The sequence below is a fragment of the Cornus florida genome, unplaced genomic scaffold (assembly GCF_030987335.1).
Source record: "Cornus florida cultivar Cherokee Brave unplaced genomic scaffold, ASM3098733v1 CherokeeBrave_3.0.0_Hap2_Chr08, whole genome shotgun sequence".
NCBI lineage: Eukaryota > Viridiplantae > Streptophyta > Magnoliopsida > Cornales > Cornaceae > Cornus > Cornus florida.
The window spans coordinates 77,009,555-77,076,298 of NW_026775578.1; the positions used below are offsets into that span (position 1 = coordinate 77,009,555).

The following is a 66,744-nucleotide window of genomic DNA, read 5'->3' on the forward strand; positions in this document are numbered from 1 at the left end:
ACAGTCCCTAGGGGTATTCTGGACTTTTCCAGCAGCTGCAGAGGCCCTTTACGCGCCCCCACGCGCCTCCCAGAGCTCCCCACACGCGCCGCCAAGCTTTCCCATGCGCGCACGCGCTCACACGCGCCGCCACGCGCGTGTGGCATCCTCCACGCGCGCACTAAGCCCACCTGATGATGTGGCTCGTCCTGGTTCGTTGGCTGCATTATCCTGCTATGGGCGCGCTACACTGAATCATCTCACCCTATCTTCACTCAATCCAACGCTCACAGATCCGGGTGTACCGCGGTAACATGGACCGCGGTGCACCGGATCAATCACCCCTTTTAATGGCCCAGATGCGCGCGCATACCCTCCTATGGTGCCCCGCATCACACCGGATCACTCCGGTCATCTCCCCCATTGCCGGCGACCGGAAAACTCGCCGGAGGGTCGCCGGAAATTGCAGAAAATGCCCGGAAACTTCTAGAAAATTCTAAAAAAAACCCCAAATGCCATAATACTTATTTTTTTACTATATTTTAATTACATAGGCCATAAAATAATTATCTACCACCCTTAATAATTAAAATTTTCTTTTTTTAATAAACTAAAAATTAATTTAATAAATTTCCTAGCATGATCTCTATGCTCTATAATTATTTAAATAAGCTAAACAATTAATTTATGGATTCAAAGGGGAAAAGTAGATAATAACTTGCCTTTAGGATTTAAAATAAATCCGCCGGTTGCGCGTAATCGGGTAAAATCACCTACACCGGCACAGGCTCCTTTCTTTCTCTCTCTTCCTTTCCACACTTATACAATGGCTTACTGTTAATTTACTTTTCGTAGCATGCGTGAGCTCCCTCAGTGGTAAGATAACTAATATATATATACAAACTTATATTATATATATAATACAAATATCAAATTACATTTAACTCTCACCCATTCCTCACATTCCTACCTATAAGGCTTAATGGTCATGCCTCTTAAGTCCACCCAAATAACCCAAGTGTCTACTATAGGAATTAAATCCCAATCCAAATGTCAATGTTTTCATCATGACATTTAATTAATAATAATATAATTACATTATTATCTTATTATCATTATTATTATTTTATTAATCTTATTATTATTATTATTATATTATAATTTAATACAACATAATCCATACAATATAACTACTAACATTAGAATATGTAGAGCACATACTAAACATATTATATTAGGCACATTATAATATTATTTTATTATTTATTAATCTTACTTTATAACATTATAAAACACAATTAAGTAGAATATAAAAACTAACCTTATAATATATAGAGTACATAATAAATACAATTAATTTAATAATAGATGAATAAACCTACACATTTTTAATATAACATTAATTTAAATAACCATTTCACAAATACGGGGTATTACATTCTCCCCCCCTAATAAAGGAATTTCGTCCCCGAAATTCACTACATACCTGGAGTAAAGAGCTCTGGATACTTGGCACGGATAATATCTTCCCGTTCCCAAGTAAACTCTGTCTCACTATGATAACTCCACTGTACACGTACTAATGGAATAGTCTTCGTGCGCAGTATCTAATTCCTACGATCGAGAATACAGTAAGGTTGTTCCAAATAGGTTGCATCGGGTTGCAACTCAATCTCACCCACATCAATGTGTTGATATTGATCTTCTTCCCATAGAAATTTTCGCAGCATAGATACATGAAAAACATTATGTACCCTTTGAAGATTATCTGGTAGAGCCAGACGATAAGCTACTGCCCCAATCCAATCTGTAATCATAAAAGGACCCACAAAACGAGGCGATAACTTACCCTTGGACCCAAACCGCATTACTCCCTTCATGGGAGAAACCTTAAGCAAAACCTGATCACCAACCTTAAACTCCAAAACACGAGTTCGACGGTTAGCATAACTTTTCTGTCTGCTTTGAGCTGTACGCATCCGATCCCTAATGATAGCGATCTTTTCTGACGTGTCCTTAATAAATTCAGGACCCAAAAAGCTATTCTCACCAACTCCAAGCCAACAGACAGGAGACCTACACGGTCTACCGTACAAAGCCTCAAATAGTGCCATACCAATAGTTTTTTGATAACTATTGTTATAAGCAAACTCTGAAAGCGGCAAATATTCCTCCCAATTGCCTTTAAAATCAAGAACACATGCCCGTAACATGTCTTCTAAAATCTGATTAACTCGCTCAGTCTGTCCATCTGTCTGAGGATGATAGGCAGTGCTAAGATAAAGTTCTGTACCCAAAGCCTGCTGAAAGCTCCTCCAAAATCCTAATGCAAAATTCGGATCTCTATCTGATACGATGGACAATGGTACGCCATGAAGTTTCACCATTTCTGCAATATACAGCTTAGCATACTGTTCTGACGTAAAGTTTGAACAAACAGGCAGAAAATGAGCGGACTTGGTCAATCTATCAACAATGACCCAAATAGAGTTGCGATTATGATGTGAAGTAGGTAATCCCTCTATAAAGTCCATAGAAATACTCTCCCATTTCCACTTTGGTATAGGAAGTGGCTGTAACGATCCTGGCGGTCTCTGATGATCAATCTTAATCATCTGACAGGTGCTACATTTAGAGACAAAGATAGCTATATCTCTTTTCATGCTGGCCCACCAAAACTGACGTTTCATGTCCTGATACATCTTGTCTCCCCCTGGATGTACAGAGAACTGAGAAGTATGTGTCTCTCTCATCACAACATTTCTCAAATTATCAGCTGAAGGCACAATTAAACGTCCCTTGTACCTCAATCCTCCATCAGTCCCTATAGAATAAAAAGGAACATCTCCGGAGGCTAACTCCGAAACCCGTTCAATACACTGTTGATCTGAGAGTTGCGCTTGAATGACCTAATGAATGATAGAAGGAGTTACTACCACACATGCCATAAAAGCGTCTGCTAACTCATCAACAGTCTTTAATGCATCCCACTCTATTACAAACAAAGCTGAAAGGCTGACATAGGGTCGGCGGCTGAGTGCGTCTGCTACAACATTCGCTTTCCCTGGATGATACTGAATAGAGAAATGATAGTCTTTCACGAACTCCAACCATCTGCGCTGTCTCATATTCAGTTCCCTCTGTGTGAACAAATACTGTAGACTCTTATGATCGCTAAACAATCGAAAAGTCTCCCCCAAAAGATAATGCCTCCAAATATGCAAGGCAAAAACCACTGCTGCGAGCTCTAGATCGTGAGTCGGGTAATTAAGCTCATGAGGCTTAAGCTTCCTGGACCCATAAGAAACTGGTCGCTCTTCTTGCATCAACACACAACCCAAACCCTTCAGAGAAGCGTCAGTAAATACTAAATACTCGGTTCCACTCTGAGGTGTGGCTAAGACAGGTGCAGAAGTTAACTTACTCTTCAATTCAGCAAAAGCGGTCTGACAAGAATCGTCCCATATAAATGGTACATTCTTCTTGGTCAGATGAGTAAGTGGACCCGCAATTTTGGAAAACCCCTGAATGAACCTGCGGTAATACCCCGCTAATCCCAGAAAACTGCGAATCTCTGTCGGTGAGGTAGGCTGTCCCCACTCTATAACTGCCGCAACCTTGGCTGGATCTACTGCTAACCCTTCTTCTGACACTACATGACCCAGAAATTTGACCTCTTTCTGCCAAAATTCACACTTCTCAAACTTCGCAAAAAACTAATGTTCTCGAAGTGTCTGCATGACGGTGCGTAAATGTCTGGCATGGTCCCTCTCCGACTTAGAGTAAACCAGTATATCATCGATGAAAACAATGACAAACTGATCTAAGTATTCTCTGAATACTCTGTTCATCAAGTCCATAAAGACAGCTGGAGCGTTCGTTAAACCGAAAGGCATAACACGAAACTCATAAGATCCGTACCTTGTGAGAAATGCGGTCTTTGGAACATCTTATTCTCTGACTCGTAGCTGATGATAACCAGACCTCAAATCTATCTTTGAGAAGTAAGTAGCTCCCTTCAACTGATCGAACAGGTCATCAATTCTGGGCAACCGGTACTTGTTGCGAATAGTGACCTTGTTCAGTTCTCTGTAATCAATACAAAGACGAAGAAATCCATCCTTCTTCTTAACAAACAATACTGGTGCTCCCCATGGTGAAGTACTCCTGCGAATAAATCCCTGGCTGAGCAACTACTGAATTTGATCTTTCAACTCTCGCATCTCCACTGGTGCCATTCTGTACGGCGCCTTAGCAATAGGCGTAGTGCCTGAAGCTAAATCAATAACGAAATCTATCTCTCGACTCGGTGGCAAGCCTGGAATTTCCTAGAATACATCCTGGAATTCCTGTACTACCGGGATACTGTCAAGAGATACCGCAGTCGTTTCCTGTGGGTCCTCTTCAAGAGTGAATAAATAAGTGCTAGGCCCTCTATCAGGTTATGGTACAACAAGAAGATACATCTCCTGTCCTGGTATAGCAAATACAATAGACTTTTCGTAACAGTTAACCTAAGCATGGTACTGAGATAACCAGTCCATCCCAAGTATAACATCATACGAATGCATATCTAACACTAACAAATTTGCAAGAAATCGAAGCCGGCCCATATCTATAAGGATATTACCGCTACACTCTCGTAAAATTGCGCTAACTCCCAATGGTGTATAAATATTGAGAGGTTGGTCACAAAACTGAGTCGTCATACCAGATAAGATAACAAAAGATCTAGACACAAAAGAATGTGATGCACCAGTGTTAAACAGTATACGAGCAGTTCTACCATGTATAGAAAACATTCCTTCAATAGCCTGAGGAGCCTGCGCATTATGTGGCATGAAGTTATAAACTCTGCCATGATGCAACTGCTGTGGAGGTTGCCCCGGAGGAAATGGTGGTGCTGGAAGTGCCGGAAAGTTCTGAACTTGCCCACGTGGCATTGGTGGGGCCGGTAGAGTAATGGCTGATTAGGTCTCGGCTGCCCATACTATCGCTGCTTAGCTTTGGGACACATCTTGGCCGATGCCCAATCTCTTTACAGTGATAACAACGTCCTGTAAAAGGACCTGCCTGCCTTCTCTGTTGACTTCCCGAAAACTGTTCATGTCCGGTCTAAGGTACCCCACCTTGTCTACCCTGATTAGGGACTCCATCCCTCTGCACATTTGGGTTTCCTTTGTTTTTCTTCCAAGGTTGATGTCCTTGAAATCTGTCCCGATCATTAGACTTGGTACCACTGCTGCTTCCTTTCTCCACTGTTTGGTAGTCTCAGTTAGCCCGCTTATCTCCCTTGGATTTTCGGTAATCACTCCTCATCTGGCAGTGTTGTAAAGCGGCATTAACCACCTAGATATAAGTAGTATATGCAGGACTACCTATGATCACCACTTTAATCGGCCATATCAACCCCTTAACAAAGCGGTCTCTCTTCTTTTCTTCAGTATTGACCTCCTCTGGTGCGAATAACGACAAATCGATGAACTTCTGTTCATACTCAGCCACAGTCATATCATCCTGTTGTAGATCCAGAAATTCGGTCTTCATTGCTGATCTTACAGACATAGGAAAATACTTGTCATCAAAGTGAGTTTGAAATTCAGCATAAGTCAATCTGGTCCTCTCTTCAACAGTAGTAATAGACTCCCACCATTGCAATGCATTGCCTATCAACATAAACGTAGCTAGCATCTGTTTCTGCACTTCGGTACAGATTACCATCCGAAGATGACCCTCGCTCTCCTGTTTCCACTGATATACTAACAGGACATCTGTGGACCCCGCAAACGATGGTGGATTCCCTCTGATAAACGAGTGACGAGTTTTGTCCCATGACATTGGCTGTGCCACTGGTTCAGGAACAGGTACTATCGGAGGAGGTTGCTGGTTTCGTAGAGCAAATGCTACTTCTGCTGCTACAGCTCGTGCAATAATATCAGCAACTTGAGGGGAAAATTCCTGATTCTCATTTTGAGTTGGGGAAATACTGCGATGACGGTTCGCATTCCTTGTCCCACGCCGAGACATCCTTCTGTCAAACTCTGAAAAATCTAACGTCAGTACATTATAATGGACCGACTAAAAGAGTACAAAGAACCCTAATACTTAGGCTCTAATTATCATAATACACAACGCGGAAGTATAGTAATCACAGATCCCTAAGACACTCGAACCTGGAATGCTCTAATACCAACTGTGACACCCCCAACATTTTCCACGCATAAGTTGATCAGGCTTATACACGAAACACGAGGGATATCAAAAATAATTGGCAATATACAAGCATGGAATACAAAATGATAATAAGAAAAGAATTTAGACAGGAAAGGAACACTAAATAATAAAACATCCATCCATCCTTTATTTAATACAGTACTCCGTTACAACTTGGAAATCCTGTGTCAAGGATCCCTAAATATAAATCCTGAGAGTTCAACGTCAAAAGTAAATAAAAACTGAAACTGAAGTAATACATAAAACTTCTACCCTGAACTAGATCGTAAGAGTATATGAATTCGGACGGTGGTCCCACACTGCTAGCCTCAACCTTGGAACGGGTACTGACCGTCTCCTGAAATAACAACAATGGTGGGTCAACCCCACGAGCAAGTCCTCTCTACTATGACCCAAATCAGAGAATCAAATAAATTAATCATTTATATCCAGATGAGTACTATATCTGTATACATCCTAATGGAACTATCCAATGTATAACATGACCTCAACCAGAATAGACGGTGATCACTTAGACTCACACTAGGTGGTTAAGTGTCGCCTTTCCCTACCCGGGAAATCAGCTATTATACATGGTGCACGGTACTGACAACACAGACTGTAAAGACTACACAGTAGTAACACATCTCAATGTACTAATGAGTTACTGAGCATAACAATTAGGCAACACATGCCAATAATAATACTAAATATACTGAGTATGTCAATTAGGCAACACATGCCAATAATATGAATAAATATACTGAGTATATCAATTAGGCAACACATGCCAATAATATTAAACCACATACCCGACAGCCACACATCTGTTTATAGCAACGAATGCATAAGGTATAAATGAGTCTAAACTTATTAGCCAGCTCACATGGTTCTATATGGCAACACATCCATATAATATAATTGCGACATAATAAACAGTCCATTTATTCCCTGAAATGCACACAGCATAATAATCATGGTTTATATACGATTAACAGTATAAATATTCCATAATATATAATGGATCATTTATATGAATAAAACCAAGCACTAATTAATTTAACATTAATGGTTATTACAGTTTAATAAAATAATAATACTATTAATAGTCGTTAAATTAATTACATACATTTACTAGCGATTCGCACTTTAACTGATACAATTAATATTTAGAAATATTAATCGGACAATTATAATAGTTAACGAGAAATAAAATAATAATATAATGTCCCGTTAATTCCAAAAATGCCAACCCGAGGCCCCAAAATGTATAGTGAAGGTCCTGGAAATGACAAAACAGTCCCTAGGGGTATTCTAGACTTTTCCAGCAGCTGCAGAGGCCCTTCACACGCCCCCACGCGCCTCCCAGAGCTCCCCACACGCGCCGCCAAGCTTTCCCACGCGCGCACGCGCTCACACGCGCCGCCACGCGCGTGTGGCATCCTCCACGCGCGCACTAAGCCCACCTGATGATGTGGCTCGTCCTGGTTCGTTGGCTGCATCATCCTGCTATGGGCGCGCTACACTGAATCATCTCACCCTATCTTCACTCAATCCAACGCTCACAGATCCGGGTGTACCGCGGTAACATGGACCGCGGTGCACCGGATCAATCACCCCTTTTAATGGCCCAGATGCGCGCGCATACCCTCCTATGGTGCATCGCATCACACCGGATCACTCCGGTCATCTCCCCCATTGCCGGCGACCGGAAAACTCGCCGGAGGGTCGCCGGAAATTGCAGAAAATGCCCGGAAACTTCTAGAAAATTCTAAAAAAAACCCCAAATGCCATAATACTTATTTTTTTACTATATTTTAATTACATAGGCCATAAAATAATTATCTACCACCTTTAATAATTAAAATTTTCTTTCTTTAATAAACTAAAAATTAATTTAATAAATTTCCTAGCATGATCTCTATGCTCTATAATTATTTAAATAAGCTAAACAATTAATTTATGGATTCAAAGGGAAAAAGTAGATAATAACTTGCCTTTAGAATTTAAAATAAATCCGCCGGTTGCACGTAATCGGGTAAAATCGCTTACACCGGTACAGGTTCCTTTCTTTCTCTCTCTTCCTTTCCACACTTATACAATGGCTTACTGTTAATTTACTTTTCCTAGCATGCGTGAGCTCCCTCGGTGGTAAGATAACTAATATATATATACAAACTTATATTATATATATAATACAAATATCAAATTACATTTAACTCTCACCCATTCCTCACATTCCTACCTATAAGGCTTAATGGTCATGCCTCCTAAGTCCACCCAAATAACCCAATTGTCTACTATAGGAATTAAATCCCAATCCAAATGTCAATGTTTTCATCATGACATTTAATTAATAATAATATAATTACATTATTATCTTATTATCATTATTATTATTTTATTAATCTTATTATTATTATTATTATATTATAATTTAATACAACATAATCCATACAATATAACTACTAACATTAGAATATGTAGAGCACATACTAAACATATTATATTAGGCACATTATAATATTATTTTATTATTTATTAATCTTACTTTATAACATTATAAAACACAATTAAGTAGAATATAAAAACTAACCTTATAATATATAGAGCACATAATAAATACAATTAATTTAATAATAGATGAATAAACCTACACATTTTTAATATAACATTAATTTAAATAACCACTTCACAAATACGGGGTATTACATCTATGGTCACTAAACAACATCACACTAAGCTTCTACCTTTCTCACTGGAAATCAAAACAAAAAGTGCATCCTACCCATCTCGTTGCCAACTCAAGGTCAACCTTTACTCTTACTCCTAAAACGGCAATTTAAGAGACAAACTCGCGACCTTAAACATCAGCGAACTTCTAAATGAAAATCCAAATACTAATCTTGCTCAACCCGCACAACACCTGTACCTCACAAGTCATACACAATATACACCACCTCACGTCTCGTGACATCTAATCAACTCTGCTCACATGAAAGGAACCCATGACTCGTACACCATACCCTATTAGTCTATCATCCCATGAGTCCACTCACTATACCGAGGAAACACAACATAAACTCTCGCCCGTGCAAGAAAATAAGGACTTCCGTCATGGAAGACACCTAAGATCAAACCCTTTCACCGTCACTAGTCTTTAAGGGAAAAGACTCCTAATGAAACAACGTGTCCAAAACAAACCAAACTCAAAAGATAGTGATATTCACATCACCCCTGCTCACAACGCTGATACTTTTCCCAGTCATATGTGACAACTCACGGAACTAATACAATATAGAAACGCGCCTGCTATACAATTACATACTGAAAACATAACACCTACTCATGGATCATTTAAGTCAGTATGACACACATAGAACATATAAGCATGTGTGGTACCTAGCACATAGTCACACTCGTCATATAACATATTTCATAACTTTAACACATAGTGGATGATTCTCATACTCAATTAATTGTCATCTTAACACAAATAACATGCTTGTACAACAGTAAACAACTTAGCAAATAAGCACGTAATCTGTTAAGTATACCCATATATATGATAAACAACTCAATTAATAAACACCTTATCATTTCAGTATGCTTTAAAAATTTAACCATGGCATTAATCTCATAAATATCATCATTTATCATGAAATAATTAAGTATACTTTAACTCAACAAGTGACACATAAGTAGGTAAACAAGTAAGCAATTAGGCATGCTTCTAAAAAAAATTAAACACTTAGCACATAAGAATATAAACATACAATCCTAGGTAGGCTTTTACTCGTCGTCCAAATGGTATTCGAACCATTGTTCTGATACCAAATTTGTAACGACCTGAACCGGGGGTCCGAATCGTTAACGGGGTCCTTAACCAAACCCGAGGACACACTAGGAGTAAAATGGTTATTTTACAATATGAGAGGATAATATGCCCTTAAACTAGTCAAATAAAGTTTGGAACAATCATTCTAGTCATTTTATGATGTTCGAAGAAGTTCTACGGTCATTGGTTATGATTTCCCAAAAGTGCCCTTACTCGGTGCAAGAAATATTCTGACACTATTCCACTAAAACAACCATATCTCTCAATATGAATAGAATTTGAATCTAAGGTTAGTCTCATTGGAAAGCTAACTCAAAATACTTAAAAATGGAATCAAGAATGACCCTATTTGGATTCAGAATGAAGAAGTTATGACCGCCCGAGTTAACTAATCAAAACTGACAAGCTGCTAAGGCAAAAATAGACACTGGAGGTCTTGAACCGGTTCCCAATTCCATGTACCAATTTCACATGGGCAGAATGCCCAAACGTGAACCAACACCCCTTGAACCAGTTCCATGATAGCTAAACCGGTTCTAGATGGCCAGAACCCTAAAATTGCCCAGAAAAGACTAAAACTAAGTACTTGTACATATGGGCACCCCCTTGGTCCCTTGGTGACCCTATTCCAAGCCCAAACTTGTCCCAAATCATGTATCTAATAGTGCAAAACATGAATAGACATACATATATTGAATTAGACCACAAATGTGTTTGATACACCAATTTAAATCAAAATGAGTCCCATCACATTGAAATGCTTTTATAAGTCATTTTTCGTTTTAAGTTCTCAATATATAAACATAAGTTCGTTACATGCCTTAAGGATCCTTACAAAATAATTCAAGTTACTTCAAAATAACATAGTTTCAATTACAATAATAGAATATACAAAGCTATACAAAATGGGACTTGGTTACAAAAGGTGACAAAATAGATCTTCAAAATCCCGTTTAACCCTGTGGTGGAACATCATCTGCCATTTCCCTTCCAAGACCTGAAAAATGTAAATATAATAGGGGTGAGCCAGCCGCTCAGTAGGAGGTGTCTAAGACACACCTTTTAATGACCCCGTGAATCCACACAAAGCATAGGGTGAAAGAAGTACATGATCATGCCATAAGGGATATCACAACAACAATAACTACCATGAATATCTACATAGGTCATCCAACCACAAAATGCACCATGTATGCGAATGAAGTGCAATGTCATGCCAATGTCACTCCCTTTTTCCAAAACCTTTTTCCGTTTATCATTTCCAAACCGTTAATGTAACCCGTCCCATGGAAACTCCATGGCGGCATAAGAGAATGATTGACTAACTGTCCCTGACCCATGGCAACTCCATGGCGTCATTTGGGGGCCAGGTAACTTAACCACGCTAGGTTAGTCTCCCTAGTTCTCTTTAGGTTATATTAACGCCACGAACCCTAGGCAACTCCTAGGCGACCGGATTTTCGCAACAAATTTCCAAATCTTTTCCTTTCAAAGCCATTTCCCAAAAATCATTTCTTTTCCATTCTCAAAAATTCATTTTTTTCCTTTTTTTTACCCAATGCCATGCATGAATGTAGCATACACTTCAATACCATGACAATACATGATTTTTCCATGATTTTCATTCAACCACAACAATATCAATATAGCATGCTTTGGGAAATAAATTACACAATAATTTCACATACTTCATATCATGGTTATAGCATATAAACAACATAAGCATGCGGCACCTTGAATTTAACAAGCTCTTTCATACCACTCAATTAAGCATGTATATAAATTCATATTTTTAGATAATACACAACTATCACATCTAATACATAAAACCCTCATAACCATAAACAATTTTATGAAATTAAAGCATGTTAGGTCAAATTATAGAGAAATAACTCACTAAGTTCAAATAATATATGCATTAGAAACCCCTACCTCATTTAAGCTAGTCAAACAAGGCCTTAAGCCTAGCCTAAATCCGAAAATCTCCAAACCCTTGCACCATTAGTGTCAAATGAAAACCCTCTTCATGTTCTCCAACTTTCCTTTCTTGATCATTACCAAAATCATCGCTTAAACCTCCTAAAAATGGCTTGGAAGCATTATATAATATAAATACATATAGATATAGAGAGAGAAAATAAAAACTAGAAAGAGAGGGGGCATTCGGCCGAATGAAGAGGAAGAAGGGTTGGGTTGATTTTTTTGCAAATGATTCCATGGTCCTAAGAGTGCCACTTGTCACCATTCTATGTTTACCAATTTATGCTCAAGTTACCAATATGCCCATACACTTTTTACACAATACCATCAACATCCCACAAATATCTACCTTTAATATATAGATAGAGATGTATACATAAATACGAGAAAAGTTCATTATGCCCCTTACTTAAAATAGCAAAACCGGGAGAGATTCCCGAACCCGAAAATCGTCTCGATTTCCAAAAATTCTAAAATCCAACCCATCACTTATAAATGACTAAAAAAAATTAAAATTACATTTCTAAAATTCTCGACTCAAGAAAATGACTAAAACGGCCCTTGGGACCTGCATGGCATACAAAACGAGGTAGATGAGAATACCCTCGAAAATAAAAAATTTTTCCCAGAAAATGGAAAATGATAAAAATCAGGATCATTACATTTCACCTTTCATGCTGTACACACAAATTTTGTAGTTTGCAACAAAAACAAAATTGGGAGCAAATAGATTTTTATTAATTTATAAATATGGAGTACAATCCTACGTAATAATCTTTACAAAGAATAAGGTCCTTTGATTCGATCTCCTTTTTGGTTGGTTGGATCCAAGGGCTGCACGAGCTTGATCTTGAATTACCGTGGAATTTGGATGAAGAACGGTACGATTTGATGTGCTTTTTGTTGATTATTGTGAAATTTGGATGAAGAATGGCACGATTTGATGTGCTTGTTATTCTTCGTCTTCTGAGAGGATTTGTTGAATTTAGTGAAGAACGGCATGACTTTGGATGTGCTTAGTGTTTTTCGTCTTCAGGTTTGCCCTCTGGATTTCTAATTCTCTCAATTTCTGGACCTCCTGGATTTCTGAGTCTCCGGATTTTTGGACTCTGAATTTGTGTACCTTCTGGATTTCTAAGTTTCTGGATTTCTGGACTCTGAATTTGTGTACCTTCTCCTCTTTCCTCCAGGCCTCTATTTATAGGCTTTTTTGGTTAATAGGATGATGACACGTGTTATTTCCTGATAAGGATAAAATTATAACTGAGTCGAGCCGGTTATATTGATAATTATCCTTAAAAATAATTATTCCAAATATATTTTATTAGGAATAATTATCTATTTATTTAACCATCTGGGCTAGGCTAATTAAATAATTTAAGTGGATCAAGTTTGGGCCAATTAAATAACTTAATTAAACATTAGGCCCATATTTAATAGGTCCATTTGTCAAAATCAAAGCCCATTAAAATTTAAGTGTCTACAATTTGCCCCCACTTCGAGTCCCATGTTTGACAGGACTTGTCTCCTTTTTCAAGTGGGACTTAAAATATCCAACTTGGTCTTTGAACTGTAAAAGACTTTTCTTATCCAACTTTGGATGATAAGATTTCCTCTTTCCCTTTTCTATCCAACTTTAGATTAGAATTTTACTTTCCTATTTGAACTGAATTATACAAATTCAGGTACAAATAGGAGATATTTGGTTGCCTATATATACCACCAATATTATAGGGTTTGGCATCAATTTCAATAGTCTCTGAAGACTTGTTAGATTGCAACCTATAAAGACTGTGTTGGATTGCGGCATCTGCTCGAACAAATAATTGGTATGACTTTTTTTTTTTTTTTTTTTCTTTCTCTCTCCTTTTTTTTTCCACGCTTTTTTTTTTTCCTTATTTTTTTTCACTCTTTTTTTTTTTTTTTTCATCGCTTATTTTTTTCTTTCTTTTTTTTTCACTCTTTTTTTTTTTCTTTTTTTTTTCATTGCTTTTTTTTTTTTTTTTTTGAAGGGCTTGATTGGGTAGCAACTTGATTTTGCCAGCCGCAGTAGAAATTGAAATCCTCCTTCTAGACAACACCGATCGAGCTTTAAAATTTATTTTTTGTTCCATCATGGTAGTATTCAAGTATTTTATGAAGCAAAAGATGACTATCTTCGAGAGCGAAAATAGTCAAAGAAGCCGAGGAACCACATTAAGCATATCCGACTCACTTCTCGGTCGCAATGCCATTCATATGTCTGATCCCGACATATGAATTTAAATGCTTCAAATGCTTGATCCCAACAATGAACATTGTTCTTCTCATTAGACACGCATTCAAATGCTTGATCCCGACAATGAACATTGTTCTTCTCATTGGACACACAAGGCTACAGGCGACCTCACCAACTTTGGTCTTGATCAGATTAATGAAGAATCCATTGTCTCGGAAGCCTTGATATTAAATTCTCCACTTCATGAGAGAATAGTTGAGGAAAACCAGTTTTCACTCTTAGGTCTCAATGTTCAGGCGAAGGAAGTATCATGGAGTATTCCCTGTACACTTTCTGCTGCTTTGCCACACACAGAACTATATTGGGAGTGGTTAGAAGATGTCTTGGCGCGTTTCCACGACTTTCTATCAAAACAACAACTATATGGTGCTCTATTCGCCTCTCTATTTTCATATGATCGCTATGAAGATGTATTCAAAGCATTCCTTGAATGTTGGTGCCCAGCCACTAATATTCTTCATGGTTCTATCAGCGAGCTGTCTTCATATGATCACCATGGAGATATATTCAAAGCATTCCTTGAATGTTGGTGCCCAGCCACTAATATTCTTCAAGGTTCTTTCAGCGAGCGAAATTTTTTTCTTCGACACCTCAGTAGAAAGTCAAATTTCTCTTTCAGCAACACCTCAGCAGTGAGCAAATATTTTTTTAGCAATACCTCGACGGAAAGCTAAAATTTTCTTTCAGCAACACCTCGGCGGCGAGCAAATTTTTTTTCTTTCAACGACACTTCAGTGGTGAGTCAAAATTTTGTTGCAACAACACCTTGGTGATGAACCAGATTCTTCAGCAATGCCTTAGTGGCAAGCAAAATTTCTCTTTCAACAATACCTTGGCGGTGAGCAGAATTTTTCTATGCAGCTACAGTTTGGCGACGAACCAATTTATTTCTTCGCAGCTACACTTTATCGGATCAAAATTTCTTTTATAACTACAACTATGACGACAGACCAAAATTCTTTTTTGCAGCTACACTTTGGCGGCTGGCCAAATTTCTTCTTTACAGCTACAATTTGATGACAGACCAAAATTTTCTTTACAGCTATACTTTGGTGGCGTGCCAAGTTGATAGGGTACGATGAATCACTTTTGATATCATATGATGAACACACTTTGCCCCTTTTTTTTAAGTTGATTGAACTTGGAACAAACTTCCAAGATGCCTACATACTCTAAACAGGGATAAAGTCAACATGTAGTTCACAATTTTTTTTTTTTTTTTTTTTTTTTTTTTTTTTTTTTTTTTTTTTTTTTTTCAGGTAGATAATTTAAATTCGTGTCAAGGAGTATCATCGAAATTTTGTTTTTTGGGCAAACAGTTTATACTCATGTCAAGGAGTTCTTGATATTTTTTCCAGGTAGACAGTTTAAGCTCGTGTCAAGGAGTGCTTGATTTTTTTTTTTTTTTTTCTTCAGGTAGACAGTTTAAACTCATGTCAAGGAATGTTATTTTTTTTTTTGGAAGATAGTTTAAACTCGTATCAAGGAGTTCTTGATTTTTTTTTTTTTTCAGGTAGACAATTTAAACTCGTGTTAAGGAGTGTCATTTTTTTTTTTTGTTTGGGAGACAGTTTAAACTCGTATCAAGGAGTTCTTGATTTTTTTTCCAGGTAGACAATTTAAACTCGTGTCAAGGAGTGTCATCGACAGTTTAAGCTCGTATCTAGGAGCACTTTAACTTTAATAATTTTCTTCAACTTTGCAAGAATCAGACAACAATCCAAGCTTATACTGGAGGGCACGGACTATCTCGTCGTCACTTTGAGGATTTTCTTCTTGGTTTCCTTGACTTAATGCCCCCTGTGATTTTGCACTTTCGGTTGAAGTCATTGTTGTAGCATGGTGCGTTTCTTGATGCAAGTCTTTCGAGATGATGCTTATAATGAAAGATGAAGCTATTTCGTCATTCGAGTTAAGAAGTATATTGTCTTCTTCTTAAGATTCACTTCTCTTATCTTCTTGAAGGTTGTCGGATATATCAGGAACATCTTCCTAGCACCATGATTTTCCATGCTAAGCTTCATGTCGTGGGCTCGAGTAACAAACTCTTCAAATGTGCGAGGCTTAATCCCTTGTAGGATGTAAAGAAGCTCCAAGCGCATGCTTTGCATACATGCTTCAACTGCAGAAATTTCAGACAAACGATCCTTGTAGTCAAGACTTAGAGCTCGCCAACGGTTGATGTGGTTAACCACAGGTTCACCCTTCATCTGTTTTGTGTTTGTAAGCTCTAGTATACTTACAGTACGACAAGTGTTGTAGAAATAGTTGATAAATTCTCGTTCCATTTGCTCCCAACTGTCAATACCTCCGGCTTTGAGGTTTGTGTACCAATCAAATGCATTCCCTTTGAGGGAATGAATGAATTGCTTGACAAGGAGATCTCTATCTGTACCAGCATTGTTGCAAGTTTCTATAAAGTGTGCAATATGTTGCTTGGGATTGCCTTTTCCGTCAAACTGTTGAAGCTTTGAAGGTTGATATCCAATCGGCATTTTTAAGATGTCAATTATTTCTATGTAAGGCTTTGAGTACATGCAAGAACTTTGAGAAAAGCCATTGTATTGTTCTCTTATGCAATTCACTATCATGTCTTAAAGTTGTTGGACCGAAAGTGAGGTAACGGAGGTAGCATCAATTGTTGGATTGGTGAACACGTCATTTGATCATCAATTGGAGTGTTCTCTGGCATGGAATTAGAATGAGAAATTCAGCCTTTGCTTGACTCAGCATCGTCATCACGCAATTTAAACTTTTCTGTCAATAAGCCAATTTTCAAATCTTGCTCCTTGAAAGAGTGTTGTAATCTTTCAATTGTACGGGCCATAGTCGTCAATTGCTCTTCATACAAGTAGTACTCGTCATCATGACTGGCATAGTGATGGAGTCAGAAAAAATCTTTGGCCTTGGGTGGACCAGCCTTGAACTTGTGACTGGAGCAACCTTTGAGGTTGTAGGAACCTTCCTCCTTGCCCCCAGCGAGGTGGAACTTGAACTTGTGACTGGAGCAACCTTTGAGGTTGTAGAAACCTTCCGTTTTGCCCCCAGCGAGGTGAAGGCAGTATGAGTTTTAGTTGTTACTTTAACAGATTTGGCAGAATTGACTCTCATCGCATCGTGCTGTCTTTTGGTAGGAACGGATGATTTGACCATGCTCCACATCATCAAACTTGTAAAGGTGTTTGTACCATTTAACGAAGTTGCAACCTTCTTGCCACTTTTTGTGATGGTATTGATGTTGTCCGTCATGACCGCGATGTCTTTGGTGGTATTCTTGTTCTTCGTTTGAATCTTATTGGAAATTATAGAATCTGATGATGAATTTGTTGAGGATTTGATGTAGGAGAAAGAAATGAAAGGCAGAGGATGTCCCACCGGGCGTGCTAGAAATTTGTACACACAAATTTTGTAGTCTGCAATAAAAACAAAATTGGGAGCAAATAGATTTTTATTAATTTATAAAGATGGAGTACAATCCTCTGTAATAATCTTTATAAAGAATAAGGTCCTTTGATTCGATCTTCTTTTTGGTTGGTTGGATCCAAGGGCTGCACGAGCTTGATCTTGAATCACCGTAGAATTTGGATGAAGAACGGCACGATTTGATGTGCTTTTTGTTAATCATCGTGAAATTTGGATGAAGAATGGCACGAGTTGATGTGCTTGTTGTTCTTCATCTTCAGAGAGGATTTGTTGAATTTAGTGAAGAACAGCACGACTTTGGATGTGTTTGGTGTTCTTTGCCTTCAGGTTTGCCCTCTGAATTTCTGAATCTCTCAATTTCTGAGTCTCTGGATTTTTGGACTCTGAATTTGTGTACCTTATGGATTTTTGAGTCTCTGGATTTCTGGACTCTAAATTTGTGTAGCTACTCCTCCTTCTTCCAGGCTTCTATTTATAGGCTTCTTAGGTTGATAAGATGATGACACGTGTCATTTCCTGATAAGGATAAAATTATAACTAGGTCGGGCCGGTTATATTATGATAATTATCCTTAAAAATAATTATTCCAAATATATTTTATTAGGAATAATTATCTGTTTATTTAACCATCTGGGCTGGGCTAATTAAATAATTTAAGTGGACCAAGTTTGGGCCAATTAAATAACTTAATTAAACATTAGGCCCATATTTAATAGGTCCATTTGTTAAAACCAAAGCCCACTAAAATTTTAGTGTCTACACATGCGTACATAAGTAGTGGCAGTCAAGCATAACATGTCCTAAGGCCCTCAATGCTAAATCATGACATGAGTTTAGCAAAATGACAAGTAAGCTAACATTAAGATATCAGACACTAGACTATCATCATGCTAGCATTAAGAGTCTCTACTCATCTTAACAATTTAAGGAATATAAGTATCCATGTAAGATCATTAAACTAAGAAATGGTATTTACACAACTCAAGTAAGTCCTAAGCATGTGATATAGCAATTCACAAGCATGAAGGTTATATAAGAATAACAACTTGTAATATCTCAAGGAAGCAATAATGGAACATATCATTTTAGTACTTGAACAATAAACTTATAAGCTATATAATCATGTCTTTAAACATCATGTGAGCCTAGGTTAAGAAATAAAAATAAACAAATATCTCCATAACTCACACAACACATATACAACTCATGATACCTTTCAAAACACAATGAAATTTCTAAGTTACAATTATACTACACCCCCTACTTCACTAGAAAAAGCCTCTCTAGAATCCAAGAGCAAGATGGTGCAATGCAAAATCCAAGATAAGGGCTAGGTTGCAAATGGTGTCCCCAAGCTTTTCTCTCTTCTATGATATGGTAAAAAGATGAGAGGAAGGTGGAGGAAATGAATGTCCTAAATGAACTTCTAATGGAGGAAAAGAGAGATAGTGGCGAAAAAGAAGAAGAATAGAGGAAAAATGTGTAAACAATGATAAATAATATGTATAACACTTACCCTAGCACAACTTCTATCACACACACTTTAATCCTCACCCTCCACATGTCATAATCCTAGCCTTCTACTTGTCCCCAATTAACTCTCAACACATGGCCCAATCATAAAATGACACATATCCTAACTTTCCCTTAATTGCACAAAAGTCCCTCAAAGAAATACCTCTAAAAGATAATTGCACAAAGAACTCCCATAATAAAAATATCCCCAAAATAAAATAGCACAAACACCCCCATAAAAATACAATTTAAGAAGCATGCAATGCTATACAATTAAACTATGTCATGAGGATAAAATGTGCTAGAATGAATGCATGGAGTGTCGGGAGCCATTCCCAGACACCAAACCTTACCTAGGGTCCACAAAACCCTAAGGCAACAAAGAAAATAAATAAAATAAAATAAAATAAATGTCGAAAAAGAAAAAAAGAAAAAGATGACATGGTCATCACAACCGCCTTTCATCACTACCACCTTCGACCACCACCACTGCCATTGCCACCACCCTTGTCACCATTACCGCATCCATCGTTATAACCACCTCCACCTTCCACCACCACCACCTACACCACTGCTGCCTTCCACTCCTGCCACCATAGGGCTTGATTGAAGAAAAATAAGAATTTTTATTTTAAGGGGTAGAAGAAACTTGAAAAAGCCAAAAAAAAAAAAAAAAAAAAAAAAAAAAATGCTTTTCTATTTTAATTTCTCTATCAATCTATATCTTTCCATTTGACTCCTTAGATATTAATTACTAATTAATTATTTATATAAAAATTAAATATTAAGTGCACTTTTATCTAGATATTAAGGTAGATAAATTAATATGGCAATCAAATGGTCCCACTAGTATGTCCATTAAAACAACAGGAATTTTCAAGATAAAATTATCCTTTTATTGTCTTCTTGTATTCATCCTCCCTTTTTTAGGGTCACTTAATTGAAATCATTGTTTCAAAAACGACTATAATTAAAATTCCCTTAAAATTCCTTTTATAAATTTTATCGGAAGACTATCTATATATAATAATAATATATAAATTTCTAAAAAGAAATCATCAAAATATATATATATATATATAGATTTGTAAGCATACTGTAGTTCAATCCTCATAATTTTGTTTTAAATTTTTTATCAAAACACTCTCCCTCTCCTTTATATATATATATATATACACACACACACACACACACACACACACGCAAAACATAAAGTAAATAAATAAATAACAAGTTTATAAAATTTTCATCATAACTCCAAAAAAAAAAAAAAAAGAAAATTTTTTTTCATCATAACTCCAAAAGAAGGAAAAAAGAAAAAGAAAAAAAGAAAGAAAAGCGGTGTCTGTCTGTGTATACAGAGCTCTTGGGTATGATCAACACTCTTTTGTACAAAACCAACAACAAACTGAATGGGCTCATCGATTGAGTGATGGATTTAGAGAACCGAGTTCATCAATTTGAAGAGGAGAGAAAGAGAGAATGCCACCATGGAAAAGAAATGAGTGGTCTCTTAGGGCAACGTGATGGCGACGACAACGGTGATGATGGTAATGGTGATGGTAATGATATATTTGTGTATCCTGATTGGAAATCAATGATTGTAATGGAAAAAAGTGTGGGAGAAGAAAATAAAGAATGATTTGACAATGGGATAGATTGGATGATGTTGATGATGGTAATGGAGATGGTAACAAGTACTGTAAAGTGATATATTTGTGTATCCTAATCGGGAATCAATAATGGTAATGGAGAAAAGTGTGAGAATAATATAAACAATGGCTTGACTATGGATAAATATGGATGAAGAGAGATATTACTAGTAAGAGTAATGATATTCACACAGAACACTTGCTGAATAATTTTTAATTAATTATTTATACCAAATATAATTAAGTGGAGGGCTTCACTTCCTTATTTGTTACATTATTCACTTGGTAATTGAGATTCTTTGCTAATTGGAATTATGTAAGGATAGTTTTATCTTTAAATTATTGGGTGCAAAAATCATTTTGCTATTGGTAATTGAGATTCTTTGCTAATTGAAATTATGTAAGGATAGTTTTATCTTTAAATTTTTATCTTTTTAAATATGGTATAGCTATAGTGACATATCACCATCGGTTTAAGTTTTGGGTCTGAATATTCGGTGGAAGTATCATTTTTCATATTTTAATTTTAAGTCTAAAGTTATAGTGACTGAAAAATAAGTTTAAGAAGGTTATTTTATTGCATGCTTTTATTTGTAGAAAAAGGTTATTTTATTGCATGCTTTTATTTGTAGAAAAAGGTTATTTTATTGCATGCTTTTATTTGTCCGGGACAACTTTTGGGTCAATTTCAAAATGGCGTCAATACCTCCTAAATTTCCTCAATATCTTCTCCATCAAGTAAACATAGACGATCTATTTCTTTGATAAGTCAAAGATACGAGATTTTAAAGCAAAAAATATGCCAGTTTATATATATAATTATCCAAAAAATAATTTCAATATATAATTATCCAAAAAATAATTTCATCACTCTTTTAAATAATATATAAATACTACCCTTTTTTTCACAATCTTTTTATTAATATTTGTATTATACTTGTATATGTATAAACATATAAAACCCACACTAAATACAATCACTATTCGAGAACATTAACTTTTTTTATATCATATAGTTTGGATTTTTAATAAAAAATCTTAAATATTCATATCTATTATGACTATGATAAATAATTTTTTAATTATTATTATAATATTTTATTAATTTAATTTAATTTAATTTATATTTTTTTTTGTGACAAAAAGTTTTTAACGAGGGCAAGAACTCACAGAATTGACGCATCATTATCATTGTGACATTGCCCCCTAAACGTATGAGTCGGTAAAGCACACAAGATTCCAACTTTCATCCCATCCATTAATTCATCCTCGAAAGAATCAAACAAAATCTTTGCTAAATTTAGAGAGAGAAAAAAAGAAACAAGAGATAGGGATAAGAGATGATAAGGAAAACATTTGGGGGTAACAGAGGAATGGGAGGAGGAGCGGCAAGAGGAGCAGGAGGTGGAGGGATGTTGAACTTGAGGACAGTTCAAAGGGCAGTTAGGGCTGGTGTCGGTGGTGCAGCCCAAGAACCATTTCCAAAGTCCACCAGAACCACCACCACCACCACCACCACCACCACCACCACCAGTAACAGCTCTACTTCTACTGCTTCTAAATCATCCACTTTCAAACACAACTCCAACACACTTCATCTATCCTCTCCAACAACTAGATCCTCATCACCATTTTCTTCATCCACTCCTTATTCTTCTCCTGCTTTTGGTGATGAGTTTGATTGGGAATGTGTTTATGCAAGTGAAGATGAAAGGGCAAATGGGTTTTGTGATGATTTTGTTTTTGGGTCTGTTCCAACCAAAGATGAAGTGCAACATGCAGTCTCTAATCTTCAACAGTAAGTGCTTCAATTGATTTTGTTTGTGTATTCTGGTAAGTGATTGAAAAACTACACAATATTTTCTTCTGTTCATGTTATCCATTTTAATTGATTTTAATTTTGTTGTGGTTTAACAATTATTGATTCTTGATCCTTGTAATCATGTGTTAAGTTTATGTATATATATATATTTTTTTCTTTTTTATTATTTGAGTAAATTGTCCAAATTTCAAAGGGATGTAGGATAGAGCTACATCCTTATGTATTCTGTAAGTGTTTGAAAAACTACATAATATTTTCTTTAGTTCATGATATCCATTTTAATTGATGTTAATTTTGTTGGGGTTTGATAGGTGAGAACAATTATTGATTCTTGATCCTTGTAATCAAGTGTTAGTTATTTATTTATTTATTTATTATTATTTAAGTGAATTGTCCAAATTTCAAAGGGATGAAGGATAGGACATCCAAAATTAAGGATAAGCATATGAGTGGTTGCTGAGTTTGAGGTCAATTGGTACTTAATGTAATTATTATTTTAGCAACAATGGTTATAATGACAATGAGTGGTAAAGACAAAATTTTTATGGTAAATTAACTGTGAATTTTATTATTGTTATTGTTTTGATGGTGCAGAATATAATGCACACCTGAGCTTACCCTGACAACTAACAATCCTAAAATATTTTATATTTGTAACAATAACTTAATAAAGTTAATTTGTAATTCTCCTCATTGTTATTTTATTGATTGTGATGATAGTGACTGTGATGGAGATGTTGAAAATGAAATTGCTAGTTAAATATAATGATAATCATATTGGTAGTTAAATATTAACATTTATATTTCTATGGTCTAAGTACTCAATTTAAATTTGATGTCACTTTCTATAGTTCTTATAAATACTCAAATTAAATTTAATTCACGTGAATTACTACATTTCTTATTCATTGCTTAAAACAAAAGTAATATATATTTTACAGAATTGAGAATCGGGCTCAATAGCAATGTGGAAATAGAAAAAAGAAACCAAATTTTTTATTGCAAGAAAATTATATGTGTAACTGTTTATCTTAATGCACAATCAAAACTGTGTAGGCCACTTTTAGAAGCTGACACTGGATTTGGTTTTTTTTTTTTTTTCTCCTTCGTGTCATTTGTTACATTGCATACTATTTCTAACATTTAAATGAAAATTTGTGTGAGAAATGCGTAGGACTTCAAATGAATCATGCTAAGATGAGCCTCTTACACGTGCAAGCTTGGCTTGTCTTCAGGAGACCAAGTAAAAAATGTAAGAAAATAAAATCAAGGTGAAATCTGAAGCAAGGTCAATATAGATGGACTTACTGAGTTAAAGACTTGATTAAAAGAATACATCTCGTAAGGTACCTCTTACATAGTGGAAATTGAATTACTCCAATAACATGATATCAAATCAAACACTTCTATTTTAATAATACTAAATAAATGGATTACTACAACTTTGACGAAAATGTAAGATCCCTTTCTTTTTTCCTTCACATCAGATCTTTGAAAAACTTTTTGTCAACAACGAAAGTTCTCAAAATGTTATCGTGTCTCTGGTTCTGCTTTGTGACTACGTTTTTTTTCACACTTTAAACTCCTAATCTAAGGTGCCCGAACACTTCTATGAGGTGTCATGTCCGTATCAGACGCCGACACTTCATGGACACTCTCGACACATCTCCGACACTTCATGGTCATGCCCATAATTTGAAAATAATTTTATTATTTAGGATACTTAGACAACACATCTTGGACACCTGGCCGACACATTCCGGACACTCGACATCATATCCCCCACTCTTTGTCTTATATAAAACAAACATACGATTGTTCTAGAAATAATGTAGCATATATCATAGTATCCAACCTCTTTTTCTTTAAAAAATTGACATCAAACACACGCTACAGTATGAAATATGAACAAAAACATAACTACAATGACAAGATAGGATAGTAATATCACATGTAATATGATATTTGAATAGCTTCACCTTCAAACTTATGTAACTTTAGTATAGAAATTATAAATTAATTAAAGTTCTATAATTTCTTCAAATGAAAATTTATATCTATATTAGCCGTGTCCACGCCGAGTCCATAATTCTACTTTTTTTTATTTGACATGTCGGCATATGTGTGTCGTATCGTGCCCTTGTCCATGCTTCGTAGCTCCTAACAGAATGGGAAGCAGACATCTTGTGTTAATCTGGTTAAGGCAAAGGCTACTTGATCGAACAAAAGGAGAAGAATTCTGTGAAGTAGAAGTCTGACCAATTTTTAAAAGATTGATTTGGGTCCTAAGATTCTAGCTTATATGACGTTCTAGAAGATGTAGATGTGGAAAATTATGGCTTAACAAGGGGAAAATGTGAATAATTTTTATTTACATGAATAATTTTTGGCCTTATGTTAAAAGATAAATAAATAAATAAAAACCTTGATAGATGCGTAAGTACCATGCGCACCTTGTGTTAATCTACATGAGTATGCCTTGTCATGTTCACACTCAGCTTGTTGAGGAAATAGCACTCTTGATATCACTCAGTGTTAGCTCATTATTAAATGGTTGAGCCATGAACATTTTAATTATGGAGCGCACAAACAGTTCTGTTCATTTGCAGTTTTAGAAACGGATGTGGAATTTAAAGTCAAATATATATTTTTTGATAAGTAATATTATTTGACTATGATTTACTGGTTGCCTTTTTTTTTCCTTTTCCTTTACAAAAGATATAAATAATCCCCAATGTGAGTGGAAGAGATTTACTATTTGGTGCTTAAGAGCATTATTATGGTGAGTTTCAAATTTCTATATCTCCCCATCTGAACCCCACCCCCCTCCCCCCTCCCTCCCTCCCTCCCTCTCAACCTATCATAGATTCAGATCACCTAGTACGTGATTGGCCTCTGCAAGACATTCAGTCACTCCTCGTGACTGTGCGGCCGACCTTGAGTAGTAGTGATTCAAAGTTTTATCAAGCCGGAGCTTTTTTATTTTTATTTTTATTTATTATAAGTTAAACTTTCTTCGAGTAACATAAATACTAGTGTCTGAGCCCGGGTTCGAACTGTGGACCTCTATTGTGTGAGACTAGCTTGATAACCTTATCAAGCAGGAGCTGTTACCACAAGCTTTGTTGTAGATAGGAAAATGGAGTTCCCAAAAAAAATCAACCTTTCCTGAAACCAATTGGTTATTTTTATTAAAGTTGCAAGGTGTACTAATTTATATGTTAGATACAAGGTGCACGTTTAGAGCATTGGTTCTCACGCAGTAAAGGGCCATTGCAGCATCTAACTGCTGTTTTTCACGTCCTTTGTAGTTTATAAAGGTCCATAGTGTTACCCAATTATTGACTCCTATAAATTAATAGATTTAAGCAAGACTATGCAATGTCTATATAAATTGTGCAATAAACAATATGTGTGATAATCAAAGTAAGCACAATTTAAATGAGATAAGGGAAGAGAAATTCAAACACAATTGACACGCCGATTTAGCGAGGTTCGGAACTATCCTCAGCTCAAGATCTCTCTCGAGACTTTCCCAAATCCACTATGGCTTCTCCTTTCGGGGGGAGAGCAAACCTTTGTAAGATGCAAACTTGCTTCTCCTTCCTTCTTACTAAGAGAACCTCTTCCTCTTAGGCTTTCTTGGTCAAACCAACCCTTACAATAGATTTGTTGGAAGATTGAAGTACAATGATATCTCTCAAAGATAGATAGCTCAAATTTATGCTCACAAGACTAGAGTATTGATGATTCTTACGTTGAAGCTGAAGTCTATTGAATGAGATGAGTGAGAGAGTGAAGAGTGCATTGAATGCTCAAATGACAGCTCTTAAAGACTCATATATGTCTCTGACAAGTTTCATATCTCATACATAAATAATCAGTCATATATATAGAGTTTTAAGGCTGAAAAGTGCTGTTAGGAGTAGTTGAGAGAACATTAAATGCAATTATAGCTGTTTGAATTCAAATCTGGCATGAACCAGTTGGCTGGTTTAGAATGCCAGTTGGCTGAAACTCAAACTGAATAAGCTACACTCCTTAACTCCATTTAGTTCTGGACAAACCAGCAGCCTGGTAGAGTTCAACCAGTCGGCTGGTTGAACTTAGACATTTAAAAGTAAGCCTTTAAGGACTTAGTTTAGGTCTTTGTTTGTGTCACAGTGATGTTCAAGACCTTTTCCTAGGTTGTACAAGGATCAAAAATGAGATTTTGATTGCATATGCATGATCTTATAGAAGTGAGCTTCAAGAAGAGATTAAAAAATACTTTGACATTGAATCGTAAACATTCACCAACCTATCTACACCATTCTTCAAACTTTGGCATTTAATCTTTAAGCTTTGAGGCATCTTCTTGCTCTTTGAGTTGCATTCTTGACCTTTGAGTTGAATTCTTGATCATTGATGCTCAAGTCAACTTTGATTGCTCCTAGCATCGACCTTTTTCAACTTCAAGTCATTTCCATGTTATTGCTTGACCATTGATGTCTTCATGTGCATTGGAATGCTTGGAATGCGACTTTGTTCATCTTTGTTTCATTTAGAGCTAAGTTGAAAATGTGATCATATCTAGTACAACAGTCAATGTAGACATTGGTGCCTAAACACCATTAATGGTTTGTTATCATCAAAATTTACTAGATTGCCCTTAGGTCAAAACCTTTGGGTCAACACAGGTTAAGGGAGTTTTTGAAATCAAACTGAATGTGAAGTAAGCTATTTCTTATTTAAGTATTGACATGCCTGACACAATATGCTAATGACTTGGTAACCTTGGAGTTTTGTAATTGGTTGATGCCGCTGATGTGAAGTTTAACCCTTTTTATTTATATTTTTATTTTTTTTTCCAGCTGTGATATGAAACCAAACACTAATTTTTTTGGTGTCATAGTGATATACTATAACATTTTCATACGTAATTGATATCCGATCAATCTTCCTTTTCTTACCTGGAGAATCTTTTGCAATATATGATCTCTTTAGTTCTGTGGAGTGACAATGAATGTGCTTTGAGAATATGAATCTCTTCGTACGTTTCAGACTACCAAATTGTATGGCAGATTTTGTTTTCAAAATATTCATGATTTTGGTTTTTTATTTATTTTATTTATTTTAAAAAAACTATTATGCATTATCATCTTATGTTATTATATTTACAATTTTGGGTGTCTCTTAACCCCCACAGACCAAATTAATAAGGTGGTACAGTTTATGAATGGTTTGATACTTGTAGGGTTATCGACCCAGCCTCCTTTTCACAGTTCATCAAGGATAGATTCTCTTATAATTCGGACATGGACATAGCGGATCATGTTACAAGTCCTGGTGTAATGCACAGAGTTTCATCAGTTGGGTCGGAGTTAGATTGGATTGAGCCCTCAGTACAGCTATGTAATCCCAGAATGTTGCAACGTCATGGATCTGACAGAGTTTATGATGCTTTTCATTTGCTGCAGACTGAGCCTTCTGTTCAGGTGCCTCCAAGTATCAATTTTTGTATTTCTCACTAGGGGTTCAAGCTTTGACGTTAGCATAATAATTGAGCCTGGATGGAATTAAATTCAAATTACTAGAACTTCTAGTCTTCTTTTTAGAAATATTAATTTTGTTGGGAAAATAGTTGAAATTGGTTGGAATATCAAAATGTTGAGATCATAATGATCTACAGTCTCTTTTAAGATCTCCTTGATCTTTTAAATTTAAGCTTTCAAAATCTCTTTGATTTTTGAAGTGTAATGAATTTTATGTGGTTGGACAATTCTCACATAACTGTATGTAACTTATATCTTATATTGCTTTTAGCTAATCTTCTGAAAATCTTGATCCAAAAAGTTTAACCGTTGAGATCAATTGCTGTATTGATATAAGCAATTCTATACAATGGAATAACCTCTAATTACCAAGTAAGTTCCGTGTAAGTTTGCACTTATATCATTGGCCAGTAGTAAATAAGTTTCTTGCTACCGGGTGTCATTCTTTTGCTTATTTTTAGTGGGTGTTTGGATGTCCCATGAAGATGAAGCAGCAAAGTGTGTTTTGTTTTGCATTACATTTGTTGCTAGAGCACATGCAGACATTATCTTCTTCAGTACAAAATTAGAAGTGAAGTCATCCAATTTTTCAAGGAAAATATTTGATATTTAAAAATCAAGCAAAAAGTGGAATTAATTTTCCTTTTTGATGTGTAAGGTAGGATTTAGTATACCATGTTATGATTTTTTATTTTCTAACTTACCTAGGTTTTTTTTTGTTACATTCTTTATTTCTTTTCTAAGTTTCTTCTTCTTCTTCTTCTTCTTCTTCTTCTTCTTCTTCTTCTTCATCTTCTTCTTCTTCTTCTTTTCCCTTTTTCTTTTATTCTTTTCTTGGTGTAGAGAATGGTCATTTCATTGTCTTCTGACAAGGCTGTTTGGGATGCTGTTTTGAACAATGATGTGGTACGGGAGCTCAGAGAGTCATTCGATGCAGGTTCGTCTGAGGTCCTGTAAATACAATTAAGTAAACTTTTATAATCGACATACTGTTACTTATGAGAAAAATATCATATTTATTATGTTCGATATATAATATCCAGTAAATTGGTTATCTGAGTTTCATTGAATCAGTGCTATATCCGATGGGCAGGTAGGGGTACTGATTTTCTGGTTGAACTCATATTTCTAATGTATCTGCTGTTCTGCTTTAGTTTAGTACTTGCTTGGCAAAGCTCTTCTTTTAATCTAAGGCAATGCTTTTTTGGTTGAAAATTTCTAAGGCAATGTTGTTATTTGAGTAAATTTCGGTTTAGCTGACTGGATGGCTATCAACTCACCATGGCTATGAAGGCTGTGTCTCTGTCAATTTTTATATGATACATGCACAAAGTTGTAAGATGAGAAGCATAAAATCTGAGAGAAGAAATTCAGGATTTTGTGAAATAAACAACGTTAGGCAGGAGGAATAGGAGAAGTTCGAATAGAGAAAGGTCGTTATTGGTTTATTTGGTAGGAGGGAGGAGTGGAAGTGAAGGGTGAAAGGAAAAGAAAAGGGCAAGAATAAAAATTACATCCATTGTTTCTGTGAAGGTTTGTATGAAGTAGAGGACGAAAGAATGGAAGAGAGGAGGAAAGCTTTTTCCCCATGGCGCATACATTCTTTCTGACTAAAGAGGGCAGGATGGGGAGAGAAACCCTCCCCTCTCTCTCACTTATGTACATTTTCGCCTTCAAATAACACCTTCCTCGTCTAATAGCAAAAATAAGTAATACCACTTTCTTTATTCCCCATTGGCTTCTGGCTCGATGAAACTGGAAAAGGGAATGCCTTTTCCATCCCTGTTCCTTCTTCTTATTTACTTTTAACTTTTTTGCAAGTCCTTTTCCATACATGTGGCCTTTCCTTCCCCTCCAGTTTTCAAATTTCTTGTCCTGAATGAAGCATAATTCTCTAAGAAGTGGCCACGGGTCCATGGCAGCCCTTGGGGACTGGGTGAATCAGTCTGGTTTTCACGAGGTTGAATTTTTTTCTGTAATATTGGCAACTGGAATAGAATTGTTTTAACTCATTCTGATCCGTTGATTCTATATCATTAGATCAGCCACATATTATGATTGATTTAACTCGTTTGATCTGTGTATATTCTGTGGTGTTGCTGAGATTGTGACTTAAAGTAAACCTGTATAATGGACTGGAAATAAAAGTGATGCTAATTGCAGCCGAATTTTTGATTCATAACCAAATAAAGTACATTTGATTTTTAGTTATACTTAGTGGCATGAAATTTTCGCGATATGTGTATGAGTGGAATGGAATTAATGCTTTTCATTCCAGTTTATATTTCATGATCACATACATAAATGTGCACTTGTTGATCACATAAAAATTTCCATTTATTTTTGCAGCAGAAAACAGTGCTCCTGAAAGTTCGGATGAAAGTGCTGATGGCTCCAACCCGGCAAAAACACTACTGATGTTGATCTTTGGCAACACAAAGGCCAAAGTCATGGAACTAATGGATAAAATCTATAGGCTGGTGAATGATCTTCTCCAGTCCCCAGACAGTGAGAAAACAACTGAAGAAACCACAAATTCCTTCGAGCAAAAGCTGAGATCATCTTTCCTGATCTCCGTCATGGTGCTCTTAATTGTGGTTGTGACTCGAGCCCACAAGGCTTGATTATTATTCGACGAAATGACAGATGCAATCGCTTGTTGATATGAACAGGTGGTAGAAACTCTTGGATGCATTGAGTAAGATATTTTGGATTAAGTTATATTTGTCATAAACAAATCCAAGTGGGGACCTCAGAATTGGCTTTGTTTTTCTGTATATTATGTGGATATTTATGAATGCTCGGTTCTGGTAATACTTATGCACGATGTCTGGCTGAATGCAGCATCAAGCATGATGGATTATTGTTTATGTATCAGCAAGTCTTTACATGGGATATACTCATTTCATTTTCTCAAAGAGCAAGTATAGCTTGAGTACTCTCACTGTGAGCTTGTACCCTCACTCTCTTCGGGTTTGAGCTCACGTTGGAGAACCCTCGCGAGAGCTTTTTCCTTTCCCATGTTTAGGCTCATTGCATTATTATGAGTTTCAGTGTGTTCACCAGCATGTAGGGTTCTAACTGATGAATATAATTTGAGCCATGAAAAACGTATTGTATGATCTGAGCTAAACTTAACAAATCGCTCCTTGATTGGAGGAGCACCACACAAAAGCAATGTCAGCAGCACTTATAGAACATGGGCATTACCTAATAGCCTAGCTGGTAGAGCGCCCAGCTTCCCAGTGTGTTCATGTTCAAGATTTATTTGACACTGGCAGTATCACAAGAGGTTTATAGAACTATCATCTTCAATACTAGCAATGTTAACAGAATCGGTCTCTTCATCTTAAACTTTCAATTTGAAGATGTTATTGAGGTTCCAACCCATCTGTAAAAGAAGCTTCAGTGATTCCCTAACATTTTTGGTAATCTATTTCAACTTTCTGCAAATTTTCATTCATTTGTTAGTCAAAATATTCCTCAAAAAACACTGGAGCTCAATAATGCAGTATATGCACAGAGCAACTTTAGAAGCTACCGAATTTGCAGTCAGTAAATCTGGCTACGTATTTACACACACAATCTCTACTTCTTTACATTTTCCACTTGATTTACATGGACAAACTGCCTGCAACTAGTATTAATCTAGTAAAAGTTAATCACAGTTCAGGAGGGAATCGATATCAGGAGTTACAATAGCCCGCTTGTTGAGTTCCCCAAGCATACTACAGCTTTTGTCAATGGTGTTGATTGCTACAACGTCTTGACCAAAAACACAATCAGAACCTGGAGAAACCTGCAAATCATATGAATTAATTTTATAAGACATATAACACCAATTTTATTTATTTATTTACTTATTTTTTTTGTGTGATGCTCCATAAATTCTCACTAAAGTAACTAAAATTGTGCAATGTGAAATCAACAGAGGATTTGGATGGATTATGGTTACACAAGAGTTTGAAAGAGGTAAATTGTGAGATTTTTAAAAGATTCCGGATTCTTACCCCCACTGCCACCACCAAGAAAAGAAAATAAAAATAATAAGAAGAAGATTCAACACAGTAATCCATCAATTTTTACAAAAGAAATTTGATGGTTCCAATAGAAATCATGAGCATTTTAACATTTGCAACTAAGAAGCTAAACAATGACCCTTCTCAGAACACTTCATGAACAGTAGTTTAAACATGTTTTAGCAAGCACTTGAACTGAGCCCAAAATTGAAGCAGACCTTTGGCAGGTGGATAGATGGTGCCAAAAATGTGATATAAGTACCACAATCCATATGAGGATTGACCAGTTTCATGTAAATATCACATTATAAAACACCAAAAAAATCTATACATGATTTATAAACATTACAATAAACCATTTCCAGAACAAGCAATTAATAGAATTATGTTTATATAATTATGGTGTACTAACACACAAACTCCAAGTTTCTTACTAACAAAGAACTTTGTTCGTTTTTATTTCCCATTACAAAGGTGAGAAAAGTGCAAGAAAAGAACTCTTGATTGGACAAGAACATAAATTTAATTCCTTTAGAGATGTTAAGTATGATATTTGGCACAATAATTCCTCAATTTCCAGTCAAATATTGACGGTTTTCATCATTTTTAACTTCATGAATTATGCTAATTCTCAGTAAGCTTTTACGCACTGGAAAGCAAGAAATTACGAACAAAGAGGAAGGAAAAAATGAATATTGTTGATATGAAAATTTATAGCAAGATGCAGTATGACTCACATCATACAGGGTATTTCCTAGCTTCAACTTGACCGCTCCACTCTTGTAAACCAACATTTTGCCCAAGTATCCCCCTGGCAATTCTTCCAAACCGCAATGTTTGTTTGCTCTGGCTGAAGCACCTGAATCCCCTAATGACATTGAGCTGCTAGCTATTGCTTTCCCCTTTGCATTAGCTGAAGCAATTGTTATTTCAGATGACATTGAGATGCCACCTGCAGTAGCTGATCGCTTATCCAAGGGTAGATTACTAGGAAGTTGAAGAAACAACATCCTAGCTTCCTTATTTTCCTCCTGTCCATCAATACCAGTACATATTTAGTCAAGTTCTAATAAAAATATTACTCTGATAAGTAATTGATATTTTTTGAACTTTATTAATCAGATTTCCAACCAGAAAACCAAGTTCTGAAGCAGGATTCACAGTATTCTCATCATACTCCACGTTCATTGCATCCTTGCCAAATTCTGCTTCATCAAGAAGTTCTGAAGGAAAAGACAAGAAAACAACATTCAACATCACACAGCAACCAACAAAAAAGAAAAGAAAAAATGAAAAAAACAGAGGAAAAGAAGAAAAGGAGAAAGAAAGAGGGAAAAATATTAGCGTCACTGAATAAGCATAGTGCAACACCATTTATATGGAATATGAGTAGTGTATTGGCACTTTCTTACTCGACACGTGGTTTGTAATTTGTCAAAGTGTTATGATTGTTCACGACCACTGAAGAAACTAGTGACAAAATTCACGAAAAACACGGCGCAAAGTCCATATGCACAATCACATATCTAGGGGTTCTAGGTTGAGGGAACTGTTAACCTACTTGTAACCTTTTCTCATATAGTAGATTGTTCATGAAACAAGGTCCATGGATTTCCCTGTTTAGGAATTTTCACGTAAAAATCTGGTGTTTCTTCTCTATATTTGTTTTGTGCAGTTGTGTGAATGTGTGGTAGAAAATCATCTACAAGGTTGACAAGAATAACTATTGGTTGAATCACACAATAAACGAAAATCCAAAGGATAATACCAACTAGGGGGAAAAAATCCAAAAGATATCTAAAATTTAAATTTAATTTTCATAAAACCTATTCACCCCCCTCTAGGTCAAATACACCACTCGAACTCTGACCTAATCAGAGCTTTGGGCAACCTCGCAAGCACTATTTAAAATTTTAAAAACTGCATGTTTAGTTACATAATAAAATCATTTCAGATTTTTATGAATGTTGTTAGCCTTAGTATTATCGAGTTTTTATGGATGATCTCCTTCTATAATGGTGTTTCTCCTTTCATCACTGTACTTGTACTACATTATATTATTATTATTATTATTACTATTACTATTATTGTCATTGCTGTTTTCACTTTTTTATAAATCCCCACTCTAAAGGATGACTGGATGAGCTTGTGCATTCAATGCTATTGTGAGAACTGTAACAATTTCATTCCAACATGTGACCAAACACCCTAAAAAACCAGGAGATCGACATAATATCACTTCAACACAAAAATGTGGTGTGTAGTTAACCTTACAAGGCATGAAATGTGATTGCGTGCCACTGACAGCTATGAGGCTAAAACTATTTTGATAATTATCAGTTTTTAATGAGCCTGTTTCAATTTACAGGCAAGGGACATTGAAACAATGCAAGGAAATATTTTCATTTCTTCAGAGGGACAGATACTAGATGCTCCTGTGCTATTGGCTAGACTCCAAATAAGATGCATCTAGAAACATACTGTTGACTTTAAGAGATAATCATATTAAGAGTAAATTATAAGCAGAAGAAAAAGAGAGGAAAGAGGATGAGAGAAAAAGAGAGAGAGATGGGGAAAGAGAGAAAGAATGAAAGAATACTTTCATCCTTCCACCACATTCTATTTATACTAACAAGTTTTAGAAATTACACATAAGCTCCAACATTATATAAGTAATAACAAATAAGTCCCTGACAACACTCCCCCTCAAGCTGGTGCAAAGATATCTATCATGCCTAGCTTGACTAACATATTTTGCAAGCAAGTCTTGCTCATACCTTTAGTCAAAACATCAGCAACCTGATCATGTGTGTTGACATATGGAGTACAAATCAGCCCAAGACTAAGCTTTTCCTTGATGAAGTATTGATCGACTTCAATGTGCTTTGTTTTGTCATGTTGAACTGGATTGTGGGCAATGCTAATAGCAGCCTCCTTGTTACAATACAACTTCATTGACTCGCAAACATGATAACCAAACTCACCTAACATCGTTCGTAGCCATAATAACTGACAAACTTTATGTGCCATGGATTTGAACTCAGCCTCTGCACTAGATCTAGCTACTACAGATTGTTTCTTGCTTCACCATGAAATAGGATTACCTCCAACAAATGTGCAATATCCTGTGACAGATTGAAGTAGATCATCGATCTGTCATAAACCCTGCCAAATCAAGCATCAGTATAGGCTTCAACACGCAAGTGGCCATGACGGCCAAACAATATCCCCTTACCAGGTGAACCTTTGAGGTAGCGAAGAACATAATGAGCTGCCTCAAGGTGAGATATACGTGGAGTATGCATAAATTGACTAATCACACTAACAACGTAGGCAATATCTGGGAGAATGAAAGATAGGTAAATCAGTCTCCCAACCAATCGCTAAAATCTTCCCACATCGTCTAATGGGTCTCCATCTACATCATTAAGCCTATGGTTCTGCTTAATTGGAATATCAATAGGTTTAGCTCCAAGCCTGCCTATTTCAGCTAACAAATTTAACACATACTTTCGTTGAGAAATGAACACCCCTTTCTTTAATTTGCACACCTCGATGCCAAGAAAGTATCTCAATGATTCGAGGTTTTTAACCTCGAACTATGTCCCCAGGAATGAATTCGATGAATCTTTTCTGGATCATTTCTAGTGATAACAATATCATCAACATTTACACGCCCTGGTGCTTCTTGATGAAGAGAGTATGATCTTCCTGACTCTGTGTGTACCCTACTTTTTCACAGCAATGCTCAACCTCTCAAACCAAGCATGTGGCGACTGTTTTAACCTATACAAGGCTTTATTTAGCTTGCACACTAAATTCTAACAATTTGCAAGCTTAAACCCTGGTAGCATAGTCATATACACCTCTTCCTCCAAGTCACCATGAATGAAAGCATTCTTTACATCCAGCTGATGTAAAGGTCAATTCAAATTAGCTGTCAAAGAAAGGGGGACACGTATAGAGTTTATCTTGGACACTAGAGCAAATGTTACGAGATAATCAATCCCATAGGTCTGAGTGAAACCCTTTGCAACTAACCGGACTTTATATTTCTCAATTGTTCCGTCTATATGATACTTTATTGTGTAGACCCATTTGCAGCTTACTGGTTTCTTACCCTTAGGTAAAGGAACAATATCCCAAGTACCATTCTTCTCAAGAGCCGTCATCTCTTCAAGCATGGCTTCCTTTCACGATATGTTAGAGATAAGGCATCATAGGATACAAACTGAGATATGGGATGTTTTGTATAACTACGAACACCCTTACGATAGGCAATAGGGACATCAAGATCAACAGGAATACTATTAGGAAAAGAATCAGTAGTATCAATGTCAACTGAGGAATTACTTGGATCGAGGGAGACTTCTTGGTCCTAGGGTGAGTTAATGGCTTGTTTTGCCCACCTAGTGTAGACAATTGGTTGCTTTCCTGCTGCAAATCATTAGTGTTAGGGGACTAGACATAGGCACCTCAATAAGAAGCTCCCACTGAATGGAAACCTCCCCCTGAATGGGAACAGGCAAAGGAAGGTGGCATTCCCTCTGAATGGACGACAGACTCTCTACCTGTATAGTATTCTCCCCCTATATAGAATCCTGAACAGTGGAAAATAAAAAGGAACAAACTCAAAGAATGTAACATCCATGGAGACAAAGTAATGACATGTGGTAGGGTTATTGACAACATAATTGGCTATCAAATTGATAAACTTTCTGAATAAGGAGTAGGTGCAGAGTACTATCGCTGCTTAACACCGATACCTTTTCTGAGTGGCGGAGTATCCAAGAAAGACACATTGGATTGCCTTAGGGTCCATTTTGTCCTTGCGATGATGAATGTGAACATAACAAACACCACCAAACACTTTCGGAGGGGCAGTGAATAAGGCAGTGTGATGGTGTAAGACAGAGAAGGGGGACTGATAGCCAATAACCTTACAAGGCATGCGATTGATAAGGTATGTAGCTGCTAAGATTAAATCAGCCAAATAACTTTTAGGCACTCCCATCCCAATTAGAAGAGAACGGGTCACCTTTGTAATATGACGGTGTTTTCTTTCAGCTACACCGTTATGTTGTGGTGTATCGACACAAGAGGTTTGATGGACAATCCCGTTATCATCAAAAAAGGAGGCAAGACCACCATACATAAACTCTCCTCCATTATTAGATCGAAGGATTTTGAGGGGACAACCTAACTGAGTACATAACATCTTATGAAATGCGTTAAAAATGGAATGAACTTCATCTTTGATTTTCATAAGATATAACCAAGTATATCAACTAAAGTCATCAACAAACACAACAAAGTAACGAAGTAGTAGATTCATGACCCCACACATCAGAATGAACAAGCTGCAAAGGAGTTGTAATTTTATTAATACTAGTAGGATAAGAAACACGACATTGTTTGGCAAGAACGCATGTTTCACAATTTAACTTAAAAGATTCAATAGAAGCAAACTAGGGAAGCATATGCTTCAAAACAGGAAGAGGTAAATGACCTAGTCTATTATGTCATCACATTAACCGATCTTTATTGAAATTACTATTCTTAACACTAGATTGATTTGCAACATAATAAGAAGTTGGCCTCGTGTTCAGCAAATACAAGCCATTGTCCTCGCGTCCACTTCCAATCGTCTTCCCCGTATCCAAGTCCTGAAACACACAGTGAGATGGAAAAAAGGTTACACTACAATTCAAGCCTTTTGTAATGTGACTGACAGAAAGGAGGTTATTGGTAAACTTTGAGACACGAAGAATAGAGGATAAGGTAAGATTAGGAGAGGCAGAAATAATGCCCTTCCCCGCAATGGAAGTGAAGGTGCCATTAGCCACTCTAACCTTATCCTTACCAGAACATAAACTGTACGAAGAAAAATCAGATGCCATACTAGTCATGTGATCAGTGGCTCATGAATCAATGATCTAAAGTGGCCCACCAAATAATGTGAAAACTTGATGTGCCGAATGAGAGGAACCTGTCTGAGCAAAGTTAGAGGTTGAAATGGAGGTATTTCGAGCTAGTAGATGTTGAAGAGCATTAAGTTCAGCCTTGGACAAAGAACTCAGTGGCCCTTAGGAGTCATGACCAGTAAAAGCAGTCTCGCTCTGCAGTATGTGCTAAATGGACTAGGACTTGGCCTAGCATTCGCATGAGCAGGAGTTGGAGTAAGGTGATCGTGTAGATTCCAGCATGTTTCCCTAGTGTGGCGCGTACGCCCACAGTGATCACACCTCAATTTGCTCTTGTCATCCTGCTTCCCTCCTTTTGGAGGATTGGGCTTGTTCCATTGTTGTGTGGCAATAGCAAACCTCTCAGACAATGGTACTTTTAGCTCAGGCTTAGTGTATGTAGGTGCAGGCATAACCTTCATTCTACTCTCTTCAGCCTGGATATACAAAAACAAATCTCTAACAGAAGTAAGGGCTGGATACCTGCCTAACACTTGCACCTTAGCATGCTCGTATCTCGGATGTAGACCACCCAAGAACTCATATATTCAATTCCTTTCTACCATAGAACGAAATGCTTTGACATCAGCTGCACACACAGGTACGTAGTCTTGGTAGTGATCCAACTCTTCCCATTTACCACGTAGAGTGTGGTAATATGTAGCAAGAATTTTGGTTTTCCTGCTTAAATGTTGAAATCTGTTCTTGGAGTTCATACAGTTTTGCAAAATTACTAGTCAAGGAATATGTCTCTTCCACAGTCGTCCATAGTTCTTTAGCTGTTTTCACAAACATAAACCCTTTGCTGATTTGTGGCTGCATTGACTGCAACAACCACATCATAACTAGTGCATTATTTGAACTCTACTCTTTGAATTTAGGATCACTCTTGAACGGATACGTGACAGTCCCTTTGATATGGTCAATCATCCTACGACCAATGATATGCATGCGAGCAGATTGAGCCCACTCCATATAGTTCGTCTCATCTAGCCTAACAATTATAATACAAAGGCCTGGATGGTGATCATTACTACCTCCCAATACTGGAGTCAGACTAAGAGAATACCCGACTTCTTTTGGAGTCACCTCTGAGCCAAACATTTTATCAAACAACTTCTGGGTATACAATCCCCAGAAACAAAAGCAGCAACAAAATACGTGGAGAACCACCTTCTCTAACACACAAACTTCAACTAGAAAGATTACCGTCTTCTGAGATGCATAAAAAAGCAACCACACAGTCACCACACAAACCCTAGAAAGCAACAAAGTAGACCATACCAGAATTGCGAATGATGAAGAAAAAACCGCAGTTGCAGAACTACGCTAACATGAAAAAAACACCAAAAGAGACTGCAATAGATAAAAAATAGGTCTAAAAAAAATTTTCCGGGGCCTCACCCCGAACTCCTAGCAGGGGCACACTGCCCTACGACCCCCAACCAACTCACCACGGTACGTGTGGATGTGATTAACACTACTTCCTTGCAAATGGAATCTCTTCAAAACCCTTCACACCCACTAGGGTTTAAACAAACTTGCCCTAGGGTTTCAACTACTCACCTAGAGCTTTACAAACCACGCTCTAATACCATGTTGATTTTAAGAGATAATCAAATCAAGAGTAAAGTATAAGAAGAAGAAGAAGAAGAAGAAGAAAAAGAGAAGAAAGAGGATGAGAGAAAGAGAGAGAGAGAGAGAGACGGGGAAAGAGAGAGAGAATACTTTCATCCTTCCACCACATTCTATTTATACTAACAAGTTTAAGAAATTACACATAAGCCCCAACATTATATAAGTAATAACAAATAAGCCCCTGACAACACATACCTGGGTTTCCAGAGTAAGGTCTCCTTAGAGGAAGAGTAGTAGGATAGCAAGTGTGGTGGTAATCCTGAATTGGCATCAAGGGAACTAGTTGCTCAATAAATGATACATAAACACAAAAACTGAGAGAGAGAGAGAGAGAGAGAGAGAGAGAGAGAGAGAGAGAGAGAATGGCCAAGAGTTCTTACCCAAGGTTCTATATAATCTTTCTTTTTCTTTTGACATGACGCATCCTCAGCATTTAAATCCCTTCCAGAGGTTCCATCTGGTTCAGCAGTTGAATATGAAGAGAGAATTTGCCCATCATCAGTAGTAGAGTCTTTCAAGTCTGAGCCACTGCTTTTACCACTATCCCTTTCCCTAGGTATGCCATATGTTCTTATGGAAGTTGATGGAACACCTCCATCAAATGCAACTTGCACTGCAGCTGCAGATTTGAACTCCAAATGTGAGGCTGGTATAACAATAACAATAACTATAGAAATGTACTGATATTCAAATTTGAACTTCAATTTTTCCAGGATGTACTGATATTCCCCTTGTATTTAACATGCTGATAATTAGAACATTTTAACACAACGTATCTTGAACAATATCAAAATCCGAACTGTATCTGACATCTTACATGACAAGTGTAACCCAATTTAAACTTCTCTACATCAAATATCTTGCTATCATCAACATGGCTGCATCTAATTTATCTCAGGAATTTTTTAAGTTGCTTTCTTAGATGCCTAATATCAATGTCAAACACAAGCGCATGTGTGTTAGTAACTGACAGTTGGAACCAAATAAATCGAAAATCATAAACTCATCATTGTGAAATTTACAATTCACAGTAACATGCACCTAATCGTTTCTGTACTGCCGGTGTGTTATGGAAACTTAAGCATTTATATACCAACTCTTATTGCAATATTGACTTACATTAGAACTCGGAATATAAGAACATTGAGATGTAAAGTAATGGACCTGGTCGACACTATTGACCGGAAGGAGAATTGATATAGTATTGCATACAAGAAATTAAGTGGATAGTAAAGAAAGGATAACTGAAAATGCATAATATAAACTCTACTGAGCTGTAAAGGGTAGAAATAGAAATGGAGTACAAACATAATGGATTATAAACTTATAGTATACGAGCTTTGGTTTTGGCTAATCGGGATAGAGATAGGCAAAAGAGAAATTGTTGTTGTTGAGGATTACTCAGAAAAATTCAGGAATTCGTGAAAAGGGGGTGGTATCTTGTAGTTATAGTAGATTAATACACGATCTGTAGAAGAGACAGTTGCTCATCCTCTTGATTCTTTTCCGATTGAAATGTATGGATCCATGGATCTATGCATCTATATAGACCATGTTCATGGATTAACAACAATGTGCAAAAGATCTATTTGCTCTGCCATTGTATGAGTCTCTTCCTTTTTGCATATGGCATGAATACATTAAAGCATAATTTTAATACGATCAAGAATTCACGCCAAGTTTGTAGCAGAAAAATAGTTGAACATGATCAATGAATCAATTTAGCAAGTGCATTGCAACAGAAAATTACACTTCTTTTCGACTTTAGGTCCTCGTCTCCCCAGATGCTCCTGTACATGCAGAAACAAAAATTCAACAATTAATTCAAGAAAATGTATTGAATTATATAGGTTCTGTACAAATGGCACACTGATTGGCGTGACCAATGTTGAAAAATTGTTTTTAAAATGTAAATCAAGTCACCAAGGGCTTAGCCCAACTGGTATCTCCTCCTCCTTCCAAATGGAAGGTTGAGAGTGTCCCCTATTGGACAACAATGGGTGTGTGTGTTCTACTTATCTACCCCCCAAACAAAAAAAAAAATTGCAGATAAAGTCTACCCCTTCAATCACCCACATTGGTAGGAGTACCACTAGGTAACAAAGCTAGACCTATTTGTCCACTACAACTTCTAAAATATTATCTGAATCCCTCGTGTGACTGGTACATATGGGTTTAGTTGTAAAAGTTCTATCCACAGGAAAGTGACTGCAAACATATCGGGAAACAAATAAGAAAAATTATGTGGAGATATCATATGGGAGTCTGGGAGTTAGTAGACGAAACAACTAAGATATAAAGGAACATGATTTTGGACTACAAAATAGAGCTAGTCATTTCAAAATTCCCTGTAAGGAATTATCCAAATGCTTTTCAGGTACATTTTGATTATTTTTTAAACCCATTCATTGATCAAATCCAAAGTTTTGTTTTGGAACCATATATTCATTAACTGTTTCAATCACCTTCTCATGTTTTTTTTTCCTTTGTTTTCTTTTTCTTGTTTGTTTTAAAGTTTTCTGTATCATATGTACTAGTCATCTCACAAACATTATTATGTAGAATTGTATGTCTTTTTGAAATCGTGGCTACTAGTTATTGTTCCTACTGATGATGACATCTTTCTAAAATTTTTATTCTAATTCAAATGCATGGCTTGAGATGCAGAAAACAAGCAATACATAGCAATCAAAATTAGCATCTTATAGAAAAATGCAAAATGATATTTTTTGGATCTTTCTGTAACATGTCATTAAAAATTTTAATCTCTCTCTCTATACACACACACACGCATACACTATGAATAGTAGTATATATTTGAACAGAGGAAAGTATCAAATTTTTTGGAACATGGTTTAAAATTTGTTTTGTTTTTGCAACCTTTTTTTCTCTCTTATATTTTGTTTTGATAATTCAGGTTAGAATTATAGGAGTAACTCTTTGCAAATGGGGCCTCTCCCGCCTTCCAATGTAAATTCTACAACTATACAATACTGCATCATTCTGAAGCACCATTTCTTCCTAAAAACATAGTATTTCTTATGAAGGAACCCATCTTCACCATTCACAGACCAGACTCCCAGTCACAGCGAGCCACAGATCCGTCATTTCGATGCAAATCCGAAGAAATAAATTCCGAGAAAACACCTCCCTCTTTTTTCTTCCCCCCCTCCTCTTTTGGACAGCTTTTTAAAAATAAAACCTCAAGTCAAAGTAAAGTAAATGGGGGAGGGGTTGACTAATGACAACCATACGTCCCACACAAAAGCAACTGAAAAACTGTTATTTAACATTTTTTTAAAGAAAAAATCGAATAATACACAAGTATGTATCCATACTCGTATTTGTACCGTACGTATTCTACTACGTATAATGTAATGGCAAAGCTGGCCCCAACCACTAGTTACATAAGGCCCGCAAAGATATGATTCAATAGAAAAGCCCACCTAGAAAATATTCAATAGAAAAGCCACACACACACACACACACACACACATATATAATGTTTAATTAATATTAATGCCCCATATAGTTAAGGTTACATTGATTTCTCTTGCATTAATTTCATTTTAGTTTTAGTTTATACAACATACTCTCATTTTTTGATGTGAGCCCACAAAAATATATTGAATTTAGAGCATGCCTAATTTATCAATTCCTAGATTCAATTGCACATAACCAAGTAGACCTATTTCTCTTTGTCCATGCTATTACTTATCCATATAAAAAAAAAATAAAAAAAAAAAGAATAATTCAAGTCCAGATATGAGCAAAAAATAATATAGGTAATAATTTAAGTTTTTTTCTTGCCATTGAAAAAAATATATATTTCTCTTTCTTCACATTTTTTTTTCTTTTTCTGTTAATTTTTTTTTTTATTAAATTAAATAACAGCATAAAATACATTACACACTTTTAAATGAAGTTAAAATAATAAAAATTAAAATAATAAAAGCTCCAATTATTCTAAAGCAGCCTAAGCTCAATGGGTTCATCACTAAAGTCATATGGATATATATTATATATATACATATGCAAACACATACAAGCATGTAGACTACTATAATATACTCCAATATAGAGAGAGAGTTACATGGACTCGTTTAAGGAGAGCTTGTGTGGCTTCATCATCATCAGCTTCATCAGCTTCATTAACCGCTTCACTGCAAATATTAACAAAATTAATTTACAAGAAGAAAATGTTTTACTTAAAACACCACAAAAACAAAATATAAGACCAAATATTGAATAAACAACACGAAAACAAAAGAAAAGAAGAGAGAGAGAGAGTGTGTCTTTCAACAATTACGTTTTGCGTTCGATGGGTTTTGGCCTCCTGCGAGGAGGATTTTTTGGTGCAAATTTAACCTGAAAAATTCGGACAAATTTGCAGATGAGTTTAGATTCTCAGGTATCATTTCGAAATGATATGAAATTGAAGAGTAACAATTGAAAACAAATATAATAAAAAAACGAAACCGAGAAATTCAAGATGAACAACGTACCTTTCTCGGAGCAGAAGAGGGCTGATCTAGATCCATGGAGTTTCTGTGTAAATACGAAGAATTTGAAGTTCCCGAGGGATGAGAAAAGTCAACGATCTGTAAAATTTTCAGGAAAAATGAGGAAGAAGATGAAGATTGTGGATAAAAAGAAAAAAGAGAAATGAGTTTCGAACCCTAGACCTCACCAATGTTATGAAAAGATTTCACCCACCGTACCACTATAACACCCTCTGTCAACCATTCCAAAGATTATTTATTTATATGATTAAAAGGTTATTAAACCTAAGGTTTGCTCCCTGCTTGTGTTTGCTTACTACATCCAGGATTGAATATACCGGTTAGGGATATCTCTAAATAGTGTGTTGAAATAACTCGGTACCAAACAAATTAAATTATATTATTATTATTTTTTGGAAGGTAAATAAATCACTTGGCGCCCACACCAGATCTTTTTGTGGCATTTCGCCTTTTCATTTGACAAGGTGACGGATGACATGACTTGATGTTATATCACTCAGCCTTCACGTATGGATAATCGGCACCGAACATTGCTTTTCATATTTGATGGAAAAATAAATAAATAAATAAATAAATAAAGTACTGAATTAGTAGAAAAATTTACACAATGACGAATAAAAAATTAATAAAAAATTTGTTTGAATTCGAAACGGAGCAAGCAAAAATATTTTGGAAAGTAGTCTCACCCTCACGGAACTATGGAAGTATAAAATTGAAAATTTTGGTGATGATCCGATATCCAGAAAGCTGTCAAATAAATAAATTAAAAACATGATTTCAAAAAGTGAAAAATTACAAATAGCAGTTGTTGTTGAATTTTTTTTTTTTTTTTTTTTTAAATGACATGCAGAGGAAACATTGGTAAAAATTTCATAGCAATCGAAATATTACAATATCTTGATGAAGAAATTAATGAATTTCAGCACAATAAATTGACGCCATTTTGTAGCTCATATTAACTCAAGGGGAATTTCAAGATTTCAACATGTCTGATATTTTACAAAAAAAAATTGATTTTAATATTAAGGGGCACTTTTGTCTTTTCGAACCATTTAAGGCCCTATTTGGATGACAATTCTGCCAGGGATTGTCAATGTCCAAAAAAATAGCAAATTTGTATATTGATGTCCTCATGTCCAAATAGCAAACCTTAACGCTATGTTTAGAATCAAATCCTTTGGGATTTGGATTTAAAATTGGAAAAGGAATTGGATTGGAATTAAAATGGAATTTCATTTATGTGTTTGGAATAAACTAAAATTTTAACTTAATGAATTACCTTTTTATGTTTGGATGCAAAAAGCAATTGGAATGGAAATATTATGTTTTACCATTTTATCCTTATAGAGAGATGTGTGTACGTATATTTGCAGGACATATATTGGTACTTGAACCATAATTTTTATTTATAATAATTTTGGCAACTTAAGCCACATATTATGAAACAATATTTTAATATACTTCTTTTACTCTTAAATTTTTTTATTACTACTATAAATATACATAAACATATACATAAAAATATACAAACAATAATATGTATAATTACATGATGTTTTGTTACCATATATATAAATATTTAAAAAAAGTGAAATAAGTCAATTTGGTCAAATATTCTAAAACATCATGGTCAAACATTATTTGAATTATTAATCAATCCTAATAACAAATAAAATACCTAAATGAACTAAAGTACTTTATTTTTCTCTCTGAGATTGAACAAAAATAAATAAAATAAAACAAACTAAAAAAAAATCCATTCAAAACTCCATAGTCATTTTCCATGACAACCAATCTTTACGCATATGAACTGCGCATCCAAAAAATCCTTCAGCAGCTATCGGATCCAAAATAAGAAAAACATAACCAGCAAATAAAAAAGTTTTGTCAATTCCCTCCATCGCTTGTAACTCTAAAAACACTTATTCTCCCGAATAAAATTGTCGTCTGCCTTTCTCAGCCACCGCATTTGCTTTCTCAGCCACTACATTTGCTTTATCAAGAGCACTTGCAATTTTGTTCATCGTGCCTGTAATATTATTGATATTGTTATTAAGCTCTTGGTTGTCTTTTTCTTATTACCCTTTGATGAAGATGAATATGCAGATGCAGATGGAACGTAAGCAGTAGAGGATTGTTGAATTGTATATTCGTCTTCAAAATTTTCAAGATCAATCTCGTTTCTAGCCAATAAGTCATCAATGTCCTCGATTGTCTTTCCTTCATTTGCTAAACGACGTTCATTTTCTTCATTTGTCCAACGACGATTTTTTTCTTTCGCACTTTCAACTGCTCCCCCCGTAGCTCGATCTTTTTTTAAAATTTCACGAAGCAGATTAAGGCATGAAAGTGTCGCATTGCGCACTTTTTTTGCATCAGGATAAGACTGTTATTATACAAATACTTCACAAGTTAGAACTAAAATATAAGAAAATTGGGGAAAAAAATGTATAAGAAGTTTTTTTTACCTACTTGAATTAAAGCATCCCACACAGAATTTGTTGCATCAATTTTTTTGGTAATATCGTGCCAAGCAAATCCACTACCACGTTTAAAAACTTCTAGGGCAATATCCATTTTCCGTTTTAAAGTCTTTAGTCGATTCTGCACTTTATCTTTATTCACTTTCACAGGAAATCGTGCATTGATAGCATCAACAACTACATCATAAGCGGAAGGGTTGAAATTCCTATCAGGCTTTTGTCCTTGTAGTTTTTATTCATGCAACTGTTCAAGAAGATACAAATCCATTTGAAGTGTCCACACCATATATCCATTTGTATTTGTTCTTTCATCTCCTTCTTGTATATCTATTTTTTGGGCTGTTACAAACCATCATCAATAAGTGTAGGCTAACAATAATGAAAAGATAAAAAAACATTCAACGCATCACTATCTTAAAAGATTTAAACAATTATATGTTAATGCCAAACAATAACTAAGAATTATCATCCATTTATTGACTATAAATAAAGATAAATAAGAAATTACATTTAAACAGGTGGAGAAAATTTAAATTTGATACCAAACAAATCAGAAGATTATTTTAATATATGAAAATAATACTATAACTAACAACTATCTATTAGCTAAATAATTAACCCACATGTTTGCAGCTATATGATCTCTTTTCATTGATCCTTGTCTACCTTCTTCAGACGCATCTACATTTGGATGTACTTGTGCATGTTGTACTTCCTCATTCAAGAGATCTTCATCAACTTCTGCAATAAGTGTATCATTTGGTTTTACTCCAATAAGAAAATTGTGTAATATGCAACAAGCCAATACAATTTCTGTTTGTCTCAAAGCCATATTGTGGTTCAGTACCAGTAGCCAAAATTGAAAATCTCTTGTTAACTATGCCGAATACTCTTTCAATTGCATTATGTAAAGAAGCATGTCTATGATTAAATATTTCTCTGGGTGTCTGTGGTCCACGAGTTGAGTATTCCTTTAAGTGATAACGCGTTCCTCGATAAGGAGCAATAAATTTGGATTTCAATGCATATCCAGCATCAACTACATAATATTTGCCTAAAAAAAAAAAAAATTTAATTACATACTCATATTAGTTGTAAAATAAAAATAATAATTAATTTACCTTCTGGAACCTCTAATTTATCTTCTCTCCTTAACGCATCATCCAAAATTTTAGAATCAGATGCAGACCCTTCCCATCCAGGCAATACATAAGTAAATTTTAGATCAAAGCTGCATGCTGCCAAGACATTCTGCGTTGGAAAATCTTTTCTTCCTCCAAATCTAGCCACATCATGTTTTGAAACTTTCACACGTATGTGTGTTCCATCAATAGCTCCAACACAGTCCTATCATATTGGATATATTAAAAATTTTCAACCTGTAATGACCCGGATTTTCACGGATATTTTTTTTCCGTTGTCTTTCCTTTCTGAATTCAGTTCCTCTTCGCTTAGTGTCGTCTCGAGTGCTCTGGAGTGATTTCCAAGACTCTTTTCGGTGGATTGACAACTTCCTTTGAGGACCGAGTCGTTTCCGCATTTTTCATTTTTCGACACTATTTACTTTTCGTCATTTTCCCTATTTCGTCCTTTTCCCTATTTTGTCTTTTCCCCGTTTGACACTTTGTTGGCGTAACCACACTTCTTGTGTTCGGAGTTGGTTTTTGACTTCATGTATCTCCATCTTAAGTGGTTTCCACGAAATACGTATCTTTACTTTTGTAAGAAAGTACTCTGGTTACTCCCGGTGTCCATAGGGGCATGGATGTAAAGTTCTTTGAAATTATTTTCTTTTCTTGGGGTATTTTTTGTAAATATCTTTTGAAGATATTTTATTTCAGGGGTTTTTAAGAAAATATTTTTGGAAGATATTTTCATTCTGGGCCATTAGTGCAGTTTTCACTTTTTGGAGGGGCCATTGTGTAATTAATGAAAGTTATTGCTAAATGCCTTGTTTTGAGTCTGGATCCTCGTACGAGATTCATTTTCACTTTTCGTCGAGTCATGTACTCTTAGAAATTCCTTCTGGTCATTGTTTTCCAGTTTCAGGGTTTTTGGCCCTTGTTTGCGCCAAACTTGTTTTGGGCATAACTTTCTACTCGGGACTTAGTTTTTGATGTCGTTTCTTCCGTTGTTCATATTTTATCATTTTGAATCTCTTTCATTCACAAAGTTTTGCCATTTGAGCGCGTCTGCTCAAATTTTACTTTTTTGGACCCGGCGGGGCTCGTTTGGGGCACTTTTTGAGATTTCTATAAAAGGGGGGTGAGATATTTCATTTTTCATCTTCTCCCCTCTTCATGCATGACCGGAGCTCCCATGGCAGCCCAAGGGGTGCTGCCACCTTCTCTCTCCTCTTTTGAGCTTCATTCCTTCGTCAGAATATAGAAGGGCCTTTGCGTTTTATGTTCGTGTTGACTACGCGCTTCTTTCACCCTTATTAGAACCCATTTCTGACCATTCTTTGAGTTTGGGTTTGAAGTCAAGTTGTAATTTTGATGGGGCTTCCTTGGGGGTTATGTGCACGATATAGTCTCCGACAAAACCTAGAAGTTTCGTCGGATTCGGAGCGGTTTCCATTTGGTGGCTTTTGAGATTTTCATCTCAAATTGAGGTAGGAAATGTTTTAGGATTTTATATGTGTTGTATTGAGTGTTTCTCATGATTATACAACTTATATGTATGCCTTGTATCAAATTTAAAAAGTTAGTAATTTTTATTTCTTTGTATAAGATTTAAAATTCATGATGATATATAACTTTGATTTGAATTGTGACATGCTAGAAAATCATGTTTTAATATGTTTGTTAACATATATTAAATTGGTATGGATTGAATAAAAATTGCGTATTTTATTTAATATTTATCTTTTGTGAAAGATTAAATCCCATGGCCGTACCTTGCATGAAATTGACTTGTGATATGCTTTTAAATTATGTCTTGGCATGTTGTTTAACATACTTTAATTTGAGAGCATTTGGACAAGTATGAAAATCTAGAGATTTTAATTAAAATGATTAATTAAAATCTAATTAAGGGTTCCATTGGCCTAATTAAGTGTTTAACTTGATATTGTGATAACTATGACTTATGTTCTAGCATATGTTAATTTGGAACCATTTGAAGTTGTTTTAGAAGTTAGGGATTTGATTATCATGATTTAATTAAATTCTACTTTATTGTTCTTATGGCCTAATCGAGTTTTGATGTGGTGTATGTAATGACCATGCTATATTGTTTATCATGTATTAATTGGAGGTCATTTGATTGAGATTTGAAACCTAGGGAATTTAATTAGTTTATTGATTAAATTCCATTTCTATTGTATTATTGATTAACTTATATATTTGACATTGATAGTATGTTTAAAGCATGACTTTTGACTTATAATAGATTTATGAGTTATGTTTCAATATTGGATTATATTGTTATAGCGCGTAACGAATCGCGCTCTGAAGATTCGACATGTGATGTTATTATAGCGCGTAACGAATCGCGCTTTGAAGATTCGACATTGTTATCCTATAGTTGTTGTGGATTTAGAACATGTGTTGTGTGGTTATAACCTACTTGTACATGAAGGTAGTTTCGTGTACTGTTTAATACGTATATAAGTTGTTAACTTATTTATTTTGGAGTTTTGGGACATTGTTACTGTGATATGGCTAAAGTTCGGCTTTAGTGCGGGAGGTATGAGTTCTCCCTAATTGAGATAGTGCGCACTAGGGTGGTCTTCCCAGCGGGTTAATGCTCGGAATAACTAATTTGTTCTTGGTTTAGTCCGAGACGTGATGTCCAAGTCTTTCACTATTTGTTTTCACATTCAATTCCAAGTTTGCAATCATGTTTATATTGTGACTTGTGGTTTTAGCTATTGGCGATTTGATGTTGTTAAACACATCTATACTAAATTGTTATATTTAGTTGATTTCACACTTTTAGATTTCTAGTTGATAATTAGAGAATCTATGTATTGATGTGTGGTATTAGATATTCTAATTATGCTAAATTGTTATATTTAGTTGATGTTGCATTTTAGATTTCAAGTTGATAACCTTGAGAACCACTATGTTGTTGCTTTGTGTAAGCATGCTCCAATGTTATTGCTTTGTGTAAGCATGACCCTATATTGTTAAAATTGCATAAATGAGGTGATTGATGCTAGAAATGATCTTAGGTAGCTAAAATGCTCCCTGAGTCTCACCTTGACATAGACGTTAGGTGGAATGAACCACAATAATTAAATCACGCAACTTGTAAAACTTTAGGTCGATGCATGCTCATTTCCTACGAGTAGCTTTATGTTACTCACCCCTACGATACTGGGGCATATTTCAGGTACAGGATACAAGATTGGAGATTGCAATTGCTTGGGTGATTTGCTGAGTTGAGCTTCTTTAGAAACATTCTTGTTTACATGCAAGTGTTAGCATGTTCATGATTTGTCTATGAAATGTAATTTTTCTAACTTGGAGGTTTGTTATGTCAAATGTTGTAAATGTATTGTAATGAGGCCATAGGCCATTGTAGAACATCTATTTTATCATATTACATACACTTGCATGTTCACTTTGGCAAACAATACCTTCCTTGATGAAACAAAAACATAAAGTTGCATATTTTTTTTTTGTTTGACCCTATTCTGTTACAGGGGCATTTCGGGTATTTCAAAATAATTTTTTTTCATTTTTCCTCATGAGTCACGTAGAAAACTTGATTTTGAGGGGAGTTTCTTTTTTGTGTTTTTTCAGAAAACATCATCTTGGCCCTCAAAAATCCATTTATATCCAGAAAATCTGTGCTGCCAGGTTTTGCAAATTTTTAGTACAAATGTAGTTGGTACTATTCATCGACTTTTTTTTGAAAATCGTCATGACCGATCCGAAACTTCCGAAGGTCTTGTGGGTGTATTTTAAGATTGCATTTTCAATTTAGGCAATTTAAAAACTTCCCGAAGCCCTATTTCCAAAATTTGGGCAGTAGCTCGGATTGGTTTTTTTTCTCTTGACCTGATTTTCTTGGGGGCATTCCTGGCATTTTACAATACAATTTTTTTGTTTCCGTCCGCAATCGGGGTAGAAAACTTGATTTTTAGCGGGGGTTTCTTCTTTGAGTTTTTCCAAAAAAGTCTGTTTAGATGCCCGTTTTTACTCTTAGTTGCAGCAGTGGTGGGTTGTCCTCGTCGGGCCGCCACGACATCATTTTTGTTTTTGATCTTTCTCCTTCGTTCGGACTCTGAATGATGAAATTCTTGAGTCCATTATGATTAATTTTTTATTGTCCTTCCAGCAGTGTGCTCGATAGCACTTGAATCCACTTTTTGTAAAATGACCATTTTGCCCCTAGGTTCTTTTTGTTCGTTTTTGAAACGACACTTCTGCATTTGTTTCCTTTGGGTTCTGTGACCTCATTGAGGGTCACATTGGTGTCTTAGAGACGCATTGTATCTCTCGAGACCGTTGTTTCACCTTTCGCTTCCGCATTTCGGATCCATTATCGGGTCATCTTTTGGTCATCACTGACGCACCGGGTTTACAAAACTTGGGCCGTCACACAACCAATATAATGTAAAATTATATTTAATTTAATTAAATTTTAAATTACCTGAAAGTACGGATAGAATCTAGTGCTATTCTTTATTTCTGGAGAAATTCTTGTTCCATCCAGTTGGATAAAAAATTTATCTTCCAATGATAGTATAGCCCTCAAAACCTTGTGAAAATGACGACTAATAGTCTCAGTAGATTGATGAAAGAAGAATCTAATTATGCGGTTCCTAACATTATGAGCTAGAATATGAAGAAACTTTGCCACCTGTTCCTCAACGCAACTATATGCGTTGTCTATACGATGTCTAGTTCCTCGAAGAATCTAAACTAAGTTAGCAAATGTATTTGGCCCCATACGTAAAATGTCACGACTTCTTTCATTATTAATTATCTTTTCCATTAATTTTTTCCTGACTTCTTCTCTCTCTCCAGCATTTTTTGAAATTGATCTATTTAAATAGTTTGCATATTGGTAGTATGTCAATAATGTCACTAGATGGGCCACACAAGCAACCATCACCCCAACTGCCATTTGCTTCATTCGTTTTGGTTCTTCCATATTATCCATCTACAAATTTTAATCAAAGTAAGTAACATAGTAACAAAATAAAATTACAACAAACATCACTTACTCTTTATAATTTATTTAAAGACATTTATTCATTAAATAAGCTAAATGGTTCAATGATGTGTCACTCAATGTCATACTTTCCCTAATAAAAATCTTACAAACCCTAGTTTAAGAAATTTTCCTTTTGCATTTATCGGACCTGACTTTTAAGTTTTAACCCATTGGTCTCATAGTTTGGCGGGCTGCACAAGAGATGATATTCCAGGAGGCCTAGGATCTACTTGAAACATGGTAGCAAATAATGTAGCAAATAATGTAGCAATTTGGTCAAATATTCTAAAACATCATTAATCAGTGGCATATGTATATAAAATTTTGAATACATGATTATCCAATAGGCAATTGAAAAGGTCACATCTATATGGATATTAAAATCATGAATCTACATATTTGTTTTTATGAAAGAGAGAAAAATTAAAATGTAGAGAGAAAACTTACCGATTTGGCTACGTAGGTCTGTAGGAGTGGTACAGAAGAAAATACTATAAAATAGAGAAAAAAAGACATATTTAAATATATGTTTCTTATTAAAGAGAACAAAATTGATCTATAGAATAGAAAAAAGCTTACATTTGGCCTGGTCTTGCGTATTGGAAGAGAATGATTGATGACAGAGAAGGAAAGACAATGGAATGACTGAGAAGTCACGTGAATATTCACTTTATAGAAAAGTGATACGTCAAAAAAGGAGGATATTTTGGTAAAATTAAGATACTTTGAAAAAGTTGTTACTCACCTCGTCACAAATCCCATGAAATTCTGCCAATTTTCCCAGGATTTGTTACAACTACGATATTTCCTATCAAATCCCATGAAATCCAATTCCTATTAGAATTCCTTCCTTTCCAAACAACATAAATTCCATTCTAAAATCAAATTCCGTGGAATCCTATCGTTCCAAACAAAGCATAAGGGATGTCATTATACTTTACCCTAACTAATATTACTTATATGTAAAATATATATTACTATAAATTCATTATTACGTATAATACTATATTAATATAGATATTAATAATTTAAAAATATTATATAAAATTAATAAATAATAAAACACACGAATATAATAGATAATAAATTTTTTGTCTAAAAAATTGTTTACATCACTAGATAATATATTATGTATTAAATTAAATTTATTGTTAGTTAATATGTATAATAAAATGTTATATATAATATGTAACATTAGTATTTTGATATATTATATAAAAAGTAAATAACGATATATGATAATATAAATATTAGAAACTTCAATAGGTATTGAAAGTTTTGGAAGAAAATGAATATTGTGGAAGCACACTTTTTCATTGAGCGTTTATATAATTATATATACGTATAAAAATCAATCACAATTGTAATTACATGGTTGTAGGAATTATTTAAGGAATAAGGAAATATGCAACAACTATAGTTAACTAAGAATTGATTTGTTTCTTTGAATAGTTCCACGATGATAGCCTTCATGAAATTCTCCATGATCTTCAGTGATTGTTGATTTATTTGATTTGTTTCCTTAAATAGTTCGAGGATAGCCTTCATAAGATTCTCCATGATCTTCAATGATTGTTGATTTTTTCATTAGATTCTCCATGATCTTCAGTGATTGTTGATTTTGTGATGACCGTGTCATCTTTTATTTTTCCGGCATTTTTCTTTTTCTTTTTATTTTATTATATTTTATTTATTTATTTCTTTTCGTGTTACCTTAGGGTTTTGTAGGACCCGAGGTAGAGTTTAGTGTCCGGAATTGATTTCCGATATTTCATGCATTCACTTTAATTTATTTTATTGTTAGTGCATAATTTAATTGTGTAGCAAAGCATGCTAGTTTATTTCTATTTCTTGGGGGTATAATTGCATTGTTTCTTTGGGAGACATTTTCATTTTTGGGGTTCTTTGTGCGATTATCTTTTTGAGATATTTTTGGTTTAGGGACCTTTTTGCAATTATTTTTAGAAGATATTTTGTCTAAGGACTTTTTTTGTAATTTTTGAAAAGTGTGACAAGTGTCACTCTTTCATGGGACCATGTGTTCACCTTTGGTTGATGACATGTGGAGGGTTTGGATGATGCCAAGTGTAGGGTAGATTTTAAGTTTTGTGAGGATGCCTTTGGTTATGACAAGTGGAAGATTATGATGGGAGTGTGTGTGTGTAAGAGGTAATGCTAGCTTAGTAAAGTGATATGTATATCACATATGTGAGTGGAAAATCTTGAGATTGTTCTTCTTCTTCTTCTTCCTCACATAAAGCCACCATTGACACACTTTAAACCTTGATTTTACCCACTTTGCACACATTTTTTTGGCTTAACCCTTGTGAGATAAAAGCTTCCTTTCACCATATACTACAATACCTTTCTCTGGGATTTCATTTTTGCTCACTTTCCTTTTGGATTCTAGAGAGTCTTTCTCTAGTGAGGTAAGAGGTGTAGTATGTTTATAGTCTTTGTGTTTCCTTTGTGTTTTGAAGCTTAATATATATTGTATGTATGTTATGTGAGTTGTAGGATTGCATATAGGTGAGGGTTATATATATACTTGACTTAGACTTGTATACTACACAAAACATGTATATAATTAATATCTTGTTAAGCTTATTATTTAAATTGGTAAATGATTAGACTACTATTAAATTCATTGAATTATAGTTATTGTATACTTGTTTCCTTATTGCCATTTAAATCACCATGAGTTTGTATGATATTATGTGGTTGTGTATTTAATTGTTTAAAGTTTGTAATACTAGCATGACTTAGTCCTTTATGCGATATCATAATGCTAGTGTAATCTTACATGTATTGTAGACTTGTTGATAATATGCTATGTGATACCTCTTGATTCTAGAGCCACGGGTGATCAAGTTCGAGCACAGAATCGAGGATATCAAACAATTAAAGTATATAATCAAACACAGAATACAAAATGAATTAAGAATAAATAAATAAATAAATGGAAAGAAACTAAATAATAAATCATTGAATTAATAAATACATAATCCTCCAAATGAAATATCCAAAATCTCTGATATTGTTACAACTCGGGAATCCATCTAGTAGACCCCTAATAATATCCCAACGGAAATGAAATATAATCCGAAACTAAAACATAAAGAGAATCCTACGTAGAATCGGAAGAATGATGTAGTCTGTTTCTACTCAGTACGAACAAGCTTTATGTCTGAAACTGACGAACGCTTGAAAAATAATAGTGGGTCAGGTCCACGAACAAGTTCTTTCTACGATAACCCAAACAGAGATCGGAGAAACTACACATCTATAGCTAACCCATGCAATAAACTACATAGTTCATAAATACATATATACACTAAAAGAACCTTACTAGACTATAGGGTTACCTCAACCTGAATAGTAGGCAACATGCAAAACGCACATATAGTGGACATGAGTATATAGACCTATTAGGCACACAACTACACTATATCTAGCTACACATTCCTGACAATATACGTACCCTAACCACTGATCCTGAGACTCAAGCTCATATCATGGCGCGCGCGCGCGTGCACACACACACACACACACACATATATAACATCCATCCTATCCAGTATAAAGTAAACCACGGTGAGTTATCTAACTTGTTCAGTTGACCTGACACGAATATAAGTAGGACTTAACATTTTAGTTAATCCATTCCCTTATACCAAAAATAGGTAGGACTTAACTGATAAGTTAATCCGTCCCTAGAATGTCACCATCTAATACTGGTGCAGTACATCCATACAATCCAATAATTGATGTAACAAATAAAGTAGTACATCAAATAATCCAGAAATTAACATAATAACATAATATCATGCTATCACAAAATAGGAACGACTTATAATTTCTTTAAGCTTCCTATATCATATATCCCACACAAACTAAATCTTAAACATGTTGATATTTTATTTCACAGTCAAGTAAGCATTCTCCAAATACAATTCATGCTGAACATTTAATCACAATTTCTAGAACAAATTAAAAAGATTAAATTCATTCATTCTTTAAAACATTCAAATAGTATGCATCGTTATGATTAAGTCTATTTAAAATATATTTAAACTCATACCTAGTCCCTATTTAATGTTCAGGACCCCTCAAAATCAATTAAGGACAATTTACACGTTTACGAAAACTCCTAGGTAAGGCTCGAGCTTTTATCCTAATGGCTCGATCTTTCTATCCATGGCTAGAGCTTTACATCAATAGCTCGAGCTTTGCATCCAAGGCTCGAGCTTTTCACCTATGACTTGAGCTTTACTTCTAAGGCTCGAGCACTGTAACAACGAATTGAGCACTGTTTCAATGAATTAGCCCATAAATTCTACTGTGAATCTATTCTTCATTGTTAAGGGTTCTAAAGTATGTTACTAAGTCCCATCAACACAACAAGTATGAAATTACATAATTATAACAGGTAAAAATCCATAAAGAAATCAATTATAAGTCATGAATTTATCAATTCACACAACAAGAACAACCATGAACATAATTTACAAAACCTATGTTCTAAATCAATTAAATTATAAATTCCAATTTTAATTGTTCTTTAAATAACCCTAAAATTATACTGGAGATATATAGTTCACAGATTAAAGGGAGAAGTGTAGAACAAGAACTTACCTTTAGGGATTTGATAAAAACCCTACCCTCCTTCTTCCTTTTTCTCTTCTGTTTTTTTTTTTTTTTTCTAAACTCTCTGCCTTTTTCCTCCAAAATAGATTACGTGATATATTTCTAACCCCCTTTTACAACCTTATAGTTATATATTTATAGTCTAAATAATAACCCTACTCCTTTTCCCAATCCAAGTCAACTTAATAAAGAAAAATAATAAAATTAAAATATTAAAAATGTAACTAAAAATAAGTTACGTATATAATCTATGTATATCCTTACTATTTAAATATATAAATATATATCAGATTATTACTAAATGACTTTCCTTATATATATATATATATATATATATATATATATATCATACAACTATCCATGGGTAATTATCCATGCCCATTAAACTTCCTATCTAAGTAGTCCATGAAACCTAATTGGTTGGCCCATTGTTACTAATCACATCCATAAAATAAAATAAAATAAAATCAAACAAAATAAACATTTAATTATTTAATCTATAATTAATTACAAATAAACAACACTGACCGGGTCCTCTTTTACAAGGGTCGCAATACCAAGTCAAGCTTGAAGAGTTGTGTGTGTTTAGGAGGTGGCCAAGTTTTACATTTATAAAAAGCCACTACTACCTTTCTCTATATAAAATATAGATAGGGCGAGTAGGGATCGTCCCAAGGGATTTGATGGTGTATCGAATTGTGAATTATGGTAATTAGGGTCAGTAGGTCGAGTGATCACACAATTGGTTGGTTGGTTGGTTGATTATACTAAATGAGCTAAACTATAATAAAGCAATGCAATAAGATAAAAAGTAAGTAAGAAGGAAAGGTCTTGGGGTGTAGAGATCACCACCAAACAATACTATTCCAAACCATAATCAAGTGACTAATGAGGGAAATGAATGTGTTGCAACAATGTTGTGTGTGTAAAAGACATTCAATTGGTAAGGGTGACTCACAAGTGCAAATTGTCTCAATCAACATGTGTGAGGCCACAATACATCTATTGGTAGAGGAATATATTGTCTAAATATCATGTGAAGATAACAAAATAACAATTCAAGTCATTGAACCTTTCATTAAGCTTATAGTCCAAGCAATCCATAAGGATGACTTAGTTAAACATGCATTATCTAATCATCATGTGAGAGGTACAAAATATCTATTGGGAGAGGAATAAATTGTCTAAACACATATGAAAGATACAACATATCATAACTAATCATTAACCCTTCATTAAGCTCAAAATTCCTTTACATCACAAAATTAGAGTATATGCTTCTTGCATTCAAAAGCATGGAACATCAAAGAACAAGCATGAATTGTTTCCCTAACTAACACTACACTACTTAAAAGAGAAACACAATCCATCAAGGAATAAGTATGAACCATCTAGAGACATAACAAGAGCATTACATTAAGAACTTCATATTTTGGCAATCTCAAGATTAAAGGCATTAATACACATAGACATGCATCAATAACATTAAATCTAGAGGTGAGCATCTACTCTAGCATACATAGACATATAGATAGAGAAAATGATCAATTAGAAGCATCAATCCATAGAACTCAATGAATAATCAAGATCTTCATAAGTTCAAGAATCAAAATATGCATTACAACACACATCCCTCAAAATTACACAAGATGGGGTAAAGAAAGCATGCTTGGGGCTAACTCTAGCCCCAAGAAGATGTCTAGCCACTCATGGTAGTGATGATCCAACCCTCAAGGGCTAACTCCATGGCTGCTCCTTGTAGATGAAGATCTCCTCCAATGGTAGCTCTAGCTTCCTCCCTTCTTCCTCTCCAAGAATAGCCTCCAAGATGATTTTCAATGTGTGATAAGAGACTCTAGGCTCCTCCCCAAAAAGTGTATCATATTCCTTATATAGGTAGGTCAAATACACCCTATGATGAGCTGTGGTCGTGCAAGGCATATTCTCCAATGATTGGGTGAAGGACGGAATAAATGAGCTGGACTTTAACTTTTTCTCGCTGGAGGAAGTTCAATCGATCGAACCTTAACTTGGATCGATCAAAGATGGGTTCGATCGATCGAACTACATCTTGGATCGATCGAAGTGGTCTGACTCCTCCGGATAAGAACAAAGCTGAGATATTTCGAAGATATTTATGGGGAAAAGGACAAAAGTGGTTGGTAGGCGTACAGCTGTGGATAAGATCAATCATTTGAATAGGAGAAAATAGGGTTCGATCGATCGAAGGTGATGTTGGATCGATCGAACTTGGAATTTCAGCAAAGGCCAAGGTTGGATCTATCGAGAAGTACTGTGATCGATCATAGATGTTCGATCGATCGAACTCTAAGTTGGATCGATCGAACTTTTCAGCTGCACAACTTTGATTCCTTTTTGCTCCTTGCTTTCTCCACTTTGCTCCCTCCTTTGGTTTATCTCAGGATTGCTTCAATTAAGCTCTTATTTGGCTGAGTTAGCTCAATTTTGGGATTAGTGCCTGAAAATATAAATAACACGTAATAAGTCTAAAACGGCAAAGTAAGATAGATAAAGGTACTAGAATGCTTAAGCTTAACGGGTTTAAATGCGCATTTTTTAGTGCTCATCACACCCCTAAACTTAAATATTGCTAGTCCCTAGCAACGAACTAAGAAGTAAAGGAATGAAATGAACAACTAAACAAGTATAAACTGGAAAGCAAGTAAAACGATAGCGCCACTTTCGTAGGGAACACGATTGCATTTAGCATATGCAACAAGCCTTTTAAACCCCTAGGTTACCCCCAGTGGACGAGTAAAGTCTCGTGAGGGTTTCCAGAAATGGTACCCACAAACATTAAGCTCATTCTTTCAAAAGAGGCACCAATATTGCAAACAAGCATTGGGAGAAAACTACCTCAAGTATGCAATTTTTCAACCGTTTCTAAGCAATCTCCCAAAATTTCAATATCAAGCAAGCAAGTATGGTCCTCCACACATCAAGAAAATGATCATGAAAATCAAAACAAGTCTAAATCCATGTGAGAGGTCCGGCATCAAGTGTGTTGCTATCTTAGCTAACTAGAGAAGTAATCACATCCTTACCCTCAAACTAGCACACAAATCTAGTACCGATCATCAAGATAAGAGAGTGGACTTTTTATTAAAGCTTTATTGTTCTAGGTGCGCTTATTCTTTTCACTCTATTTCTCTTTTTATTTTTTATTTTTTATTTTTTATTGAGGATCAAAGATGGAAGTATTGTGCAATGTGTTGATCTCTTAAGCTTTCTAGAAGATTCATGTAGCGAGCTTTAGGTCAATGACTCCCAAACCGGATGGCTTTAGGGCATTAGTTGTTAAGACACCCTTACGGGCTTACAAACTTAAATCAACTAGGCTACAAATCAAGACGACAACCATCTAATCATTTACCACTTCTCACCTTTTGGGAGAAGTCCTTACTTTTATTGCTTTTTGCAACTTCTTCTTCTTTTTTTTTTTTTTTCTTTTCTTTTCTTTTTTCTTTTTTCTTTTTTTTTTTTTTTTTTTTTTTCAATTCAATTATTAACCTAGAGTTTGGGCCCTCCACCTTTCGGCGCGAGAAGTTCACTGCTTAATGAGGCAAGAATCTCGGCTACTCGATGAAAAGGGGTTGTTATCCACCTTTATCAAGAATGAAAGCTTTCAATGCACTACTAGCACAATTGGGATATAACCAATTCAATAATCAACAAAGCATGTACCCCACAATTGAATGCTAGTGTGCGCCGGTGCTAGTGTAGAATCCTAGAATGAATCTCAAAACAATCACAAAATCAGGATGATGTGGACCACAAATGCAAGCAAGATATCAATCTTTTGAAAAATTTACTCCTAAATGGCATCCTCAAGGCATACAAGGAGTATTGGACTCTCAAGTCAAGCAATTTTTAAATTTTAAGCAATATAGTCCTTAAAAGATCAAAATCATAGCTAGAAATGGACCAAGTATAGAAATATCCCTCAAATACACAAGACATGCTCAAAATTTGAATTTTAAAGTAACACTGAAATATACACCAATACCCCCAAACTTAAACTACACATTGTCCTCAATGTGTGAAGAGAACAAAGGAAAGAGTATACCAGTGCTTTAGACATGAATGATCGGGATAGAAGTATCCAAAGTGGGTGGCATGGCCCCCCCAAACTTGGGATAAACTGTGGTCCTGAAAAGTTTGCACTCGGATAAACTCATTAGAAAACAAGATAGGATAATCAGTGCACAGTGGACATGCAAGTGTAAGATGGGATAAATAGAGAATAGAGAGAGAGGTGTAAGAGTGGTCCTGAAAAATTAGGCAGCACTCTCTCACTGAAGTCACTGTGGTGTACCTGATGGAGTCAAATATACAAATATAAGATACTAAGAGACATCCATAATCAAGAAGCAATATATAGAGAATATAAAGTGCAGGTACATTAATAAAATAATAAAGCCGACAGACCGGCCGCAAAATATAATACAGTAACAGTGACAGTATAATACAGATCCAGAATAAAAGAAATGAAAGCATAGAACAACTGGAAGTGGAGTCTCAGGAGGCCCAATCGTGAAGATCTGCAGTGGCTGGAGGTGCCGGCTGTGAGTTCGATCGATCGAAGATGGAGTTCGATCGATCGAACTTAGGTCTCCACTCTTAATGAATTTTTTTTTTTTTTGATCAATTAGAGAAAATGCAAATTTCGATCGATCGAAGAAAGATTTCGATCGATCGAAGAGGATAAAGAATGTACAAGTTCAAGGGTTCAAGAGTTGATATGTGCTGGAACCTTGAATCGATCGAACTTGGAATTCGATCGATCGAACATGAAAAATTTTGAAAAGTCCCGAGAGCATGCATTTTGGAGTGTGGATGCAGGTCCAAAATTTTTCTAAGTGTTGGGACTCATGATCGATTGAACCACATGTTGGATCAATCGAAAGGTAGTTTGATCGATCAAAATGGTTTACGATCGATCGAACTTTTGAGAATTTGGAGATCCCGAGAGCATGCATTTTGGAATTTGGATGCAGGTCCAAAATTTTTCTAAGTGTTGGGACTCATGATCGATCGAACCACATGTTGGATCGATCGAAAGGTAGTTCGATCGATCGAAATGGTTTACGATCGATCGAACTTTTGAGAATTTGGAGATCCCGAGAGCATGCATTTTGGAATTTGGATGCAGGTCCAAAATTTTTCTAAGTGTTAGGTGCAAAATGAGAGCTGGATCTGATCGAGTCCATAGTTGGATCGATCGAACCAAGACTTGGATCGATCGAAATTATGCCTAAATGCTCAAAATGACTTGAATGCTCATGCAATCAATTACTCAGTTCCTTCCAATTTATATGAACCACAAAAACAGTATCTAGACTTCGCAAGAATCAAAATGCAAGATAGAAATGAGGGAGGAATAGGGTTTTGACATCCTACGAATTTTGGTGCTAGTCTTTAACGTCTCTAGCAAGACCTAGGGTTCTTTTAACCCGGATCAAAGATCTTGCAATGCATCCCCTCCTTTTTGGGATGAGAGATGTTTTGAGTTCCACCCAACAAATGGTTCTTGGAAGAACTTGTTGGATTTAACTCAAAAGATGTTTTTAAATTCTTATCAATATCTTCATCAATATGTTCATACACCGGGTCAATAAGATTTGCAACCTCTAAATGTCTTTGAAAGACTTAGCCCTCTATGTATGGTTTCAATCTTTGCCCATTCACCTTGAAGATGTTCCCCTTCTTCAAGTCTTGTATCTCTACCTCTCCATGCGGTGCAACCGAGATAATTTCATAGGGACCTTCCCACTTGGTTCTCAATTTGCCGGGAAAGAGTTTTAACCTAGAGTTGAAAAGCCAAGCTTTTTGACAAGGTTCTAAGGACTTCTTCACAATATGCTTATCATGGAAGGCTTTGGTTCTTTCTTTGTAGAGCTTGGCATTATCATAAGCATTGTGCCTTAGCTCTTCCAATTCACTCAATTGAAGTAGCCTATTCTCTCCGGCTTTGGCTAGGTCAAAATTGAGCTTTTTAACTGCCCAAAAGGCTTTGTGTTCTAACTCAACTGGAAGATGGCAAGGCTTCCCATAAACAATTCTATAAGGGGAAATGCCAATGGGAGTCTTATATGCCGTACGATAAGCCCACAAAGCATCATTTAGCTTTCTTGACCAATCTTTCCGGGTGGGGTTAACCGTTTTCTCAAGGATATGCTTAATTTCACGGTTAGACACTTCAACTTGTCCACTTGTTTGAGGATGGTAGGGAGTGGCTACTTTGTGAGTGACGGAGTACTTAAGAAATAATTGCCTCAAGAAATGATTGCAAAAATGCTTTCCTCCATCACTTATCATAGCCCTTGGCATACCAAAACGAGCAAAGATATTGGATTTAATGAATTGAATGACCACGGAGTGATCATTTGTTTTGGTAGCACAAGCCTCAACCCACTTAGAAACATAATCAACGGCAAGAAGAATGTATTGATAACCATATGACATAGGAAATGGACCCATGAAATCAATGCCCCAAATATAAAAAATTTCAACAACCAATATATTGGTTAATGGCATCATATCTCTTTTAGACATTGTTCCCATCTTTTGACACCTCTCACACGACTTGCAAAAGTTGTAGGCATCTCTATGAATAGTGGGCTAAAAGAGCCCACTTTGAAGAACCTTTAGGGCGGTCTCCTTTGCACTAAAATGCCCACTGTTACTCAAGAATTGACTCTAGAGGAGGGGTGAATAGAGTCAATGGCCAATTTTCGTAAATTATTGAAATACAATTTCTAATCAACAGTATAACCAATTATGCAATAAACAAGATATGAAAGTAATCAATTTAGCACAATTGTAAATGAGATAAGGGAAGAGAGATTGCAAACAACAACACAGCGATTTTTATGAGGTTCGGAAACTCCTACTCCTCGGCTCAAGATCCCTCTTGAGACTTCCCAAATTCCTTAGAGCTTCTCCTTAATGGTGGAGAGCAAACCTTCAATTGAAGCAAGACCTTGCTTCTCTTTCTTGCTAGGAGAACACCCTTCTCCTAGGCTTTCTTTTGGGTCACACCAACCCTTTACAGTATCCTTGTTAAGAGACCACCTCTCTTAGTTTTACATAGGCCACACCAGCCCTTATAATTTCTTTACTACGAGAAACTTTTCCTTTTAGGCTTACAGCAGATTTGTAGATAGAATTTGTAGTACAAGAAATCCTCTCAAGAACTGATACAAATCAAACCTCACAATAGAGTATATATGAAATCAAGTGAAGCTCAAACTCTAAGTATGAAATGTATGAGAGATGATAAGGAAAATGCAGAACAAAAGCTCTGATGAAATACTAGAACAAAAGTTCAGCAAAGGCTTACTAAATGCTCTCTGAAGTTCACTCTGGTTCAGCTATGGAAGCTTCTATATGAGATGAAGATTGATGTCTAAACAGAGGCTCTATGAGTGAGTAAAACCATAACAAAAGCTCTGTATTAAGATAGAGCCAAAAGCTCTCTTTGATGCACTTGAATGAATGTTCTTGAATGCTCTCTCAAGTAGTATAATAGAGCAAAAACTCTTTGAAGATTAAAATAAGAGCAAAAGCCCTGTTAATCTTTTCTGGAATCTCTCAAGATAGAATAAGAGTGAAATGAGAGAGATGAAGAGAAGATTGAGAACAAAAGCTCTGATTGCAATGTAATTTAATGTCTCTTAAAAATGGTGTATTTTTGTAGACAAGCCCTCTGTATATATATAGAAATTCGTAGCTCAATATAGCTGTTAGAAGTGGTTAGTGGAATTAAATGCAGAAAAAATGCCGTTGTAATTCAAAACCCTCAAAGGAGCCGGCTCTTTGCAAAAGTGGAGGCGGCTCAATTTCAAATGGAGGCGGCTCCATTAGAAAAGTGGAGCAGGCTCTTTTTCTGAAAAGGAGATGGCTCAATGGAAAAGTGGAGCCTTCTCTAGATTTTTAGAGCCTTCTCTACTTTCGTAGAGCCTTCTCTACTTTTTGGTAGAGCCCTCTCTAGTTTTTCATTGAGCCTTCTCTACTTTTCTGAGCCGTCTCTAAATTTTTAGAGCCTTCTCTAGTCTTTGAGAGAGCTGGCTCTATTTCTTATAGAGGCTGCTCTTGCTTCATGAAGGCTGCTGCTAAATTGGACAGAAAAAAGTGCATGACTTCAAATAGACATAACTCAGTCCATACAACTCCAAATAAGGTGAAATTTGAGACTATATTTATTGTCTTGAAGTCAGCTATCTAAAGCCACCGGCCTTGCTCAAAAATTCCAACCATAGAAAAAGTTATGGCTGTTTAAGTGCAACCTGGTCAGAATTTTCGCAGAGCAGAATCAGGCATTTTGTGAAGCTTATATCTCAGTCATTTTTAATCCAATTTAGGTGAAATTTGAGTCTAAACTCAAGGGCTCGAAGTCAGCTTTCCAATGCCACTGGCCTTGTGTAAAAATTCCAACTACACAAATAGTTATAGCAGTTTTAGTACAAGCTGGTCTGAAATTTTCTAAGCTGAAAATAGCTTCTTTTGAGATATCCATCTTTCTAGCACCTAAGACTTTGATGAATGATTCAATTAAGTTCAAGGCCTATTTCTAAGAGTCTTGGGACATATGAAGATGATAAATTTCAAGTGCATTGTGTCCAAGAGTTATTTACCAAGTTTTGGCAACAAAGGCTTTAAAGACGAAAAATTAATTCAATGCCTTTTCCTTTTCTTTTTAGAGACCAAAATAAATATAATGATTAATGTGCATGGTCCTAGAATTTCTAGCTTAAAAAATAAGTTCTTTCAAAGCTTATCAAACTTGAACTAACTCTTTCTTAGCAAAGATTTCATATGACAATATATATAAATGAAGTTCCTAGTCTATTGCTAATGGTCATAGGAGCATATGAATGATATATGATACGCATGGTCCTATAATTTTGAGCTTCAAAAAATATTCAAATATACTTTGACATTGAATCTTAAGCTCTCACCATCCTATCTACCCTTTTCTTCATTCTTTGACCATGATCGTTTAGGCTTGATGAAGACTTGCTTTCTTTCTTTGAAATGCTTTAT

General features: G+C 35.5%; 2 protein-coding genes across 3 annotated transcripts; one reads left to right on the forward strand and one right to left on the reverse strand.

Annotated features, from left to right (window-relative positions):
* Positions 1–22,128: 22,128 nt before the first annotated feature.
* Positions 22,129–31,108, forward strand: LOC132268152 (uncharacterized). Of its 2 annotated transcripts, none has more exons than XM_059768915.1 (4): positions 22,129–22,676; positions 27,937–28,177; positions 29,078–29,171; positions 30,587–31,108. In XM_059768915.1, exons 1-4 carry the CDS (start codon positions 22,219–22,221, stop codon positions 30,856–30,858), a joined length of 1,065 nt encoding a protein of 354 aa, XP_059624898.1. In that variant the 5' UTR covers positions 22,129–22,218; the 3' UTR covers positions 30,859–31,108. The 2 variants fall into 2 exon arrangements, with proteins under 2 accessions (XP_059624898.1, XP_059624897.1); XM_059768914.1 differs by having other exon boundaries at positions 22,130–22,676; positions 30,584–31,108.
* Positions 31,109–31,656: 548 nt separating this feature from the next.
* LOC132268153 (DNA-directed RNA polymerase III subunit rpc4-like) lies at positions 31,657–44,562 on the reverse strand. Its single transcript, XM_059768916.1, has 9 exons — positions 44,360–44,562; positions 44,164–44,222; positions 43,948–44,017; positions 41,605–41,644; positions 40,235–40,473; positions 40,050–40,113; positions 33,385–33,476; positions 32,991–33,284; positions 31,657–32,033 (listed from the first exon to the last, which is right to left on the reverse strand). Exons 1-9 carry the CDS (start codon positions 44,393–44,395, stop codon positions 31,893–31,895), a joined length of 1,035 nt encoding a protein of 344 aa, XP_059624899.1. The 5' UTR covers positions 44,396–44,562; the 3' UTR covers positions 31,657–31,892.
* Positions 44,563–66,744: the final 22,182 nt, after the last annotated feature.

Excerpts from the sequence above, each read along its gene's own strand:
- LOC132268153 (XM_059768916.1), bottom strand. The coding sequence starts at position 44,395 with ATGGATCTAGATCAGCCCTCTTCTGCTCCGAGAAAG. Across the intron at positions 33,285-33,384 it reads CTTCAGAACTTGGTTTTCTG|GAGGAAAATAAGGAAGCTAG; the intron begins GTTGGAAATCTG and ends ATTGATGGACAG. Across the intron at positions 32,034-32,990 it reads TAGGAAATACCCTGTATGAT|GTTTCTCCAGGTTCTGATTG; the intron begins GTGAGTCATACT and ends TATGATTTGCAG.
- LOC132268152 (XM_059768914.1), top strand. The coding sequence starts at position 22,219 with ATGATAAGGAAAACATTTGGGGGTAACAGAGGAATGGGAGGAGGAGCG. Across the intron at positions 22,677-27,936 it reads GCAGTCTCTAATCTTCAACA|GGTTATCGACCCAGCCTCCT; the intron begins GTAAGTGCTTCA and ends TGATACTTGTAG. Across the intron at positions 28,178-29,077 it reads AGACTGAGCCTTCTGTTCAG|AGAATGGTCATTTCATTGTC; the intron begins GTGCCTCCAAGT and ends TTCTTGGTGTAG.